This window comes from Lygodium microphyllum, chromosome 7 (assembly GCF_053477565.2).
Source record: "Lygodium microphyllum isolate KBCC chromosome 7, Lygodium_microphyllum_v1.1.10, whole genome shotgun sequence".
NCBI classification, from domain to species: Eukaryota; Viridiplantae; Streptophyta; class Polypodiopsida; order Schizaeales; family Lygodiaceae; genus Lygodium; species Lygodium microphyllum.
In genome coordinates, this window is record NC_141141.1 from 15,586,134 (window position 1) to 15,658,222 (window position 72,089).

Genomic DNA, 72,089 nt, shown 5'->3' on the forward strand with positions numbered 1-72,089 from the left:
AGAGTTTCAAGTTTCTTGAAGAGGATGAGAGCTTGAACTAAGGTTTAATGGTTGCTTGCTATATATTAGTGTTTTAGAGGCATGGGAGCTCCAAATGTTGAAGAAGAGGGTTCAAGATTCTGAGAAGAGGTAGGAGATGATTGTATGAGGCCCTAGGGACCATAGAGGAGATTCATCATTGAGAACGGAGCAAGGGGGCCAACCTGATTAGCACAAATTGCACTGCAAATTTTGGGCCGATTCTTGGAGGCTACTACATGAAGATCTAGGGCACAAGGGTTGTCCATTGGTTGAGGGGGATGAGAGGAATGCTTACCCCATGGTTGCTCGTAAACCCCATACATGAAAAAGGGTTGTTAAGAAACTATTGTCAAGAAACCATGGTTGCTGATAAACCCCATGCATGAAGAAGGGTTGTCCAAAAAGTAACTATGGTTAAGGCTTTCTCTCATCCCCCTCAACAAATGGACGACCCCATGCATGAAGAAGGGTTGTCAAGAAAAGCTTGGCAAGAAGATAAGAGAGAAAGCCTTCTTCCAAAAAGTAACTATGGTTAAGACTTTCTCTAGTTCTTGGAACTCAAAATTTGACTTGGGGCCTCTAAAATTTAAATGGAATAGAGTGACACCTTGCTAAATTGGCACAGTTACCTCCAAATAGACCTCCAACTCCTACCATAGCTCCTATGATAGTCTTCAAGCAACCTACTAGCTAGCCGTAGTAGTACTTGGTGTACATGTACATGCTGCATGAGTAACTAAGGTTACTATTTTGCAAAGGGAGGTAGATTGATTTTAAAAATCTAGTGTCTTGGAATAGAACCACTCAATTGTGAAGAATTCGAAAGTTCCAAATGTCCCTCAATAGATTGGTGTCTTGGGAGTAGAAATACTCAATTGTGAAGCTAGCTAGGTCCATGTTGCATCCTTACAACTTAGACTTCAATTTTTTATAGAGATAGTTGCTACCATAGTGCATGCCTTCCTCAATGGAAGTCTTACAAAATATTAGGTATCACCTTTGAGGAATCTTGCTCATGTATTCATCCCTTAATTGACCATTTTTGAATTTTTGGATGTGATACAAATATTGACATATCAACATAAAAGAGGGAAAAGTTAAAGCCTTATTCTTGAAAGCATATCTTTGTGGATATATTATTTTTTCTACGGATTATCAACATTTGGGATTTAGAGTTATGTCCCATTGTTGTCAGTAGAGATGTGATCTTCCTCTTCAGAGGTGATGGCTACTTCTATCAATACGTGTTCCTCTCACCTCTCAAGATGAGGATCTCTCCTCCACCCCCTTATTGAAAATGGCCCAATGTTTGCTTGGCTTCTCTAGCCCTAAACCATTAAAAGAGACATATGTTTTCCCATAGTCTAAATCATTTTGGCTTCTCTAGCCCTTACACCATCAAAAGAGAGATTTTTGTCCATAGTCTAAATAACACAATATTAGTAAGTTTGGGAATCTCCCAATTTTCATTTTTTAAATACTAAAAAAATGACACTTGAATTACATACCCATAAGTTTCTCAAAACCATATAATATAACCTATCATTGAAAAGCACTTGAAAAATGAAATCTATTGAGGTATAGAGTGCTCAATATGGAGTTATAGTGTTCAAGTTATGACAAATCCAAAGATTTGACCACATGTCCCAAACTTATGAAAATTTTTTATATTCTTTAATATGATATTAAATGATGATTGTTCACACAATAAGATTCATATTTGTAGCAACCAAAGGAATTTCTTATTGCAAGCTATAAGGAGATGTGTATCGCTTGCAAAAGCCTTATGTAGTGTGTAGTAGGATTCTACACACATTGACATCAAATTGATTCTTTCTTTATTTCGCAAGGTTTTGTAAGCAATGGCTTGGATGCAAACCTATAGCATTAATCTACTAATTCACTTCATTCTTTCACTTTCTTGTGTGCTAATCACACTCGCTCTTGCCCAATCAAGGTTTCTAGTATCATCAACCAGTCGAGAGTATAGGCATATGCATAGCCATAAAGCCATGCCAACTTCCAAGTGCCTAATAGAAAACAAACTATTCTCAATTAACTGCAATAAGATTTGATGTGATTTTCTAAAGATGAGAAAAGAATCTTTTATCTTAAATGCCCTATATCCAAATATCTGGCCCGAGTATAAAATATCATAAAAATCTATGATTTGCATGTTTCATTATATGTACAAATACAAACTTTATATTGACATAATGTTGGAGTGCCCAAAATTTAGCTTACATAACATGGGATGAGTGGAAATTATATATTGAGAAAATATTAAATGACATTCATATACTGAGTCACTAAACTTAAAATTTACACAACTCAATGCTAAAGAATGCACTACATAACTCTATTTATATAACTGATACATGTGGTATGAAGCTTTTGTTTAACTAGTGCAACAAAACCCCACAACATAATATTGATAACTTTTGTTATATTCACTTGGGTATTGAATGACATGTCTATGAAGAGAGAAGAAATATGATGCCCCCTTTTATGTCACCACCAATAATGTTGACAATATTGGATAACATATCTATGAAGAGAGAAGAAATATAATGCCTCCTTTAGCCATTTGCACCAATAGCTTAAATATCATTGTGAACACCAGTAGACTAGGTGCTATTCACTTGTGACCACATTGCACTTTCATAAAAAGTTTTTCTTCCAAGCCAATCCTTAAGTGGCTATGTGCATACCATGCATGATTTACCTTGAGCAAGACTACAAACCATCTAACATATGAATCCACTCCAACCAATGAGCTTGTGAGAGTTTGCTGAAACCAAAACATAATGCATTTATGTCCCCTAGTGTAGTAAGCATTCATCGATTGTCATGAAGTTCAACTCCATCTGGTTTGCAAGTTGTATTGAGTGTAGTGACGCCTTCTATCCATAACAAGCTCTGCAGTAATGACTTTTCACGAGTAATGACCTTCTCAATATATCTCATTATTTGAAGAACATACTACTCAATCCAATATGACAGAATACAACACTAACTGCAAATGCGTTAGCATGAACTCCTGTGATTTGAGCTAGAAGCTGCAACTTCATATTTGGTTATATCAGCAGTGTTTTTTGGCACTGGCATAAGAAAGGAGCATTGCCTTTAGAGAGTCAATTCAAAAAATGTACGTTACCATTATTGTGTCTATTCAAAACCAACCCATTTATAAAAGTAACAGTTCTTTCCCCCACACTGCTGTAAAAGTGCGACTGTGCCTTTCCCTACCGGGGAAAACATGGCAAAAATGAGCGCTAAGAATTCTTAAATCAGGTTCACCTTGTTACAGAATGGTACCTCCAACAATGTGCTGAATTCTTAATGCATGCACCAGTTGAGCAATGAAAAAAGTTGTTGACATTCTGAATTCGAAAGGCATTCAGTGAACACACATTCAGGTCTTAATTATAGATCCCATGTGCCACATCAACTATCATCATCTTCATCTTTGAAAAGGTCATCCTCATAGTGCCTCATATTTTTGGGTTTAGTGTTGGCTTTTGAGGGCTTTTGCCTGCTGTATTTGTATTGGATGTCACCATCTTCATCTTCAGAAGTATCGGTGCTTTCCACATCGCTCTCATCTTCAGCTTGATCCCAGTCTTCACTATCAGATGCATCATCTTTGTTGTATTCATAACAATTCTGGACAGCAGATCTTCCATCCCCAGTGCTAATTCTGCTGTTATAAGCATGAGAACTAGTTGTCTGATGAGTAGAAGACCTTGATACTGATGGAGAAGGCAGTACCGCATATTTGTTTGATGTTCCTACAATGTTGAAAAGTGACCAATTCAATGTTGGATCTAAAACTGGCAAGACAACATATGCCAAAACAAAATGATTGTCTTTGGCATAAGAGTGACTGGAAAGAAAGGGGAGCCTATTCTGAAACCAAGTCTGTTTAAACTGCGAAACTCGGGATGCAATTGCGAAGCAAGGTGCGAAAGCTTTTAGAATCAAACCACTGGATTACCAGAGCATCACAATAGATTTGCAATAGCTACATAGCATGTCTTTTAATTCCTCATATATACCTGCTTCTCTCTGTCTATCATTGGGGAAGTGATGCGTCCTTTGAGCCCCAGCAACAAGCTGCACAAAATGTTGAAAGGGGGAATTGATTTTTAGTTAACAAATTGAACAAAGGCCATTCTTAAATAATCAACATGAAACATGTCACCTCAAAAGGTGTGTGGGAACAACACATCCACAGATAAAGGTCTTTCTTCAAGAAAAGAATTTCTATTTATGACACCCCGGAGAAAAACCCAAGGCAAAATGCAAAGTACAACTTTTTATATATAAAGAGTAACCAAGCACATCACAAATACAATGGTTGTGTGAACAACCAATCCGGTGGGCTATAATACCAAACTATCTGAGGGAAGGTATGGAAGAAAGTGCCCAAGTTCCCATGTCCGCAAGAAGGCCTCTCTTCTCTTCCTCATCGTCTTACAGCTGCCTTGCATCCTCTCCCATCTCCCATGGGGAATCTGGGTGATCTCTATCCAAAACCTTGATAAAGTCTCTGTTGCGGATACATCCTGGAGGTCAAACATGACTGCATCTTACACTGGCAATCAGTTTCCATCTATGACAGTGTCCCTAGATCCACTACACCTAAGAGTAATCTAGAGTGAGGATTCTGCTTAGATGCTGTCCAGTGATGAGAAAAGAAAAATTACCCTGAACATCCTCATAGCCACATGCTTGGCCTCTATCTATGACCCAAGCTGCCCCCCCCCCCCCCCCCAAAAAGTCACCACAATGGTCTTTATTGTGCCATGGAATATCATCCTAAGAGCTCTCCTCCATACCTCCTGGGCTCTAGGGCAGTCCCATAGGTAGTGTCTCTCAAGTCTCCTCCGGCTCCCCACACCTCATGCATGCCACTAGGTCCCTACCACATCCAACCCAAGTGCCAACGGCTAACCTTCTATGAACTACAAGCCATAGGAAGAGAGATATATTCCAAGGCCTAAAGCTTTCATGTAACCTCCTCCAAAAGTCATATAAGAACCCATTTGAGATCCCTTCTCTATACCAATGGGAGGTGGCTGCTAGCTATGCTTTGATCCTACTCACCTATATCCTCCCTAGCCTAGTAGTGTAGCCAAACAAGGCCACATCACATGGTCTATCAAGGAACAGATACATCCACACCAATTCTCCAAGATCCCACTATAATCGCTATAGAGACCTCCTATGATAAGCCCTATTTCTCTATCCATCCACAAGAAAGGCAGCTAGGTCTGGATCCACGTGCCACTTCCTCTCGAAGTGTGCTGCTGCTCTGACCCTCTATTTGGAGCATCTAATGAAAACTGTCTTGCTGAAGTCCTCTAGCTCAAGGCAGCCATCCTCCTCAACCATAAAAGTAAATGTCCTGTCTCTACTAGTCACAATGACTGCTGGGAGAATGTCACCTCTAGAGAAGAGACTGACCCAAGTCTAAGGAGTGCATCTATCCAGCTGCCAATCTGGTGTAACTCCCTGTGTCATTAGCCTCAATCATAACTTTGGCTCCCCTGAGACCCTATAGTATTTGTCTTTTGAGTCTCCTGCACTAACTCCTAGAATGCAAACCGGTCTCCCGACCAACATAGCAACTTGTAGAGAGAATCTCCCCTATGATAAGTATGTCCTCTATCCAAGAGTGTGGCCCAACTCTAATCTCAAAAATGATTAAAAAGAAGAGACTGCCTCCTCTTTTGCTATGGTCGAGGATAGCTAGTAAAGCCCTGATGATACACATCTCCATACTCTAATAGTGGCAATTGCCAATCTGACCTCAAAGCTCCTCCCTATGTCTCTAGTGATGATGTCTTGAAAAATCCAATGGATGTTGGACTGCCATGGTCCTCCATGTGTACATGTCATAGCTTGAAGCCTCCCAATAAGTTCCTTCTAGGGTTCCTCGCCCAGAAGCAAACTCCTAACAATGATATTAGCCAATAAGGCTTTGCTCTAGCTATCTAAATCTATTATCCCCAATCCTTCTCTAAATCTAGGCTGTACGATGACATCCCAAGCCATCTTCGCTTTGGTTGGTCTCTTGTCTCCGTTCGACTAAATAAAATTCTTAGTAAGACACTTCACCTTGCCAATGCACAACTTGGAGAACTCCCAATAGAAAGTGATGCACCACATGCAATTAAATGATAGGTGGAGAAACATTAGGCAATTGAAGGATATATGTATAGATCAAAAGACATTGCAGGGTGTCAAACATTTCTGTTGGCTAGGAACCCATAACAAAAACAATGTTTTTATATAAATACATGGTTAAAGGCAAAGAGATCAGGGAAAATTTACAAACAAACTTACAAGAGAAACCCACAAATCCAAGTAAAGACCAAACTTCATGCACATTTTGAGGGATAGGCCAATCTTTGATGGTTTGAATTTTCTTAGGATCTACAATTGTATCTTCAACAAAAACTGTGTACCAAGAGCACTCACACAAAAGCAATGGAAACTTGAGCACATAGAGAGATAGGGCTAAAATCTTTTTCTTCTTCTTCCTCACAAAATAACTAAGTCTACAACATGATAAAATACTAATATAAAAGTACCACATGTATCTATACGTGATCACTAAGTGTGAACCTGCTAAGGAAAGAAAAGGTGGCACAATGAATGTGCCATAACCAAGGATGGACTACGTGGGTGTAATCCAAATGTAGAATCACTAGCGTATCCTCATGTCAATTACCTAAGATGCTAGTGAATAATATCGTACCATATCACCAAAGCACATAATCGATGCCAGCTCATGTAGAGCTCGCCATCTCAACACTCCCTCTCGAGCTCAGCATGAGCTCATAAACTCCAAGTATAATCCTAAGGCATTGAAGCTTCTTAGCTCCCAAGGCCTTGGTGAAAACATTAGCACCTTTACCAAATCAATATCACCTACCAAAACCTGCTCTCGAATGAAATGATAATGGACCTCTATGTGTTTGGTCCGCACATGATACATTGGATTCCTAGCGTCAATTGCATGCTACTAAGGTTATCATAGTAAATGATAACCTTCTTATCCACCTGCATTTCCAAATCACCAAGTAGCTTGCATAACCAAGCTATCTCACAAGCTACAATTGCAGCACCTCTATACTCTATCCCTATGCTAGACAAGCCAACTGTTGATTGTTTCTTGCTGCTCCAAGGAACAGCAACATTGCCAAATGAAAACATAAAACCATTGGTAGATCTATTTGAAATACTACTAGCCCAACCTACATCTGTGTAACCATACAGGTCCAATGGTTCGCACACACCATAGAATAAGGCATAGTCCAATGTGAACTTGACATAGTGCAATGTGCACCACACTGCATCCAAATGCGGCTTCCATGGAAGCTGGATAAACTGACTCTCCAAACCAACTGTGTAGTTTAGATTTGGCCTTGTGATCGTCAAATAGATAAGGCTACTCACAATCTTCCAATATATAGTAACATCCTCAATCAAGTCACCCTCATGTGCACTTACTTAACATTAACATCCAATGGTATAGAAATAAGCTTGCAATCAACCACACCATACTGTTTCAACATATCCAACGCATACTATCTCTGTAACAACCATATACCCTTTGGAGTCCTAATTATCTCTATACCGAGAAAATAGCGCAGCTCTCCCAAATCCTTCATCTCAAATTCAATCTTGAGGAGACCCTTCACATTGTCAATCTCTGTCTCACTATCACCCACAATGTACAAATCATCCACATATATAGTAATAACCACAATACTTGCATCATTCTCTCTCTGAAAGAAGGCATTCTTAACATCCTTTTGATACATGATCCAACCTTTTGATACAGCCACTGCTATGACAGCTCTTATAGTAGCCATTTTAGCCACTTGAGTAAAAGTCTCCTCATAATCAATACCGAGGTTCTTCTCCTCAAGTATCAACATAGAAATCGAATATGCAAAATAAAGGATATCACACCTCATATTTATAGCTGACTTGAAGCTCTTATATTCAACTCCAAGCCCATCTAAGCATACATACACAACATCATTATCATTAGCCACCACACTAATAGATCCAAGGGCTTTTACTATACTCGTAATCTTCAAGGCATAATCATTAATGGACAAGTTCCCTCTTTTCACTTGGTTCAACTATAACTTGAGCTACAGCTTTCTGGCCTTTGCGTTTACTTCAAACAGCCTTCCTAGATTCTTCCGTGCAACAACGAGGATTTTAGATTCTTGCAAATAGCCCATTATGCTATCTGTGATACTAACACACAACCAATACATGACTTTACTATGTGTCTACTCCTAATCTTTCTTAGTCTTTACTTGTTCTGCAATAGCATTTCGCACAAGAACTTCTGGTGCTACTACCATGTCTCTCTCAATGTAATTCCAAACACTTTGCCTTCAAGAAATTTGTCATCCTAAACTTCTATGCAAGATAATTGTTTTTATCAAGCTTCTCGCTAACAATCTGATTGAAGTTGTTAGACATTTTGATAAAACAAACAACCTTGCCAGAAACTGCAATCTGTAAGCAAGCTAATGCCAAGTGCACCACAACTAACCATGCAACCTCTTTTACTGACTGCACAACAATAACCACAATCTATAATCTGTATGCAGACGCCTTCTATATCTGCAACCCAATAAACAGCTGAAACCTTACAGATTCGCAAAAGCTCCATGAGACTAATACGCAATTACAAATGGAGAAATTCTAAGCTTTGGGGTTAGCCATCCAAGACCTTCAAAATCAACTCTGAGAACTCCGAGAAGCAAGTCGACATCAAGAAGTCCTTTTGACATCTTGTAATTGCCATCCTTGTTACCTTTGGCTCCCCTGAAAAGTTCAATGGAACCTATTCAAAGTTTAGAGCTTCTTTTATAACAAGTACGGTTGCTCATCCACATGCAACCTAAGTGCCATCTTTATGATACTTCTAAAGTGAAGCTTATCGGCACACTCCTCTCAAGTATCCTTCTACAACCGATCAAAGGAGATAGGACTCCAAAGATGCACAAGTCTTGTCTTTAACTACTCTATCACTCAAAAGAGCAATAATACCTCATATTCGGTCTTGTAAGACCTTGAAGGTAGCATGGGACCTTCTTGAGCATATGTTTGCAACTAGAAATGAGACCAAAGTTTCTTATTTGAGAAGAGAGTTAGCAAATGCCCACATGGATGAGGGTGATAGCATGACAGATCACCTTACCTACAAGATTTGAGAGAGCAACTATTGAATATTGATGAGGGTGATACCTGATGAAGAGATGGTCAACATCACACTCAACTCTCTTCAAAAGTCTTATCTTGGTTTCCATACTTCATTGAATTTGTCCTCGAGGGAGGCACAATAGCCCCTAACATTCATGGACCTAACTAACCTCTTATTGCAAGAGGAACAAACTTCGAAGAATATGACTCTGAGATCATGTGATGTAGATATGCTTTCTAGGTATAAAGGCAAAGGCAGGCAATAAGTGAAAAATCAGCCCAAGGCTGATGTGGGAAAGCCATCTAGCAAGGCTGCCCAAGACATAGACAACATAGAGAAAAAGGGAAAATGCCACTTCTGCAAGAAGTCTAGCCACTACATAGATGAATATAGAAAGAGGTTTGAAAATGAGAAAAAGAAATACTCCACGTTGGTTGTCCAAAAGAGATGAATCACTAAATCTACGGATGGTAATGCTACAACCAACTTGGTTGAGGAGAATTATGCATTTCTCACTTACAATTATGATACTTCTATGGCTGATTCAGCATTTAATACTACTGAAATCTAGCATACATGGTATTTTGATAGTGGGGCATCCAGGCACATCATGTATTAGAACTGTTTATTCACAACTATGCAATTAGCCCTTGCAAGGAAGAGAGTTTCTTATGCAAGCACCTCTAGTTATGATGTTTGTGGCATTGGTACAGTTGTGATCATGCTATAAATGGATCAGATTTTCAGCTTAAGGATGTATTATTTGTGCATGAGATTACTCAAAACATTCTTTCAGTTTTAGCTTTTAATATGCAAGGCTTTTAGGTGACAAATGTATTGTCAAAGCTCTCAATTACGCTCCTCATTTGTCGGGAGAGTGGCTTTGGCCAGCCACTGTGGTTGCCAAGCAGCCACCGAGGTTCCTGGAGTACACCACTAGGATTGATAAGAAAGAGGACTATCAGGAGCAATAGTCAAAGCTTTAGTGATTGACGTGCGAGGAATGAAGAAGCTATTGGTCGCAGTGATTATCAGGATCTCCAAGGAGGATAGTACTTCTTGAGGCGATAGCCATTAATTAGGAAGGAGTCATCAGAATCATAGATTGTCTGTACTTGGATAGATCCATTAGGATTAATGGCAAGTACCTTCATGCTCTGACAATTAGTACACTTACTCCTGCTATGCAGAATGCAAAGCTTTGGCATGCTCAATATGGTCACATGAACTTTGGTAGTCTAATGACACGTTAGCATTATCAGATGTTGGATGCTTTGCCTCCATTTGTTACTCCACCTCCCCATGTATGTGAGGGGTATATACTTGGAAAAAGGCATAGCTTTGCTTTTAAGAAGGATGGTGAAATGTGTGCTGTGTGCAAAATGCGGCTCATACACTTTGATGTGCGGTCCTATGCTGACTATAGCTCTCAATGGTCATTTGTATTTTTGTTACTTTTATAGATGACTACTCTCATTACACATGGGTGTATAGCCTAAAGGCAAGGTCAAATATATTTATGCACTTCAAACATTTGGTTGTAAAATTGGAAGCAAAAATATGTTTGAAGGTGCAAACACAGTGCACGGATAAAGGGAAGAGTATATATCTCATGCATTTGAGACATTTTTGCTTAAGCATGGCATTACACATCAAGCCACTATGAAGATGACACCTCAATAGAATGGAGTAGTTGAAAGGGAAAATCACACACTCATGGAAATGACCAAATCTATGCTGAAAAGAAAAGGGTTGCCACACAAGATTTGGCTTGAGGGCCTTCGATATGCAAATCATATACTTAATTGTGCTCCAACTAAGGCACTCTAGACAATCACTCATGAGTATAGCATCTTTCAGTTGAGCCTAAGTGAGAGCGGCTTCAGAAATACCTTGATCTTTGCACGGATATGGAGATGAATTACTCAACGACGGAGAGGGAAGGCCGAGCTATGGTGTTCGCTGTGAAGAAGTTTTGTCATTATCTTTTAGCTACACCCTTCACATTCTTCATTGACCGTTAGGCTTTGCTTTATTTAGTAAACAAACGTTGTGCTACAGGACGCATAGCTAGATGGTTATCTCTACTTCTAGAGTTTTCGACTTCTCCGTGGTTGTACGCAAGGGTAAGTAACACTACATTGTAGATCATATGTCCTGCATACCCATAGGAGAAGCTGCTGACCAGGGCATCATCATAGGCAACCTACTCAATCCAGTGGCTCAGAATAGAGCATTGATGATGAGTTGGATATTCCTTCTATTGTTACACCTGGAGTAAGGAAGACCAGGGATGTTTTGAGAGCACCTGGGAGTGAACCTACTTTGCGCAGGTCTACCAAAGCTAGGTATCCTATGAATAGGCTGAAATATGATGGATTTACAGCCATTCACTATGCCTATATGATCAAAGCGATACAAGAACCAGAACCCACTTCTTTTGAGCAAGCCATAGGAAAAGAAAAATGGGAGAAAGCCATGGATGAAGAAATGGATGCCTTGGAAGCAAATGCTACATGGGAATTGGTACCTTTGCCTAAAGATAAGAATGCAGCTATCAAGGCCATATTGACTATGTGAGCAAAAGCCTTTCTTTGCTCCTCTATTCTCAAAGACCTCCTTGGTCCATCTACCTTTTCCTCGGTTATAGTAGGCATAGGATTGTTGTGATCATAGAGCTGCTTCACCCATCGCGGCAATGGCTTTTTCAGTGGCGTGATTTCCGATTAGTGAACTTTTTTCTCATCATTCAAAGATGATACTCAGACAGCTCTTGGGATAGGTTCATAGTGGACTACTTCACTTAATAATAAAGTAAAAGAACTATTCTTCTCCTCCACTGTATATGGCTGCTCCTTGAACACCACATCACATCTTACTATGATCTTCTTTGTCTCTTGGTCATACAATTTGTAAGCCTTTTGCTCATCACTATAACTCAAAAAGATACATTTTGTGCTTTTTGGATTTAACTTATTTCTCTTATCCTTTGGAACATAAGCATAACATTTACGTCCAAAACTTGTAAAATGTGAGACATGTGGTTTCTTACCAGAATAGGCGTCATGAGGAGTTTTGCTCTTAAGAGCCTTTGTGTAACTCCAATTGAGAACGTAGATTGCAGTATTAACAACTTCTCCCCAAAACTAGTTAGGCAATTCCTTGCCCTTAAGTATCCACCTTGCCATTTCCGCAATGATGCGATTTCAGCATTCAACAACGCCATTCTGCTAAGGTGTATGAGGCATCATCAATTGATACTTAATCCCTTTGCTCTTGCAAAAGTCTTCAAACTCCTTTGAGTTGAACTCACCACCACCATTTGTTGTAAACTTCTTCACACTTTGCCTTGTTTCATTCTCGACAAGTTTTAGCCATTATTTAAACGTACCAAAAGCTTAACCCTTATCATGAAGGAAATACACCCACATCTTTCTACTGTAGTTGTCAACAATCAACATAAAATAAGAAGATCCTCCCAAGACTTTTATAGGCATTTTACCGCACACGTCAGCATGTACTAACTCTAGAGGAGCCTTTGCTCTATTCTTGCTTTCTTGTGAAAATGTATTTCTCTATTGCTTGCCCATCATACAAGCTTCACATGGTTTCTTCATTTCCATTACTGCAAGTAGGTGAGCAACCATACCTTGCTTATGCATCCCCTTCAATACTGCAAAACCAATATGACCAAATCTTTCATAACAAAGGTTACTTGTGCCCACACCAACGATGGTTATAAAAGCACTCAGCTCATACATATTGTTCCTCCTTTCTCCTTTGCCGACAACTTTACCAGTACTATCGATAATTTCTACACTTGTCTTAGTAAACCTTACCTCATGGCCAAGATCAGTTATAGAAACAACTAATAGTAGATTTTTCTTAATCTCTGAAACATACAACACATTTGAAAGATTCTTGAGTTTACCATTTCTAGTAACAAAGAAAATAGTACATCTACCCTTAGCAGGGCATTTTGTATCGTTCCCAACCATCACAGTGATGGATTCTTGTAGAGTCTTCATAGAACTATATAGACCTTTCTTGTTGGTCATGTGACAAGAGACATCACCATCCAAAACCCATGAGTCAATATTAGATATTTATTGCGCCAAGGAATGCACTTCCTCAATGGTCACCATGAATAACTCCAACTCTGCTTCGGCCATATTGGCTGCCTCCTTCCCTTTAGTCTTCATGGCGCCATTTTTTTCATCTGTCTTCTTGGCATGACAATTTGCAATTGCATGTACTTTCTTTTTGCAGTAGAATTACTCCCCTTGAAACTTTTTCTTACCACCCTTCTTTTTGTCACCACTAGTAGAGGAACCACCTTTGCCTTTCGCATTGGCAGAGAATGCAGCATATCAACAGTTGCTACCTTCTCACACTTTAAGACTCAACTTCTCCTCCATTAATAGTACACAAAATTCCTTAAACGTCAAAGCTTAGGGTATCACCTAAGTGGTTAGAGTAATTACCAATCCATTAAACTTTAGAGGTCAAATCCGAAGACACCTCCAAGCTAGCTCCTCACTAGTCTTTTGTATCCCAGTACCAGCCATTTGGTCATGCAAATTTTTTATCCGAGTGATGAATGCTTCAAATATCTCTCCTTCGACAAACTTCCCTGTTGCTAGTTGATTCTCCAAGTTTTGAATCCTTATTTGATTCTACATTTCATACTTACTCCTCAGTACGTTCCAAGCCTTTGATGCCTTCGTTGTGTGCTGAATCAAGGTTAAAACACTGTTAGAATAACTTGTAACTAAGGCAGACAATGCATCTGTGTTTCTTTGTTTCCAAGCTTGTAAAAGATCTACATTTGGAGGAATCATAATACTCAAATTTGATGAATCGAGGGTGGGTTGTGATTTTGGATCAATCCCCAGCACCATCTGCAAAAGATCATAAGAATCAAGGATAGTTGTGATCTTAACTTCCACAAAGTATAGTTTATACCATCTAACTTACCTTCAATGAAGTTTTTTTTTTTAAGGAACAATAAGTTGTATTAGTAAAGGTAAAAAAGAGGGGTATTACATCATTGGACTAAAGCATGAGTCCTTCTTTTGACTTCTCAGAAAATCTTATTACATACAATTTCATTCATTGGCTTTGTTTTCCATTACATTGAGAGTGTTGAGAGTAGGTTTTTCAAACATTTCTAAGAGCCAGGCTTCTCTACGCTCTATATTCCTTCTTCTTTCTTCGTGGATAAGGAACTTCCTCAACTCAAGTCCCAAGCCTTCATATGAATCATATTTTTTCTTCTTGCAAGCAAATGGATGTTTGCTACTGTCTTTGGCTAGCTGCTTTCCTTTCTTCTTAGCCTGCAACAGAAATTCTTCTTTAAATCCATACATTGGGTCCACCATTACATTTTCAAAAACCTTTTTATTTCTACATAACCAAATCTGCCACAGTTCTAAGCTCCATATCCAATTCCATATTACATGATGCAGTCCGTAGATTTCCCCAAGAACTAATTCTCTCCATGTGATATTTGAGGGGTGATAGGGGGAGATCATCTATTGAAGCAAGTTGAGGGTATTCCTATTGTGCAAGAACAAAATAGATGGGTGATGGTCTCTTCCTCATGGTGACAACAAGGACATGAGCCTGATCCTATTCCTCTTTTTTTTTTTTTGCTCTTGAACAAATCCATACGGCTTTCAGTTGTATCAGCCACAGTCGGCACGATTGTTCGGTTGAATGCTCGATAGCCAAATCATGGTAAACCTGTGTATCCACTGATGTTGGTTCCAATTCACGTGCCATCTTTTGTTTAGCTTATTAACAATTCTAGTGTGTGACTCCTGTTTCTCTTGGATAGGTAGTAATGGCTTATCATTTTACCGACAGATACCTCTGCAATTGAACTCCTTATTTATCCGAACTGTCCGGCATAAATGAGCCCCCCAACAATTTCTCATTTGTTGAAGGAGAGTATGTTCTTCCCTTTAAAGATGAATCTGATTATCTGGAGAATCCAGATCCTTCCACCCTCCTAGATTGTAGTCCCACAGATCAGCCCATTTCCTAATGCCCTTTTTAAAAATCTTGTGAGCAAGAGAAAGTTTCTCCTCCTCGACTATAACATGGAATATACTGAACCAGATTGAGTTTGAAGCACTCCACGGGAGTGTAAAGTTACTGTTTGGAAAAATTCTAGCTTGATCTTTGAGGGAGAGCCATGCACACCAAATACTTCTCATCACATCTGAGCATTCTTTGATGCACACTCTCACTTGGTTGAATGCTACGGTAATACGGTCCAGCTCCTTCCACCTCGGATAATTGATTAGTAAGAACTTACTGCAACTATGCATGATAACCACAACCCAATCTTCGTGTTCATGAAGGAATGCCCTAGGGATCCACTTTGCAGCCATCTTTGTGACTATCCTGTCCAGATTGGGGAGTCCTAGACATCCCAACTCCGTACGGAGGATGCAATCATCCCGTGCCACTTTTGGTATTTTGAATTGTTCACTGTTGCCTGCCCATAAGAAATTTTTCGTCAGTGACTCCAGCTGTTTCAGCCCAGCTTTGGAAGGTTTCCAGCACGCTAAAAAGTATATTATCAGAGGTATTAGAATATGTTTTAGCACCACCATTCACCCAGCGAATGAATACTACAATCCATTCAAGTACTCCAACTTCTTTTTGACTTTGTTTAGCACCCATTCCCAACATTGTTTCAGGGATACACCAAATCCCATGGGAATTCTAAGGAGCCTAAATACCTTTCCTTCTTCCAATTCCTTGCAACCTGAATCCAAGAGCCACAGTGGAGGAGGATTAATAAGTGTCTTAATATCTGTTTTACTGGGATTCACAGTTGAACCTAAGGCAAGACAAAACTCTTGGATGCATCTCCAAAAAGCCTCTATGGATAATGGGTCATTATTAATTGTTCCATTCGTGTCATCCGCGAACAGATTAAGCACCATCTCTCTATTGTTAGGGAGAGGTATACCTCTTAGCCTTCCTTCTTTAACCTCTTCCTCAATTAACCAGCCCAATGCATCTGAGGCTATTGCAAAGAGTAGGGGGGCTAGAGGACATCCCTACCTTATGGATCTGTAAAGAGGGAATGAGGCAAAGTGCTCCCCATTTATGGCTACTTTGGCACTAGCATTTCCAAATAATGTGCTTACAAATCGTATGAAACTTCCTCCAAGTCCCATATCATGTAGGGACTGAAGTACAAAGCACCAATCCAGCCTGTCATAAGCCTTATCAAAATCTACTTTGAAGAAAAGGAAATCTTGTTTCTTTTTCTAAGCATATTCGAACCCTTCCCACAGGCTAATAATGGAATCAAGGGTAAACCTACCTTTAACGAAGCCTTTTTGTTCTTTCCTTAACCATCCATCAAGGTGGGAGCTAAGCCTTTTGGCCAAAGTTTTGGCAAAAACCTTGTAGGCTGAAGACAAACAAGTAATAGGCCTCCAATTAGATAGGTTGTCTTTTTCCTCTCTTGTGAATCAATTTGATGCCCCCCTAATTGATGTCTACAGGTAGAGCCCCATATTCACTGAAGGTTGGTGGACAAATCCTCAGTGTTTGAATTGCCCATACAGTAGCACCAACACCTAATGCGCCAACACCGCTACTTAATGTAGCAAACAACATTTCTCCTCTTTGTTGTTGAAGCCCTTGCCTCTCGAATACTCTTTACTCCTCAAAGCCCCCTAAGCTCTAATACCATGTAGAAGTTACATGGCACAACAGATAGAATCTGAGCAAGAAGTAGAGAACACATAGCAAATATGAGAAAAATAGAGACTGCTTTAATTTCAAACCAATTGATACAAAGATGGCTCTGTCCACCCATGCCCTTCCACTATGAAGCTTAGATGGTGATCTAGATAGATAATAGGTTAAGAGCTTAGGGTAACTAGAAGAACTCTGATTGGGTGAAAGATTGATTGACAATGACTTAGAGGGATCTTCCTTTTATAGCCCAGAAAGATAGTCTAGTCGGCAAGTTTGACCATATTATAAACCTTTCCTAGTTGACCACAAATATTCTAGGGAATATTCCCTTTACCGTCACGCCCAAGGCATTGCCCCCGAGCCCTACAATATGGGCCCCTGATAACTCCCACACCCCGAAACTCGATGCATTATGCCTCGAGTTGCTACTAACATAACTACTCTATCTAACCCAAAGGTTAGATAGATCGACAAAGGTCACATTTTTGCCATCCAATCACATAGACCTCATCTGACATACAAGTCAGGAACCATCCAATATCCGTGCTTACACATAGCTTCTCCTCATAATGGGGGCCTTACAACTTAGAGTGCCATGGATCATTGGTGGCACCTTACGAGGGTAGGGCATTGAGCATATTTAACATCTCTTACTTGCATATTTTTGCTCTCCCTAGCCACCTGCTTCTACCCTCCTCAACCTCTTACTGAACATCTCACACCCTCCTCAACCTCTTACTGAACATCTCACACCCTCTTCTCTCAGACTGCCATCAATGGCCTCTATCTCCCTAGAATCTATAAACCCCTACAACACTGAGAAGCATTCCAAATATTCTTAACTTGGGGAAGAGAGAAGACACGATACTCAAAATTTTCAATAAATGTTTTTCATATAAAAGTTTTCAATTGTCACTTCTTTTTTGTTTTTGTCACTTCTAGTGGATTAACTATATTTGCCTTTTGCACTAGCACAAAATTCCTCAAACATCAATACTTTAAGTCTCACTCAAGTATTGAGAGCTATTATCAACTAGGTGGATAAGTCTAAAGACACCATCAAGCTAGCTCCTTGCTATTCATTTGTATCGCAGCTGAGCATGCAGATTCTTAACCCGGATGAAGAAATCCTTCTCGAACTCCCCAATGACTACAACTTCTCCATGGACTACCCACTTCCCTACTTCTCTAGCAACATTAGCATTCAATAGTTCCTCTTGCTTCTCAAATCAGAGTAAGTTCATGCATAATTATCCATCTTTACATGGTCTTCATTGTTTCAAGACTCCAATTTCTTTCTCTTGGTCTCATACTACACAATAACATGCTTCTCTTGTGCTATACCTAAATGTATGACAAAAGGGAGCACTAGGATGCTCCTTATCCCTTGTTTCACTTCCTCGGGCTCAATGGTATCTACATAATGCCAGCCTTAAGGTAATCTGCCAACCTGAATCTAAATCATTTAGATGTAGATCCTTATCTCTAATGTTCGAAATAACATCCTTAGTCGTAACTAGCCCTCTGCTTTTGAATCATATTCAAATCTATAGGAGGCCCAATGGACCGATGGGACCAGTGACAATACTTAGATGGGATAGCTCATTATATAAACAAAAGTAGAACAGCCCAAAAAGGAGTAAAACAAGCAATGAAACATTATGGATGTGGCTCAAGTTTGCCCTCTAAGATGTCCATATTGGTAGAGGGATGAAAACATTGGTTGACTACATCTTGTAGCATCACTAAAAAGTAAAATATAAATAATTTGCACAATGCACAAAAGGACAATACCCTGGTTGTAAGCCGAGGTGAGTCTAATTTCTTAGACATACATAAGGGACATCTCCTAAAGAAGAATTCCCTTCTATAACTCCTACAATGTGTTACATTGAAAACAGCAGCAATCTTATGTATAAAAAGTACTTCGAATAAATGAAAAATCTGCAAAGATTGAAGAAGTCTAATGCAAATAAAATATTTCTAGCAAGTTCCTTTTTTTATAAAGCAATGCACCATTTGATCAGTACAAAACGTAAATAGAAATCACATACGTTGACAGTACTATTTTCTTCAGCCAAGGTGAGACACATAAGCATGACATGTCCGACCTGTACCACACTTCTAGCACAAACACTCAGAGTATGATCATGTGAAAAAGGGCACTCAATTAACCAAAACTGATTCATACAATTATAGGATTTTTCAAATATGATTGTGCACACACAGTTAGTGCTTATTCCCAAATAATAAACTTCAAGAACCAACCTTCACCTGAAGAATCAAGTGAGAATCAGCAGTTACTATACACACAAGGAGGGAATGATGAAACATGTGGAATGGATCTAGACCAAATAATCCATCATAAATCTTGATGTTTCATTGTAAATTTGAGTCATCAAGCATGCAAAAGGGTAGATGGATGCCACAAAAAATTAAGAGACAGAAAGCCATTATTTTGACTTCTTTCTTCAAACTCATAAGCATGATAGTTGTAACCACCTCTTATCATCCAAAATTTTACGGGAAAATTACCTTGTGATCAGAACTTGAGGGTGAATGTGATCTATTCCCATCCATCCTACAACCAGGAAACCGGAAAAAACAAAACATCTCATCAACTTACATGTTAGATAATAATAATAAGCAACATTCAGCTCCTCTTTCCGCAATTACCATGCTTACACACAAGACAAAAAACTTTAGTATTGATACAAGCACAAATGCCATAGTGCTTCTTGCTTTTTCGCTTCTAGAAATCAATATAACATCTATCATAATCCTTATATCTTAACACTGATATCAGTTTCATTTCCAAAAGAAATTGCAGTAAGAAATCCATTAGCCATTTGCAATAACAAATCCATTAGCCATATGCAAACCAAACAACTGCACACGTCCATGTATTTCTGATTGCTACATCAACTGACTAGAGGACAGGCTTCAAAAGAAATGTCAAAAAGTAGTGGAACAAAACTTTTTGAGAAAAACTTTTACTCAGGAATTCTTAAAACAGTTGACTTGGCAGGGAATGTTGCAATGTGATAAACATAAGCATCTACAGAGACATTACATCACACCTAATAGGTCCCAGTTTCCAACACCAAATGGTGATTGAGAGTGGTAAGATAGCTAGAGATTAACCGTTGAGGGATTGGAACATTGCCAACCTAGCTACATCCATGTGTAGTCATTACTATATTAGGCCCTTATTTTGAAGGCCTATCATGATATGACGTCTCCCACACTGTGCACCCGCAAAAGGCAGAAAATATAAATGACCAGCCAGCTGGGTGTGGCTGTTGAGCTCACATAAGCATTACATGCTGAATTAGCCACTTGAACAGCCCCAAAAAATACTTAATTAATTAAAACCCTAAATTGGTGCACGGTTCAAAAGAGTTTTAAAATGGTGTGTTATACGAAGCCCCGAAACTTTCTATAAATAGGCAGGCTGCCCTCCATTCAATCTCAATCTCGTTTTTACAGGTTTTAGAAGCCATATCTCTAGTGCCCACACCTTGTTCGCGGAGAACATCTCAGTCAAAGCTTCCCCTTGGTGTCTGCTAGCATCTGGCGCCTGATTCCAGCCTCCATCAACATCTAAATGTCGCCTACACTACTGATCCTATCACTCCCAGATTTGTGTTTATTGCTAGGCATTCATTCCCAATTGGAGGTGACCACTATTGAGTTGCGTTCACACTGTCCGAGGGCACAAGAGACTATCACCATCGCTCTTCTGTTGTCACCTTATCATCAAGTGGCTGTGTTTGGCATCTTCTCTCTCCATTTCCTATCACCTGGCTCTTGGTGTCTATGTTTGCACTCTTTTATTGTCGCCGAGTTTTTCTCTCTTCAAGTACTTGCATTTTTAGTATTTCTCTCTCCTTGTTGCCTCTTTGCATCAAATCCAACTTCCATAGCTGCATTTGCTAGTGTTCGACTCTTGGAGGCTGCCTTTGCTACGTTTCCCAATCCGTCAAGAGTACTACACACACTCCCACTCAGCACCTCTACCTCGGTCCTTGAGATACGAGAGTTCGGGACACAATTTCATTCCTATATGGTTTGTTTGCTCCATGAGCATTGTATTTTCAATATTTAGTCATTCATTCAAATTCCACTGTAATTATTGTCTTTGAGTTACCCTAACCCTAACTGTGTTCTTTTGAATTCATGCTTTGTCGTACGCTTTCATTTATGTTTCTACATTAGGGTATTTCTTCAAGTGGTATCAGAGCAAGGTTCTCTGCCATGAAACCTTGGCCTTTGATTTGAAAGCCCTTTACAAGAACCAAAAACAACAAGAGGGCAAGATGACTTCAAACATATCTTCACCAAATCATCATGATGCTCCCAAGCCTGGCACATCGAGACACACAACAAAGTCAACTTCACAGCTTACTCCTCCATTTGGCATGGTTAGAGAGTCTTTGAACTATCATGGAGTCCATAGACCATACAAGATTTCACCAGCTAAATATGATCCCATCCTCATGTATCGAGCTCAACGATAGATTGAAGGTAAATTAAAGTTTTCCCCTTTAAATTTGATGCACTGGTCTATGATTTGGCAAGAGGATAGAAGCTCCACAACAGACTAGTCATCCTGACATGGAAACCGGCATGGAGTACAAACCATTTCCTCTCTACAACCATCATCTACATCCTTATCTCTTTTATCTTTTCCACACACTTCTCCACCTTCATTCACTCCTATGTCAAGTACACATTCTACTACCTCTCAACCTTTTGATTTGCTTCCTCTTTTTCACAAGATATCAAAAATGCTTATAATGAACGAACCCTTCAAACTAAGTATTAGTTCATTAGCCCTGAAGAGGATAGGTTTTTCCACTTGCACTCAAGAAAAGATAAACAAAACATGCAAGAATCTATGGTGAATGCTATGAAGAAAACTATTAGGGTTTGTACTGAGAAAACACAAAGTGTACAACCACAATAGAAACACAGAGAGAGAGACAGACACGAAAAGCAAAACTCAAATCCTAAACGCAAAACTCAAAAGTCAAACATAGAAACTAAAACACAAACAGAAGAAGGGAGAGAATAACACGACACTAAAGTGAATGAATATTGTAAATGAATGTAAGGGTGTACAAATACTCAAGGGCAGAGCAAAGTGTCAGAGAGTGACATCCACTGGAGACGGTTCCAAGTCTATGACCACTAGTCGAAGTGTGGAGTAAGAAATCTGCAAAACGTTGATGCCAAGAGGCTGAGGAGATTGAGGCACCAGCTGCAAAAGAGAGAGATGATGCCAAACGGCTCCAAAAGGGTGCAAATGCAAGCTGAAGGATGTCGCCTAATGGAGAGGGAAGTAGCCACACGGTCGCCAGGCAGCTTGTGTTGGCCGTAAAGTCCCTTCATCTCCATGTATATAGTCATACGAGTGTGAACACACCCTTATTGTACCCTAACATATAAATAGATTCTTTCATTCTTTGTGTACCATCACAATCTAGTACACCTATCTCTTCGTTCACTCTCTCTAACTCTTAATTCTACTGCTCGCACCTCCATCTCACACTCCATTGAGCACTCTCTCCCCTTCAAACTGGTATCAAAGCTTATGGTACAAGATCATCAGGCGTGCACATGGCTGAAGTTCGTGTCAAGCAAGGAGTCGGCTAGAGTTCGTGACCAAATTGGAGTTGGGTGCCACAAACTGCTGACCAATGTGACCAGCGTAGACCAACGGGCAGCAACGGGCATGCACAAGGCACAACGACCAGCGGGGAGCAGGCGCCGCGGGCAGCGGGCGCAGTGTGCAACGGGGGCCAATGGACGGGCATGAGACAAGGTGCGCGTGGGATGGACGCCAACAGGCCGTCAATCACACGACCCGCCTGACAGGTCAACGGACCCTAGTCACTCCATTTTTTTCTTAAATCAAAAATCCTTTTTCTTCAAAATCTCCTTTGAATTTCCCCTTGTCTTGACGAGGGGTTCGCACGTGCAAGCACAGTGCTCAGATTTGTGCAGATTTATGAGCAGAAATTTAGGGCTTTTCTAGATTTAGTGCTGTTCATGCATAATTGAGGCATCTCCGTCAAAAATTGTAGACACTGTGCGCATTTAAATTGAGGATTTCACAAAATTTAGTGAAACTTTGCTCATTTAAGTAAAGTTTCTCAACATTGGACCCATAAAATTTGGGGCTTTTGCTGTATTGGTGAAATTTTGTTCAGTTGAGTTAGATTGGCTAACATTCGTGCACACTTGGACCCGGAAATTTTGGGGCTTTTGCAAAACTTTGTGAAATTTTGCTAAATTTGCCCATTTTATGCTCTTGAGAACATGTATTAATGCAATTGGGGCAGATTTGATAGTGAAATTTTGGGGCTTTTGCTGAAATCTATGGATTTTGGCAAAGTTGATGCGTGAATTGCTCTTTGGGAATATAGCTGAAGCAATCTTGTTGTCATAAGCAAAGTGATTTAAGCTTTTTGTTTATCTCCCACTTGTGCAATTTTGGAGAAATTGCAGAGATTTCTAGGTGTTTTGTGTATCAAAAGTTGATATGAGCACATATGTATGCAGTACACATGTTGGGCAGCTCCCATTGAGTTGATATATTGCTGATTATTCATGTTACAGCTGTCTTAGTGATCATTTGCAGATCTCGGATTGTTGCAAATGTATTTTTGGTGATATTGCTGAAGTGGGAGTTATCTGGTAGTGATGTATGCATTTAATGTATCCTGAAATTGCAGTTATACTACTAAAAGTCATTCGTTCTACTGCTGTACATATACTTGGATAGAATCTTGCTATTATTTGCTTCAGCTCATTTTTGGTGTCATAAATTGCAACATTGAATTTTGGGTGTTTTGCTAAAAAATGGCTGCAAATGCTTCTAGCAACAATGATACTAAATCCCTTTTTGAAATCAAGAGGTCTGATGGCACTTTCTTTGACTTGTGGAAGGATAGGATGCAAGGTATTTTGTTTCTCAAGGACTGTGAAGATGCTCTCTTAGAGACTAAGCTTGTAGCTATGACATTGGGCTAGACTTAACAAGAACGCCATTGCATACATTAAGATGGCAGTGTTTGATGATGTACTTATAGACATCAAGCATCTTGTTACAGGTTATGCTATATGGAAAAAGCTTAAGGTACAACTCTTGTGAATCAAGTGCATCTTCTGCATAAACTTGCGAACATGGAGTTGGATGAGTCTAAGCCAGCATTTGAGCATTTGAGTGCCTTCACACGGGAGAATCTTTGGTTGTGTCACTTAGCAATAAACCCGCTTTGACTTTTCATGGTGTTAGATATTCAATCCTTAATGAAAAAATCAAAAGAAAGTCTAGTGGTAAAAGCAGTGGCTCAGCTTACCATGTAAGAGACAGGTCTGAAAAGAGGGGTAATGTAGCCAGTAAAGGCAAAAGCAGAAGTAAAAGCAAGGGCAAATAGCAGGATGTCACATGCTATCAGTGTGGGTGTAAAGGGCATAAAAAGCCCGATCGCCAGTACTTCAAGAAACAGCAAGAAAGAAAGAAACATCGGAGTAAGAAAAAGAAGGATAATAAGAAAGATGATGACAGCTATTCCTCAAAAGAAGTTGCAAAGGCGAATGTTGCATCTAGTGTGGTTATTGAAGAGCTTCCTAACACTGAAGAGGTACTTATTGCAACCTCATGCACTGATGTAAATGTTATGGCAGCAGTAGGTGATATGCACATGACCAAAAAGGATGTAATCGATGCTTTACTTTCAGCTCATGATGAGCTGTCACGATCAGGGATAGTGGACAACGGTGCCTCTTTTCATGTTACCCCCTCTTTGCAGTCATTTTCTGAATACACTACAAGTTGCCTAGGCAAGGTTTACTTGGGTAATAACTATGCATGTGAGATAGAGGGTGCTGGCACCATTCACTTGACCCTTAAAAATGGCCAAGAGCTGATTTTGCAGGATATCTAATTTGTACCTGGCATAAAGAAAAGTCTACTATGAGTTGGGCAACTTGATGCTAGAGGGTATTTTACTAGCTTTGGTGGTGGATCTTGGAAGGTCCAGAAGGGCTCTATGCTAATTGTTAAAGGTAGCAAAAGGAGGACTTTATATTACTTGCATTGTAAAGCATTACCTGGCAAGTTCTTGGTTGTGGCTAAAGTCCATTCACAGATGGAGCTTTGGCACAAAAGACTTGGTCATATGAGCTAGAAAGGCCTTCAGGTTCTCTCCTCTTTAGGGAGATTTTATGTAAAGGGCTCTGGTTTCGAATTTTATAATAATTGCTTAAATGAAAAACATGTGAAGTCTACTTATTACTTTGGTGTCGTCAAGAAGTCTAATGCTCTTGACTTAGTACACTTTGATGTGTGCACTATGCCTGTTAATTCGTATGGGGGTGCACGGTACTTTGTTACTTTCATTGATAATTTCAGTAGAAAGTCATGGGTGTGTACTTAATAGCAAAAGGAAAGTGTTGGATACTTTTAAAAAGTTTCATGCTTTTGTTACCACACAAAAAGGGCTTATGTTGAAAGCCATAAGAACAAATAATGAGGGTGAGTATGTCTCAAATGAATTTAACAAGTTTTGTGAGATGCATGGCATTAAGAGGGAGTTGACAGCCCCTTATAATCCTGCATCAAATAGCATGGCATTCTTGAAGAGGTTTGGCCTGGCAAACCTGCTTCATATAACCATTTGTGTGTCTTTGGCTGTGATGCCTTTGTGCATGTACCTGTAATAGAACAGAGAACCAAACTAGACATGAAATCCATCAAGGGCATCTTCATGGGATATGGAGATGAGGGAGAGATGGGTTATAGAGTTTGGCTTCCTCAGGGCAAGAAGATAGTACACAGCCGAGACGTAGTATTTAATGAGGCAAAGTTGCTGAAAAATGCTACACATGGTGATCTTGACAAAAAGAATGTCAAATTTCAGCATGAACAGCCAGCCATTCAGCAATCATTAGCTGAAAGTTCTGTCCCTTTTGATGTTGAAAATGAGCAGCAACCTATTGTGCTACAGCCAGAAGATCATGAACAGCAAGTAGATGCACAAGATTAAATAGGACAACAAGAAGAACATGTTGAAAACAAATTACAGCAGCAAGAAAATGCTGAAATCAGCCACCTGGTAATGGTGTGCACATTCCTCAGGATGTAGGCCCATTGCCTGATAATACAAATCATTGGGTAAGAAGATCTACACCTGTCAGAAGCCAACCACACAGGTTTCAGTCATCTTTGGATTGCATTTTGTTGACTGATGAGGGTGAGCCTCTGACATTTAAAGAGGCACAGTCATGTGAAAACAAGAGAAAGTGGGAAAAGGAGCTTGCTATGCAAGAAGAGATGAAGTCTCTATATGCAAATAACACATGGGAGCTTGTACCTTTGCCCAAGGATAGGAAAGTCATTCCTAATAAATGGGTTTACAAAGTGAAATGTATTGATGGGAAGCCCAAGTACAAGGCACGGCTAGTTGCTAAGGGCTATACACAAAAGGAAGGCATAGACTTCCAGGAGGTCTTCTCACCAATGGTGAAGATGACTACGCTCCGTGTTTTGTTTGCTCTCACTGCATCCTTGGATTTAGAGTTGGATCAGATGGATATGAAGACTACTTTTCTTCATGGTGACTTGGATGAAAAGCTGAACATGAAGCAACCAAAAGGATTTGCTATTCCAGGAAAAGAGCATTTGGTTTGTAAGCTGAAACGCAACTTATATGGGCTGAAACAAGCCCCTAGACAATGGTACAAAAAAATTGATACCTTTATGCTCAGCCATGGATTTAAACACCGTCATGCAGATCACTACCTATACACTAAAAGGGTTGATGATGGAAGCCTTATTGTGCTCGTTTTATATGTGGATGACATGCTGATTGCAGGACAGCATAAGAGTACTTTGAATGCTCTTAAAAGGCAGCCGAGTTCAGCCTTTGCCATGAAAGATTTGGGGGCAATTGAACACATTTTGGGCATGTGCATTAAAAGAGACAAAGGGCAATGTTTTTTGTTTCTCTCACAAGACAAGTACATCGGCAAAGTACTTGATAAGTTTAATATGGCTAATGCTAAGCCTCTTGGTGTGCCTTTACCGCCACATACAAAGCTTAGCAAAGCTGATTGCCCTAAGGATGATGCAGCTGCTAGTACCATCAAGGGTATACCTTATGCATATACATCAGCTTGTGGATCTTTGATGTATGCCATGGTTGCAACTCGCCCTGACATTGCTCATACAATGGGAGTTGTTAGTAGATTCATGTCTAACCTTGGCAAGCCACATTGGGAAGCAGTGAAATGTATCTTCAGATACTTGAAAGGTACACAAGAAAAGTGTATATGCTATGGAAAGGATACACTAGACTTGCAAGGATTTTGTGAGTCGAACATAGCAGGAGATCTTGACACTAGGAAATTTACCAATGGGTATGTTTTTACTTTGGCTGGTGGGGCTATCTCTTGGTGTTCAAGATTGCAAAAATTTGTGGCACTGAGTACTACAGAAGCTGAATATATTTCAGCCACACAAGCTTCTAAGGAAGCTATTTGGCTTGGCCGTCCAGTCAAGGATTTTGGATTTTCTTTACGTACTCCAATGCTTGGTTGTGATAGCCAGAGTGCAGTATGTCTGGCTACGAATGCCATGTTCCATGTGTTGAGAAATCCTTCACCCGCAGTTTGCGTTTTTGCGTTTTTGCGTTTTGCGTTTAGGGTTTGCAGCCCCAAAAAGGGGCGCCATCCTAGACTGAATGTACCTATTTATATGCCACTCTCTTATTCATTCTTCACGGCTGATTCATTCAGTCCGTCACCTCTTCTCTCCAACCTCTCCACTACCCTCACACCCCTTCAGGAGGACATTGCAGTTCATGGTTCGTGGCTATCTTCATCATCTTCCTTGTACTATGGCCCCCTTGTTCCCTTGTATCACATTCACTCCATGATTCAAGTCTTCACCATTCCATTCATCAGAGTTTCTTCTCTCTTCTCTTCTCTTCTCCATGTTTGCCAAGTTCACTCCGTGTTCCTCCCCGCAAAACCTATTGTCTCACTGGTACGTCATGTTTTGACACCATGCATGTATCAAACACATAGATGTTCGGTACCATTTCATTGGACAAGTCTTGGATGATGGTCTTGTCACATTGACTAAGGTCAAAACCCAAGATAACCTTGCACATGTTCTCACTAAGTATCTTGCAAAGGCTCAGCATGAGCATTGCATTCATTTAGTGAGAGTTGGCTAGCTTAAAGATACCACTTCGAGCCTTTAAGTGGGAGGTTGTTGGATGTAAAGTCCCTTTGTCTCTGTGTATATAGTCATACAATTATATCCTGTTACAAAAGAAGCAGGCAAAGCCGATCAAAACCAAAGGGGCAAAGCCTGCGGACATGGATCAGGACGATTGGGATGAGTTGAATGAGCTTGCACGCTTACCATAGAGCTATCGATTTCTGATGCCTTGCTCTTCAACATTTAAGGTTTGGATTTTGCATATGCTATATGGACTAGACTGGAAGAACTGTATGCACAGAAGAGTGTTGCTAGCAAAGTGTATTGGCTGAAAAAGCTTATGGATTTGCGCATGAAAGAAGGTACAACTATGTCTACTCACTTGAGTGAGTTTAACTCCATTTTCAGCCAGCTGGTTGCCTTGAAGTTCATGATTGATGAGGAATTTAAGGCTACTTTCTTGCTTTGCACTCTACCAGAGACTTGGGATACATTCACGACTGCTATGAGCAATTCTAATGTGATCCTTTTGTATGTTGATGTAGAGAGTGCTCTACTTATGGAGGAGATGAATCGGCAGAAAAATGCAGCCAGTAAGTCTTCCAGTGCTTTGCATACAAGGGGCAGATCACAACAAAAAGGCAAATATGATGACAAGGGACGCAGTAAATCACGGTGCCAAAGATATTGAATGCTATCATTGTGGCAAGAAGGGTCACTTTAAACGTGACTGCTACAAATGGAAGAAAGAGAAAGGAAAAGGCAAGAAGACAGATGATAGCAAGGAAGAGAAGAAGGATAGTCAGCCTAAGAAGAGCAGTGTAAAAATTGAAGAGGTAAATGTAGTCACTTATGACAGTGACAGTGGGAGTGATGTACTCTTTGTCTCTTCACATTTTGGTGCACATGCTTTACTTGCAAATACAGATGATGACATGCATACCTGGATTCTTGATTCAGGTGCTTCCTTTCATGTCACCCCTCATCGTGAGTGGTTTTCCGCCTATACAGGGGGTCGACATGGTGTTGTCCATCTTGGGGACAACTATGCATGTGAGATTGCAGGTATTGATAGTGTGCAGTTACAGTTTCAGCATGGCTCTGTCTTTACACTTCAGCATGTACGGCATGTACCTCAGCTCAAGAAGAGCTTGATTAGCATAGGGCAACTAGATGATGATGGTTTTCATACCACCTTTGGTGATGGAAAATGGAATATCTGAAAGGGATCTAGGATTATTGCCAAAGGTTACAAGAGTGATACTTTGTATCCACTTCATGTATCTAGTGTGCGTGACCATGTTGTTGCCGTGACCAAGCAGCCAAGCGTTTCTTTGTGGCATAGCCGGTTGGGACATATGAGTCAAACATGAATGAAAGTGCTTTCTCGTTTGGGTTACTTGCCTTGTCTTCGTTATGCTGATTTTGAGCATTGTGATCATTGCATTTATGGCAAACATGCACAGACATCACATTAAAAATCTCTTTCTTTGAAATCTTCTCCTCTAGAGTTAGTACATTCAGATGTATGTCAAATGCCAGGATTATCTTTAGGGAGAAAGAAATATTTTGTCACCTTTGTCGATAACGCTACACAGAAAGTATGGGTTTACCCTATTCGTAGCAAGGATGAAGTGCTTGATAAGTTTAAAAAATTCTTGGCATTGGCTGAAAATCAGACAGATAAGACACTTAAGTGTCTTTGCTCTGACAATGATGGGAAATATGTGTCCAAGGCCTTTCAGGCATTTTGTGACAGCAAAGGGATAAAAAGGGAGCTCACTGCCCCCTCATAATCCGCTGCAAAATGGAGTTGCAGAGCGTATGAATCGGACCATACAAGATAAGGTCTGTATGATGCTATCTCATGCTGCATTACCCCATGGTTTTTGGGCAGAGGCCGTTATGACAGCCGTTCACTTGATTAATCAGTCACCAAACAGGTCTTTGGGGGAGGGGGGTGTGGGTGGGTTTCCCCAAGAAGCGTGGTTGGGCAAGCCACCTTCATATGCTCATCTGAAAGTGTGGCTGCAAGGCTTTTGTGCACATTCATAAAGAAAAACGAAACAAACTTGAACAAAAGTCCTATAAATGCATTTTCCTAGGATATGGTGACAAGGGTGAAATGGGATATAAATTGTGAGATCTCGAGAAAAGGAAAGTAGTACGCAGCAATGACGTTATCTTCCAGGAAGATCGCATGCACAAACAACCCGAAAAGATTGAGGAGGTCCGTAGGGTTGTATTCCGGAAAGGAATACCTTTTGGACAGCAAAAATATGCCCGTTGTACAGCAGCAAACACCTGCTGTAAATGAACTTGTAAATGTAGGAAATGATGCTGGAAATGATCAGCCAGCTATTGCCCATGAAAATGAGCCATTACATGTGCAAGAACAGCCAGGACAGCAAGCTGTTAATGCTGACTTGCAAGCTGAAATACCAGGACAGCATGCTGAAAATGGAAATTTGCAGGAACAGCCAGCAAACAATGACCATTGGGTTAGGAGATCGTCTAGGGCTACTAGACAACCTGACAAGTTTGTTCCTAGTGCAATTAATGTGGCTGATTATGTCATGTTGACAAACTGTGGTGAACCGTCTTGCTTCAAGGAAGCAATGGACAAACAGGACCGCAAGAAATGATATAAAGCCATGCTGTCAGAGATGAAATCTCTTGAAAAATATGGCACTTGGGACTTGGTGCAGTTGCCTAAAGGGCAGAAAACCCTTCCATGCAAATGGGTTTACAAGATGGTCACTTTCGGTTCCTCACCAAAGTACAAAGCAAGATTGGTTGCAAAAGGGTACAAGCAGGAGCATGGAATTGACTTTGGTGAGATGTTCTCTCCTGTAGTCAAGATGACTACATTGAGAACCATTTTGGGCTTGGTTGCAGTTGAGGATATGGAGCTCATACAGATCGATGTAAAGACTGTGTTTTTTCATGGTGATCTGCATGAAGACATATATATGCAGCAGCTTAAAGGGTTTGTTGAACAAGGGAAGGAAAAAATGGTATGTAAACTCAAAAGGAGTTTGTATGGGTTGAAACGAGCACCAAGAGAATGGTATCATACGTTTGATACATTCATGCAATCCCAAGGCTTTCATAGAAGTCAAGTGGATCACTGCTTGTACACCAAGAAGGCAACAGATGGCACCCTGATTATCTTGGTTTTGTATGTTGATGACATACTGATTGTTGGCAGGGATACTCATGCCTTGGACTCATTGAAGCAAAGTCTTCATGGCAGCTTTGACATGAAGGATCTTGGTGATGCAAACCACATTCTTGGCATGCGAATACTCAGAGATAAATCGAAAGGCTTACTCTATCTATCTCAGCAGGAGTATGTCTCCAAAGTTTTTTAGCGTTTCAATATGGAGGGGAGGAAAACAATTGGGGTTCCATTGCCTCCATATGCGAAACTTAGTGCAGAGGACAGCCCTGCATCTAATGATGAGAAGGCTGAAATGGCCAAGATACCATATGCTTCAGCTGTTGGCAATTTGATGTATGCTATGGTTGCTACACGTCCTGACATTGCCTTTACAATGGGAGTGGTTAGCAGATACATGGCAACTCCTGGCAAGAAGCATTGGGATACAGTGAAAGGTATTATGAGATACCTCAAAGGCACAAGGAGTTGTGCATTTGCTTTGGAAAGCAGAAGGCATCTGTTGTTGGCTTTACAGATGCAGACTATGCTGGTCATGCGGACTATAGGAAGTCCACTTCTGGGTATGTGTTTACTTTCATAGGAGGAGCAGTCTCTTGGATCTCCAGGCTACAAAAGTGTGCTTAATCCACATGAAAATTTTTGGATTTTTTCTAACATTTAATCCCCTATGAATTGGCACCAAAAAATTGTATAAAAAGTGACATTTTGTCCACAAAAACAACTAGTTCCACATATAGACAATGTAAACCATTCAAACTAATGAGTTCAAGACTTCTGCAAGTATAAACTTAGAATTTGCCTTCAATGTCAACACTTAGATCTAAACTGGATCAAAGATCCACCAATGTGAAAAGGGGTAACTTTTCATGGTTAATTAAAAACCTTAGGATAAGCTTTTTTTAAAAAGCTTAAATCTTGACAATCATTTGTAGCACCCTCTACTTTCAAATGGCGTAAATTAATGTAAACCTCTTATGTATAACAAATTTGACGAATCGGTTAATGATGTCCTTGTTGAGAGTCAAGCTCATCTACCATTGTATTCATTGTCTACTACAGAGGCAAAGTATGTGGCTATCACTGAGGCATGCAAGGAAGCTTTATGGCTTTCACGTCTGATGGGAGAGCTTGGCATCACAGAGTTACATGTTCTCCATTGTGATAGTCAGAGTGCTATCATGCTAGCACGGAATCATGTCTTTCATGCAAAGACAAAGCACATATAGGTGAAGTACCACTTCATTAGAGATATACTTGACAGCAAGAGCATTGAGCTTGTCAAAGTGCATACAGATGATAATCCTGCAAACCTTCTCACCAAGGGTCTTCCAGCTCATTGCCGACAGATGATGGGAATTGGATAGATATATTTATTTCAGCTTTGTACATACCTAGACTTAGCTGATTCTTTTCTCCTCTTAAGGCACATTGCCTTTAGGTGGGAGGTTGTTCGGAATAAAGGGCCATCGTGCCTTTTATATGTGCACGGGTGTGAACACACCCTTAGCACATTGTACTTTCATATATATATATATATATATATATATATATATATCTAAAACCTAAAGTGGTACACTCGTCATTGTACCAAAAACGTGCTCACACTCTACACTGCTTGCTTTCGCTCACTCTCTGTCTCTCACTGCGCATACGACAGTCTGCCTATCTCCGTGCCTAATCGATTCCTACACTAACACCCGACTTCTCCATACCACCTATCTCTTTACCTTCAACACAGTGCCCATCTCTTAGGCTAGCCGTAAGCAGGAGATGATGACAGCTTCCACGGCCGAGACCGAGTATTAGGCTCTTTTGATGGTGCCATGGAGACTATCTACTTGAGGAGCTTACTGGTGATATTAAACTTTCCATACAACTCTCCCACCGTTGTCTACTGGAACAACAAGAGTGTAATTGCCCTTGCAAAAAACCTAATCATTACACCTTGGACATAGCATGTGGGGATCCACTTCCACTTCACCAAAGAGCAGGTTGAGCTAGACACCATACACCTAGAGTTTGTGCTTTCCTCCAACAACTATGGAAACATATTAACCAAGGCAATCAATCGGCCATTATTATAGTTTATTTTACCCAAGATCATCTTGGGGTGCATTCTCCTCTAATTCTTCAAATCGACAAGGAGAGACTGCCTCCCCTCTTGGCTTTCTCTTCCAGTTTGAGAGGGAGCACCTTTCTTCTCTTATTGTTGAGAGGATAGTCTTTACAAATTCTATTTTAGACATTATTATATATTGCACTTTATATGATCATGCTTCCATTGCCTCTTTGCATAACTCCAGTGTATTGGCATTATATTTTATAAACATGCATCTGTGCACATTTTTCTTTTCAATATTTTTTATTGGTCGACTCTCGATCCACCATATTCATGGCACTATACATGGCAATCTCCTAGGTAGTTTCTCTTACTTACTTCTGTAGCAAATTGTTGTTCTCTTATCAAAAAATGGACTAGCAACTCTCTCTCTCTCTCTCTCTCTCTCTCTCTCTCTCTCTCTCTCTCTCTCCACGCTATAAAGCTGACTGAATGCTTGAGACCCAATCCCCCAAAAACGTTTTCTCAGTTTGAGAACCGTTTATGGTCACTTTTGAAATCAGTCTTGCATCAATTTTTACATTAGTTATCGATCAATTTTTGCAATCAATTTGTGATTAATTTGGTATCATATTTGCAGCAATTTGTGATTAGTTCTCAAATTAGTAAGTGATCAATTTACAATCAAATTACGCTCAGTTTTCAATGGTTTACAGCTGGTTCCATGAACAACAACATGTTAGTAAATGCTATTAACAGTTTCAGTCATGGTTTATGCTAAGAATATACTTTATTATGGTTCTGAAGTCAAAATAGTTGAGAAACATGAGTTATTATTGTTTGTGTCGAGGACGTTATATTTTATTGCTTTGCTTTGCATTTGATTAAAAGTTAATCGAATGTACTAATGTGACTTCCACATGTGAGGTGCAAGTAAACTATTTCACAATGTGGGACCTAGGACCCCAAGATATCAATTGGTGCGAAAGGCAAAAGTCATAATAAGTTATGTTTGGCAGGTACTAGTTAGTACCCGGTGTCACATTTAAACCTAGACCAATCTATTGGTCACTAATGTCAATCGCAACATTAGAGATGAGGCATTAATTAATTAATTAATGTCACTCTAAGGGTCAATAACTACTCTAAGATACTTGGAAGAAATTTTATGATGTGCAAGTCAACTATTTCACAATGTGGAACCTAGGACCCCGAGATATCGATTGTTGCCAAAGACAAAAGTTGTAATAAGTTATATCTAACACGTACTAGCTGGTACCTGGTGTCACATTTTGGCCTAGACTAATTTATTAGTCACTAATATCAATAGCAACATTAGAGATTAGGCATTAATTAATTAATTAATGTCAATCTTAGAATCAATAACTCCTTAAGAATGCTTGGAAAAAAAATTTGTCTAACCAATTTAACTATTGGCTGGTGGAATTAATTCTTTGAACACTAGAATAATTACTAAATTAATTTTTAAAATTAATATTTTGATCTTAAATTTAATAAGTTGAATAACGTAGAAAAATGGAATTAGAAAAGCTACCACTTGGCAAAACTTACCCATGCAAGTGATAAAACGTTTTTAGGCACTGGTGAAAGTCTATTCCGGCCATTGTAAGAAAGGAGGCTATTAGTGAGCAAGGAGAGACTGTTAATGTGATTTGTAGCCACCAACAAGGATTAATCCTACAACATGTGACAGCAATTTAGAGCCCTCTAGAAGCGGGTGATAGCGACCCAAGGCCATTTTGGTATAGATAACAACACATAGGAGGAGACAGTAGTAGTAGCTCTTCAACGTTTCTCAAGATGAAACTCTGAAATTTCTCTCTCTACAACATTCTCTCTCATCCCCCAACCATCTCTCAAATTATCACAACATTTTCCAGTTATTTGAGCCATCACAAAAAGAGATTTCAGTCAATCTTTTCTATAAAACCTAATTTACAGCAAAAATAGGGTGGTAAATAACTTAATTTAACACTAATTACGACAAGCATAAAATTCACATAAACTGAAATGCACATCTACCACTTTAATCTTGGACAATGGACAGCTTGTTAGCCTCAAAATTAATACCCCTTGCAGTTTTTCTTTAACTTTTATTGCAAATTGATAGAGTACAACAGAGATTCTCTACCCTCCTCTACTAATCCAAGTGGCACTTGTTGTCAAAAGTAACTAGCAAATCTCCAAACCGATTTGCCCCTTCGTTTGCTCAAGGATTGGCTTTCACCTTGCTCCTTAAAAGACAAATTCAACCCCAATTTTTATATAGGTTGGCTGGCCTCTTGAATCTCCTTGAAATTTCTCAATTTTAGCTACTCGAGTTCAAGTCCTAGGCTCTAAATTGTAAGCACGCATACCAAGGTGGTTATCAAAACCTAAGAGAGGAAGACTAGTTTCAAATCGTCATCACTAGGGGTCTCTTAATTTGCTATCATCCTTCATAGACCTTGCTATTGTTTAGTAGTAGTTGCTTCATTGCAAATTTCCTCCCCCTATGATAGAGGCTTCGTTCTCCAAGAGCCAGACCTCATTTTAAATGTAATTCAACTTGGATATCTAGAGAACTAGGGAAGACAACTCGTTTTATTTGTCATTCAACCTAGATATTTGGAAAACTAAGTGTGCTTTCATATTCAATTCAGCTTTAGGCATTCATGGTCATATTGATTGAAATTTGAGCTTGAATTTTCTTGTTGTGGCAAGTGTCAGTCTTTTGATAGGTGGCTACCCTAGGGGTGGATATTATGCTCTTGACTCAACTCATGTTCCACAATAATTTTTATGGCATTGATTCTTCACTATTCATTATAAATGAGAGTTGCTTTATAGAAAAGGAAGCTTCAAGTTTAAAATTTAAGAGAGAGAAAGCTTCAAAAGACAAGTGTACATCCCACATGTCAAGAGGTTAGACAAATGGAGGAATTCTTAGAGGCTTAAATGGCACGTGTTAGGACACTTGTCTTTCTTTTAGAGTTTTCCTTCTTGGACTGAAAATCCCAAAGCAACCAAGTTTAGTATAAATTGTCAAGATGCAAAACTTCTTGAATTTGATACACCATTCCTACTTTCCACTATTAGTATTTTACACTAATCCATGACTCACAATTTGGCATCTGATTGACAGTTACCATCCACACTGGCAGATCTGCCCATACTCACAATTTATTAAATGTACTATGACCTATCTGTAGGCTTGACTCTGATATGCCGAAGTTCCACCATGTGCAAATGTGCATTATTTTTGTTCTAACTCCCCACTGTTGGTCTAGAATAGTTGCCAGCTAGATATCACTTAATTTCAAGGGCAAACTGATCGAATAAGTTTATAATAATAAACGACACACAAATATTTCAACTGTCATGTGTACTAACTTAGACTAGGTTGATTTCAACCTCTTCTTGACAACATAGCTGCAACGTATAGATCTTGGCTCATAGTCCAGTTTCCTTATCAGCTCTCATGTGTGTATAAATGTATTGGCCATTACCTAAACTGCTATTTCACATGCTAGTCAAATAACAGAAATATAAGAAACAAAACCGATAAATGAAATTGAGAAACTTCACTGAAAACATGTGCTAGCTCAAACCTGGAAAGACGAGGACTACGATCATCACAGCTATCTGAATCCTTAGTCTTACAGAAGTCCCTGCGAGGATCCATCCAAATATATCTTTCAGATTCCTCTTTTACCCAAACTGGATTTCTGGGTCTTGGTTTGGGGGCAGCCTTAGGATCCCAAACCGATATCTCCCATTCATCTCTCATTATTTGGAACCTTCGCATATATGATACCCAATATGATTCTTGATGCTGCTTAATACCAAGTTAATCAGTAAACCACAAAAGCTCTACTTCTATGAAAATAATGCTGCCTACAACTGAATGCTGATGACTCAACTGAACAATAAAAAGACTAAATAAGGCCTCTCTTTAAGGGAGAACCAGCAGGATATCTGAGCACAACTTCATGTGCATTTTCACAAATGTAAAATCTTGTGAAATGAGGAACCAAATTGCAATCACATGTATACAATTGGACAAAACGTGATAAGATGTAGCACCTAACCAGCAATCAAATACTTTAAGAGGCCTGAACTAAATCCACACAAAAGCATGTTGATGTCAACGAATGCATTCACAAGTTTGCAAATTATCAGCTGATCAATTACACCTACTCGATCAACCAGAAATTCTTACTTCCACAAACCATAACCGTCATGAACATAGCACAAAAAGATCCACAACAGACAGTCAAGGGCCTTCACAAGGCTCACAGCCAAAATGCACAATGGCAAGGAGAGGTTGGCATACAATAAGACAAGTGAAAGAACCACTAAAAGGCCTAGAGTTTAGAATGTTGACTATTGGAGCCCACAAGAGGAGAGATTAACAAGCAGCTATAGTGTAGTGGATGGAACTCCATTGGGAGGGGAGGCCGGGAGAGAGAGAGAGAGAGAGAGAGAGAGAGAGAGTGTGTGTGTGTGTATTTTTCCTTTCCTGAGGCTACATATCGTCTGTTATTCGAGACGCAGGGACAGAATGGGTTCTGCCACATTCATCGACGTGCTGCTCGCCATCATCCTCCCTCCTCTGGGGGTCTTCTTAAGGTTCAGTTGTGAATGCGAGTTCTGGGTATGCCTGATGCTGACAATCATGGGTTACATTCCTGGGATCATCTATGCCATTTACGTCCTTGTGGGTTAGCCGAGAATGGATGTTTCTCGGGTGAATGGAATGCGTCCCTTGACGGCGCAGGATGGATGCATCGAGAGACGTATCCTGATCATGCACGCTGCTAGCATGCATAAGGGGAATGGCATCCCTTGTGAAGAGGTCTTTTATGTGCTCTTGTTTGACTCCTCATTGGACTCGCCGCACCATTGCAATGATAGTGTGGTAGCGGGAATGAGATCTAATTCTGTCCGCGTGGCATGCATGGCTGCAAATATTTGCAGTGTCGGCGCAGTTCAATAACGATTTGCTCATGGGGAATAATATTTCTAGTGGATGCCAAGATTAGGTTTTTGAACTTCGAAAATGTTGTAACATTTCATGTTAACATGTCGTGGATGAGCAGAATTTTAAGACTATGCAACTAAAAAGAGAGAGAGAGAGAGAGAGAGAGAGAGAGTGTGTGTGTGTGTGTGTGAGTGAGAGTGAGAGGACTCTTGTGCAAATTATCAGCTGATCAATTACACCTACTCGATCAACCAGAAGTTCTTACTTCCACAAACCATAACCATCATGAACATAGCACAAAAAGATCCACAACAGACAGTCAAGAGCCTTCACAAGGCTCATGGCCAAAATGCACAATGGCAAGGAGAGGTTGGCATACAATAAGAAAAGTGAATGAACCACTAAAAGGCCTAGAGTTTAGAATGTTGACTATTAGAGCCCACAAGAGAAGAGATTAACAAGCAGCTATAGTGGATGTAACTCCCGTGCGGGGGGGGGGGGGGGGGGGGGGGGGGGGGGGGGGGGTGGGGCGGCGCGGGGGGGCGGGGGTGGTGGTGGTGAGTTGGGGTTGTAGTCCTCGATTGGCATTGATGGCATCTCCTTAGCAGGTGCCAATCCTACCCTCTCCACATCTGACAAGCTAGATGGGACAAACTATCCCCTATGTTCATGTCGCACAGAGTGTCTCCTCAACAATTGTGACCTTTGGGATTTTGTTTCAGTCCCTATACCCCCACGTATCATGGATCCTCATGATGGTGTGACCGCGGATTTAGTAGCTTTATGGGATCAATTGAATGTCAAAGCCCGCACTCCTCTCTTTTTGAGTTGTACAAATTTGTGCTCGTGCATGTTCGTCTCCGCACTCCTCTAGAGATTTGGAGGAGATTGGTATATCTCTTCCAGATCTAGACGTTCAAGCATCAATTATCTCGAGTTGAAGCTCTATCACAAATTCCCCTACAATGAGAGATCACATCCATCAGATGGAGGAGCTTTGGGATGAGCTTTTATTCCTTGGTACAAACATTTCTTTAGAGGACCCAACAATGACACTTATCTCACATCTTTCGTCACCAACATATAATGTGTTCTACACCAATCTTCTCACTTCTCGTAGCTAGGAAACTCTTACTTGGGAGGGGCTAGTCCCATTGGTACTTGAGCAAGATGGACGTCACAGTGAGCTACATTCTTGCGGAGCCTATGCAAATGGCCATGCTTATGCAGCTTTATCTACAGGTATAGAACAAGCCAAGTAGAAGAAAGGGAAAAGGAAGAAGTTGGAGTCACCTTCTCACTCTGATACAAATTTTGTGGGAAAGCATAGTGGATATCCCATGTGTTCTCATTGTGGGAAGATCTCACATCTCGCAAAGAAGTGTTGGAGGATATACCCTCACCTTCATCCAAGAGCGAAGGGTGGATTTACATTGAAGCCTTCGTCTATCTCTACTTCGTCACATGTTATTACCGCTGAGTCAATGTTTCTACACATTTATCAAGTAGAGGAACCTTATTTGATTCTCATGACTTCTAAGCAACCTTGGCTCTTTGACAAGGGTGCATTGAGTCTGATAACTCCACGAGGTGTTTTGTTGCAAGATCTCTATCCATCAGAGGGTATTCACTACTAGTGGCATTTCTTTGGTGCCTATTAGTGGTACTGGCACCTTGCTCCTATTGTCTAACCGTCCATCGAGCTCCATTTCTAAGGCCCTATATGTTCCTAACTCGGGCCTCCCTCTTCTCTCATTTTAAGGCCTTCCTAGACTCGGGACCCACATTGTCTTCACTGAGCCAACAGTCTTTGTTAGGGATTCTTCTACAAGAGCCACTTTTGTGACAGGTTGGCCGGAGAGGGGGCTCTCTATGCTCCATTCCCCTTCCTTTGTGCAAGACTCTCGGAGGCAACTTTCTATAGCTGCACCCATTCTCGATTGTGCACCATTTTTCCCACAAGTTTCACCCCATCCCCCACCATCTCCTCTTGTGGTTCACTTGTACCTCGCATCCCTTTGAGGGGGACGATATTGGTGATGTGACTGTGGATTTCCTAGCCCTTTGTGTTTCAAAGGGGGCTTCACAAGATTGTGAGGGGTTTCTCCAGGGTTTCCAGCCTACTTTGGGCCTTTCTTTTATATGGCTATTCCTTTTCTTCATCATCGAGTGACCATTTCTTGCCACTTCGCTTGTGGTCCCTGGTATTTTTATGCAACTTATTACACCTTCAATAGTTTCTCACTATCATCTCATAGTTGGGTTAGAAGCTTGCCTCACCCATCCCCGACTAGTTTTTTGGAGTGATCCATTCGAGGCCTCTCCATTTTCATTGCCCTTTGGTGGCCTTCCATTTGATCGGTTGTTTATATGGAGAGAAGGTCTTGCTCCTTGGCTGGCTTTCTTCATCGATGAACTACATTGGCATTCACACTCTTCCTGCCACCCTTGGATCTACATTTCCTTTGGCCCTCCAATACATTCACGATCTGAGAAGGGGAGTTAGTAATCATGTGTGTCATATGTGGTCATCTCCTACCCGTGTGCCTCAATCTGAGTCTGATGAGGACATTGCAAGCTTTGACAATGTCTTTGTCTATCATTTATGTGTTTAAGACACTTCAAATGGAGTGCACATTAGTGCATTTCTTTTTGTGCACTTTTGGCTATTTTCTAAGAGTTCGACCACATTTAGGGATTTTTCTCTTTTTCACCTATATATAGACGCATGCCCTCCCACTTTCATTATCCATCATTAATCCTTCGTGATCAGCCAGCTCTCCTCATTTTCTCATCCCCCTACTACCATTTGGTGCTCACATTGACGTGTACAGCTATATGTTGGGCCTGATTATTGCAGCCTTGTACCATTTGGTGCCCACACTAACGTGTAAAGCTGTACAGTTGTATGTTGGGCCTGATTGTTGCAGCCTTGTACCTTCAACCATTGCAATTACATTGTTCCTTCTCTCTCCTCCATTCTCTATTTATCTCTCTCTCAGTGTTTACTTGCACACTCTCACAAACCCCAACCTAGCACATCGAGACACAAGACAAAAAGAGCCTCACAACTTGCTCCTCCTTCTGACATGGTCGAAGAGTCTTCTCACTATCATGGAGTCCACCAACCATATGAGATTTCACGAGCCGAATGCGATCTCATCCTCATGTATCAAGCTCAATAGCAAGTAAATTTGAGTTTTTCCATTTAGATTCAGTGCAATCTGATGATTTTGCAAGGAGAACAGAAGTTCCACAACAGACTAGCCCTCTTGACATGGAAACTAGCATGGAGTTCAAATCATCTTACTCTCTACCACCATCATCTCCATCCTTATCTCTTTCATCTTCTACACACATTTCTTCACCTTCATTCACTCCTATGTCAAGTATGCATCACAAGGGATTCACTAGTAGTAATAAGGAGACATCACCTGCATGCAAGTAATATATGAAAATACCCCTTATCTACCCCCTATTCAAGGGACCTTACCTTATAAAATATACATTTCTTCCCTTATATAACCCCCCCTCCCTTACACTCATGTGGTACCATACGGTAAACGCTAGCGGACCCCCCAGGGTATGCATGCTACTACTTCTCAATCTTGAGTTTATGAAACCAACCTTCCTTCTGTGGATGGGTGGTAATTCCCTAATTACAACTTAGTTACAGCAATAATATTTATCAAAAAACTAACAAATGCAAATTAACTTACAATCTTGGAGGACAATGGACACCCTATTGGCTCCAAAACTGACATCTCTTTCAATATTTCTTTAACTTAATTGAAAAAGAGGTTGATGTACAATGGGATTCTCCCAATCCCTTTCCGTATTCCAACTCCCCTTGCTGTCCAAAATGGCCAACAAGTCTTCAATCTGATTTACCCCTTGATTCATGCAACCAATTGGCCTTCATCTGCTTTGATAGAGATGGAAAATTTCCCAAATTCATTGAATTATTGCTCTCTCCGCCCGAATTTGACTAAAAATAGCTTTAGCCCTATTGAATCCAAATCTTGGAGCTTTCAATTTTGACACACTTCTCGAGGCTGCTACTAAACCCTAACTTTTTCTGCAGATTAGGATTTACAACAAAGAAATCTGAAATTCCTCAGCCTTTGGTGATCTCAATGTTGTAATCTTCAAGGCAAGGCTATAGAAAGGCTAGGAGATGAGAGAGAATGCTAAGGAGAGAGAAATTTCAGACTTTCTTCACAAAAAACTAAAGAAAATCTATCATTTACTCCTATTGTCCTGTCTCAACAATTTATAGATGCAAAGAACTGAAAAAAATCAATCATTTACTGCTACTGCCTTGTCTCAACAGCCTGTAGATGCTATCACCTGCTGTTGATTGGTCTTCTCCTGCCCCTGGCTGCCTCAAAAGGTCCTCCAATGGCTGCAAATCAAACCAACAGCATCTCCTCCATCTCCCTTACAAGTTGAATGCACTAAAATGCCTCTCTCCAACCTCTAAAGACGTTTTTCAATCTTACATGGGCATTTTTTACAAGTGGCAGCCTTCCCAAATGCTTTTTCCAACATTATCCGTGATTAAACATTAGTTTTCAATCTTTAAGTACTAAAAATTAATCTAATAATTATTTCGATGCCTAGAAAAATAACCTAACTAACCAATAATGAAATTGGCTAGGCAACTTCCATTCCTAAGTGTCTCTATGCCATCTTTGACTATTAGATTAAACGCCACTTCTCTAGTGTCATCGACTAACACTTATGGCCAAATGAATGACAGAGGCCAACAACTGACACCAGATTCCACAGCATAACTTATAGCAACTTTTGCCTTTGACATCCCATGATTTCCTCGGGTCCCAAGCTCATAAATTTACTACATGCCTTCACACATCACACTAGGGGGTCCTTTACCCTTAAGCACGCTTTTTAGTACCTCATCTTTTACCAACCGAGTGGTGTCTCCATGATGAAGATTCACCCTCCCATCCCCACAATTTGGGTTTTTCACAGCTTGGAAATACCACCCAGCCACCACAGTGTGGATTAGTTGATACAATAGTTTACTTCCATGGGTATTACCTGGTGGGCCTTCTTGTTATTTTGTTGGATCCTAGCCAACTGTTGGATAGGGCTTACGTCTCTTGGTGCCTCCACCTCCATTAGCACTTAAAGGAAACATTCACGTTCCAGTGCCTCCGCATCAATTAGCACCCATTGGACATTATCAGCCTATTTCTGCCTACGCACCTCCCCGTCCTACTTATCCTTCTCTACCACCTCCTTCCTATTTCACTTAACCAACACCTCATGGTTCTTTCTCCTCATCAGCCAACATCCCTTTAATGATAAGACGCGTTTTAACGGGTCAAACTTTACTACTTGGTCAAACCTAATGAGACATATCCTTGACTCCCAAAATCTATGGAATCTCATGCATAGGTTGGAATCCTAACCTAATCCCACAGTTATTCCATAAGAGTTTGTCTGCTCATGGAAGACTAGAAATGCCTCCGCTATTGTTGAGTTGATACAAGGTCTCTTACTTGAATTTCATTCACAGCTTCAACATTTTGACTTAGCATCCGAGTGTTAGGCACACTTGACTAGCTGGTATGCAACTTGGGATAGGACTCGTTGCATCAATTTAGATCGTGAGCTCCAAAACTTTAAAATCAATGACCCGAATGACTTGAAAGTCAAGTTCACTAAGTATCGGCATCTTCTCCCCAAGTTCTCTACCACGGAGGCATAGTTGCCTCTGCACGTCATATGGCACTGATTGTACTGTACGATCCATACCATATGTATCTGTAAAAAAAAAATGGACCATTTCTAGCCACTGCGTCTGCACGTCCTCCTGCATTCCGCTTGCACTTTAATGGAGTGTGTTCCGCTTATGTGGCACTTTTGGGAAGGTGGAAAGCCTTGGATACCTCATCTCACCCCCTTTTCCACCTATGCACTCCTCCCCCTTCCCCACCCCCCCCCCCCCCCCAAGCCTCCCTTGGATTCCATCCAGCTAGTGGCTCTCTTTGACTCTTCACTCCTCTTTGACTGTTTGACTCTTCTCTCACACACAAAAGGTGCTCCTCTCCTCCATGCTTCCACACCAATTCAGCAAGCATTTGCCCTTCTCAACTTCCTCTCTTGGATCTTGTCACTTGAATTGACTTGTGATTTGTCATTCTCATCTCCCATTCCCTCTTTCACGCACCCTATCAAAGCATTTGTCATTCTCATCTCCCATCCTGTCTCTCTCTCTCTCTCTCTCTCTCTCTCTCTCTCTCTCTCTCTCTCTCTCTCTCTCTCTCTCTCCAACTTTACCCCAACCCTTGAGCCTCTCCCTCTCTTTCAACTTTCAAGTTTCAAGAGTCAAGAGTCAAGCATCTCTCTCTCTCTCTCTCTCTCTCTCTCTCTCTCTCTCTCTCTCTCTCTCTCTCTCTCTCTCTCTCTCCTGGGCCTCTTCATCGGTCATCGGCACCATGACTCGTGAGAAGCACGAGGCCTTCAATTTGCACATAATCCATGTGGAGAGGGACACAAAGAAGTCCAACTCCCACCATTGGACATGCAAGTATTGCAAGAAGTGCTATACAAGTGGTGCAGCTCAACTTCTCCAACATCTTTCCAAGATAGGGGGTCAAGTTGCTCCATACAAGTAGATCCCTCGAAACATCGGAGAGGAGATTCTCACCAAGATGAGAGAGGGATCCATAAGAGGAGGAAGTGGCTGTTAGACAGTCATTTCCTAGACAGATGTTGGACAACAGAGTACGGCAGTGACACGTTAGCACAGAGGACACGTTAGCAGTACGGCAAGATGCCACGTGGCACTGGTACAGTCGAACAGCAGTTCTGTCTAGTTGGACTGCACAGTCGGCCAAGTTTCTACAGTCGGCTGCATTTAATGCAGCAGACCTAGTGATGGGGTTTTCCTATTTTCTAGCTATAAATAGCCAATTTGTGGCACACTCAGTCATCTATTCACTTCAAATTCAGGTCTTGAAATCTATTGGCTAAGACAGACTATGCTCGGGGTGACAGAGATCGAGGTCATTAAGTCAGAGACACATGCAGATATTTCCTCTGCCCCCGTGTATTTTTCTGCACTCTTATACAGCATACTACACTGCAGATTTTCTGCATTTACAATGTCTCCTTTTCTCTCTCTCTCTCTTCACACTGTGTTCACTCTCTCTCAGTCTTTGTCCTACGCTTCTGCATCGCTGCACTCTGGCATGGTATCAGAGCAGTGAAGACGGACTGACTGAGTGCTGAACCTATCTAAAAAGGAGATTTCAGCGCAACACAAGTCTGCGTTTCCAGGATTCGAGGACGAGCCCGAGGGCTGCGCATCGGATCAAGGCTAAAGCAAGCATGGGCGTGAGGGAAAGGAGTCCAACCGGTGAATTTGCAGCAAGTTATTGCTATTTGAAGGGGAGGAAGGCTACGTTTGAGGCCTTCCATTGTAGATTTTACCTTTTCATCGCCTCCGGCAGGTGAAGAAGATTTGGGCAGTGGAGGAACCAGCCCTAGAAGGCTGCATTTACACATTTAGAGAGGGCTGATTTTGCATTTGTGCAGGTATTGCAGGTTAACATGTCTACAAACACTGATTTGGTGTTCCAGGCAATCATGGACAAGAAGGTGCCTGTCCTACTGGCTCTTCCATCAAATCAGAAGCTTGATGGTGACAATTACCACATCTGGTGGGTAATGATGTTGGCCATTCTGGAGTCTTATGATTTAGCGGAGCTTGTGATGGAGGAGATTGCCAAGCCCTCGATAAGAGATAAGTCTAAACTCTCTTCCAATGCTCGTGCGGAGTTGACCAAGGCCTAGTCTCATTGGGACAAATTGAATACCAAGATTCGATCTTTTCTGTTTCTGTCTTGCACCACAGTCATGATAGCTCACATCGAGCACTTGATCGTGGCTCGAGAGATATGGCTGGAGCTCGACCACATATACAACCAGATGACCCTGATAAAGAGGGTTTCTTTGGAGGTGCAGATGCGAACCTTGTCCGTGAATAGGTCTTCTTCACTTCGGGAACACATCAACAAGCTTTAGCAACAAGATAATGTTGTTATAGCACCTGTTCATTGCTTCGAGATGCATGCCAAGCAAAAGCCCCAAATTTTTCCAATGAAATTTCAAGAAATTGAAGAAATTTTAAACTTACAACATGAAATACGATGAAATGTCGTGTTGGGATGCAAGCAAATAGTAACCAGCAACTTAAGTGCTCCTCAAAGATGCATGCTAGACCAAAAATCAAAAAAGCCCCAAATTTCTTGCACCAATGTCGAAGAAGTTGCACAATATTCATAATTTCAATGGAGATTCACGTAGAGAAGCTCAAATTGAGCAAAAGCCCCAGATTCTCAAAGAAATTTCAAAAATTGGACAAGTCAATTAAAAATCTTTAAATTTCTTAGTATGGAGTGTGAGAAATTAAAAAATCCTTTGAAATTGAAGATGAGACAAGCAAGATGAATGACAAATTGCATAAATTTTTAAAGCCCCCAAATTTGAAGATTAGGGGATTTGTGTTTTTTTCAAATCTATAAAGATTGGCAAGCAAGACTAAGAATATCACGAGCAGGGTTGAGAGAGACTCCATATACAAGGCTACATGAACGACTACGTACCGGCTGAAAACAACAGTAGCTACTCCACCAAAACAACAACTTCTCTTCCAAAAGAGCATCTTCTCCCTCCAAAACAGCATTTCTCTCCAAAACAGCAGCTTTTCTTCTTTTGTCAACTGAGTAGACTTCACATTGCTAGCACTGCCTAAGCGATGACAAAATTCACTCAATCCCAAACTCAAAAGACGCAAGTATTAGAATGATAGAATGAAAGTATAATACGTCTTAAGTCAGACCTATCCCTAACTCAACTAGAGTTAATTGAACTCTAGAATCTAGTGTCACTACTTATAAAGTCCTAGACACACTTCACTTTGTATATTTAGGCAAGCCCATAATTCACCAGGGTCTAATTCTAACAATGAGAAATAATTGTCGTTGAGGAATAGTCTAAATGAGAATTTCCTTGCTCTAAATCACCCCAAAATGCAACAAAATCAGCAACTTTGTCATAAGTATTTGAAATGATTTGGAAGTCTTCATGCTAAACCATTGTGATAGTTGCAAATCAAGATGCTCTAGAAAGTGTATCTACGACTACATTATATTTCCTAGCCCAAGGGCACATTCACACCTAATCACTAAGTGACTTAAGACTAGGAGCAATAATATGGGCAGCAAGCACCCATCCTAGATATCTAATGATGTAACACCCTTCCACCTCAATTCCAAGGTACCTTGGGTTTCCTCCAAGGTCCTCTATCTCTTCAATAAACTCAATACATAACATGGATCTTTTGGGGGGATTTTTTTTCTTGAAAGAGAGGGACCGTGATGGGGAGAAGATGATGGAGTTAGAAAATGAGGCTCACTGAGTATAAAAAATCAATGCACTGCTAGGATGATAATGTGACGCTTTGAGTGTCTACACATGGATACAATGTGGAATGTCACACAACGACACTTGTCTTGCCTACCTCAAATAACTATATGCACCAAGGTCATTGCACCATATGATGGTTCATGATCGTGTTGCTAGATATGAGTTCTCAAAGAGTATCTTGTGACAAGTTGAAAAAAACCATCCCAACAAAGGTCCTAAAAATATTATTCCAAAAACCAATTCATGTTTCCAACTTGATAGAATGTGCCATGCCTACATAATTGAGCTTGGAATAAAGACAAAATTGCCTAAAGACCCGCTAAAATTTGTGAAAAGACTTATGATAGTACAACATTAATAAGATAGTGTAGTTAGTAATTGCAAACATTGTTTTAAGAGAGAGGAGGTTCTTGAGCTCATACATCATTTCTAAGCTTCAAACGTGTTTGCAACAAGTGTCGGATTCTCTCTTTCCTCCTCCTTCGAGTGGGAATTGCTTCATTTGGCTCAGGATCTAGAAGCAGCTTTGAACGAAATTCTTCTCTTTTGGACAACTCTCCATCAACAGCCCACCATTCTTCTTTTTGTTGTTGAACTTCTGTTAGAAAGCCTCGTACACGATTCTGCTACACAGAGGATGATTGACATAGCATGAGAGTAAACAATGCAAAGAAAGCCGTCGACATGTACTATAGAATGACTTTGACATAATCAAAACCTCCATAAATACTAGCCTTTGAAAAATGTCCCAATACATAATCTCTACACTTTGTATTTACAAGTAGGAATAAATACCAATATCTTAATTTAAACAAGTCACGAACACTGGTGGTTGGGGTACCAACAAATGACAAATAGGCATCCATCAACAACTATTGATAGTAAAGTCAAGGCATCGCTCTTATAAATGCACTATTTAAACCTAATGCACTGCAAAAGAACGTGAAACTTCTTCATCCATAGTTTTTAGCATCAATTTTCAGGTCTGTCAATTAAAAAAAGACTTTCAAGTGCAAGACGTGGTGAAGTTATCAGCTTCTAGCTTTCTCGTATCTTATGAAGACATCATCAAACAATGACATTCTTCTGAATTGTGAAATAACATTCACATGTCACTATTCAACTTATTTGAACAAAGAACTATCTGCAGGATTCTCAATATACCCTCACACATAATTACCAAGCAAAATTGAGAATGAAGGTGCTACAAACAAGGACCAACTGGTCAATAATTCATTGGTTGTTTGATAGAAGATCATGAAAACATATCAAGTACAGTCTTAACATTAACCAACAATAAAAGGGCATGGAAAATGACCAATAACGTAGAATCATATTAACTGTACATGACGTATCATCAACAAACTTCTTTAAAACCTCCTACAACAGTGGTATGACAGATTGATTTCAAGATTTACAAAGAAAAAGAAATAGTGTCGGGAGGGTTGCATAGGACCGGAATTTCTCATCAAGGCTACGACACCATGAAATTTGATTTACAAGGCATGGTGACAACCTTCGGTAACAGGGAGCATTTGTGTCGTACTTGTCTAGCCAACATGATTGACTAGAGTATCACCAGTTCTGTATCTTGAATAAGGCCAAGGGTGGCACGCTCTCAATAAGTAAGGAAGCTTCGATGTAGCTTGATGATACATAAACTGGTAAGAAACACGTCCACACGCACCGCAACAATCAATGAGAATCAATAAGATCAAATAAAACTGTGCGAGGTGCTTTGAATACCTCTTCCTTGCATGCGTGCTTAGCTTTTTTCAATTTTGCAACGTGCATAGAGATACTCCCGTTCATATTTTTGCAACAAAGCGTCTTGCTCTCGCCTGTTTTGAGTAGTTAAGGCTCCCTCTGCTGTTTGGAAAACGTGTTGAGAGCGTACACTAAGATACTCCTGTGCTCCGAGGTGTCCATCTGCGACGAACATCCATATCCAAGGAAGAAGCTAGGGTCTGCAACTACTCGTCTTGCTGTCCCCTCTTCGTTGTAATGGATGCCTCGGCTTGTTGGAACATTGGGTCGGCAGCGTACGCACGAACTAGTATGGCTTTGGCTTGCCACACGAAACAAAGGTGACTAGCATTCCCTGCCTAAGGAACGTTAGGTCACCTCGTCACGGCCTCTTCCTGGCATGGTAGCGTATTGAGGGAAATGAAGGCACTCCAACTTCATTTCTCGTGCTTCTTGTTTCCTCGCACATTCAAAGTTTCGCATGTTAGGATCCTCTCTCCTCTTTTCTTCTCTTCCATCGCTTTGTGACCAATCAATGATAAGAACGGCTATTAACAATATAGACTTGATTCAAAGATAAGAGTTGCTAACACTTCACTTCGTTTAAAGAGAGTGTGAAATGAGCGAGAGCTAAGCATTGCTCTCTCTCTCTCTCTCTCTCTCTCTCTCTCTCTCTCTCTCTCTCTCATAGCATAGTCACACATCCAACTCCTTAAAACAATAATATAAGCTTGGGTTTATCTCTTTGACTAGGCGGTCATGATCATTAAGCTATGTTCTTAACGATGATTTTGAAAGCCACTTCACAAATTGAGTCCACCCACCATCAACAAGCCATATGTGTTGAGGTCAGTGTTCTCTCTCTTTTCTCTCATGCACCCAATGCATTCTTTAGTTCTCTAATTAGGTCTGATCAAAATTTGTACATATTAAGACTAGTTTCCATAATCAATTTTTTATACCAATTTCTTCATATAATCTTATGCAAATAAACATAAACTATTGAAAATGTTTCTTAAAGAAAGTTGTTCTATGAAAATAACTTTATGTGGCTTGTATAGCTTTATTCTCTCAAGGAAAGATATCTAATCATTGGATAGCCCAATCCTTCTCATGATTTACCTTGTCCTAAGAATTGGACCTTCTAATGCTATTCATCACACTCACGGAGCTTTCTTCTCCATTAAAAGATTGGTTATGGGGATTACCACATAACTAGAGTCCCACTCATTCCCACACTGTCATAGGAGCAAATGTTGCTTTTGTGGACAACCTCTCGCCTTAGGCTTCAATCAGCACACTAGGAAAACTTGGCTCTGGGTGAAAGAGTCTCAACAAGGACCTTATCAAGGTGCAATCACCAATATCAATCCCATTCAGCTAGAAGTACATGCAATATTCAACTTATCTCAACCACAACTCAAGTGTCATTTATGTCGAAAGACATTCTTTATTAAGCGAAAACAAAACAATCTCCTAAGATTTTGCTTATCAACCTTTAATAATAATCCATCCCATATTCTTGAGGCAGTGTCATACAACAATCATCTTTATGAAGAACATTCATCAAATAGAGCATACGCTCAAAAGTTGTGCATAACTTCCTCTTGAAGGATTCCTTTCATTATCACAAGCATCAACCAAGAACAACTAAAACAACCTTTTCAGGGCATCACTTTACATCTAGGACAAAAGTCATTTCACATTCCTTTCAAGAATGTCACATAGCAAAATATTCTTTATCTCAAGCTTCACATTACTCATTCAAGTGAATATTCCATAATAAAGGATCGGATAGCTTAAAGCATCCTTCCTCGGTTTAAAGTACGTATTCATAACTAAATTAAGCTCCTATTCACCTATAGTCCTTAAGTACAAGAAGATTTCCTAGTCTAGATTATCATCAATGGTTCCCTTGTTTAACATACAGAAAAAATAAATGGGACTTAAGTAAATTGGATTCAACCTAGGATACATCCTTGTGTTACTCTTCCATTCTCTTATATTGTCAATCTAATGGTGGCTATGTTTTGAGACTTAGAAGGTTCGCAATCTTTGCTTAAGTCTTACCTAGTTGTGATTCATTCTAACTAACATTGTTAACTCCTTCCAAGTTAGGAATCACTCTAAGTCTTCTTTTAGGTAAGTCAATCCCATTGTAGAAAGGGCTTTATCTTATAGAGGTTCAATAAGTACATTACTTTAACCCAAATTTTACAATTCTTTTGTTTTTGAATGTGATCTTTGTCAGCATGTCAAATGACATCGTGCAAGAAACACACTCTTGATGTGTCTTTCTATTCTTGGTGCACCGTGGTGAACACATTTGTGTAGATTTTATTACAAATTCCCTGTTGAGATATCGAGCTCCACTTGTGATATGCCAGGGTGATCGTTGTGCATTTATGTCACCGACTTGTCCGTTTGCAGATGTGGTTGGTACACCGCCCATGAATAATAGCTACATGACAGCTATCCTTATCTACTCTAGTTCGTGGCTCAGTTAGTATGCCACCTTAGTTAGTTGAGTTTGGTTTGAGACCCATATATAGGGTTCTTCTATTTCTTTGTACTTAACTTCTTTTTGGCTTACACAACTAAGAAGAGGAAAACCATTTTCAGCCTCCATCTCTGTGTGTATTCCCCCATTGTGCAAGCAAGAAAGCTTCAAGTGAGACTCCTTCCTTCTCTCCCACAATCTTGACATGGTATCAGAGCCTTGTTCGTGGTAAGGAGCTCAAGAAAGCAAGCCAAGTTCGCGGTGTTCTGGTAAGAAGACCAGTGTTGCTTTCATTTTTCTAGTTTGGGAGCAAGTCTCTGCAGGTAACACAGCCGAAAAGTGCAAGAGTGCATTGTCTTAGGTTGAGACGCCCTTCGCGGCGAAGTAAGAGGGTAGTATATGTTGCGGGCGAGGGTTTTAGCTCTCGGTGACCCTATTTTTTTTATTTGAGGCCATTTCAAGGCCTGTTTTGGAGGCGGAAGTTTTCTGCGCGCACTCAAGAAAAGGCCCAGTTTTATGCTGTGCGACCACTGTTCTACAGGTCGGTGAAAAGTTACTGTAGAAATTGCATCGTATGCTTGTGTGCAGAGACATTGGGAGTTACAGAATCATCCTTGGTTCCTGTTTATGAAAAATCGTCACTAGGAAGTGACTGTGTGGTCAAATACCACTTTCGCCAGTTTTGCAGATTTGCCCTTGTGAGGGTGAAGCTATGTTTTTTGCAGTGACAGAATTTTTTGCAGTGTTCTGTAATGGCGTCTGATTCTCTTTCACAGATTATAACTGAAAAGCTTGACAAGAACAACTTCCAAGCATGGACGTTTAGAATGACGAATTTCCTTATGGGAAAAGGATATTAGGAATTTGTTGTAGGAAATGAAGAAGAACCAGTTCTTCCTGATGTTCCCAATCAACAACAAATGCAGGCATTTAAAGCATGGCATGAGAGAGCAAGGAAAGTTATGTATTCGCTGTCTATCAGCATTTCAGACTCTATGATTGTGCATATTCAGGATGCAAGTACGCCAAAGGAGGCATGGGATACTCTATCAAAAATGTATAGCACAAATACGCAAGCCAGGAAAATGCAGCTCAAGCAAGAGTTGCACAATGTGCAAAGAGAAAGTATGAGCATCAATGACTACCACATGAAGGTGAAGAATATCGCATATGTACTTGCTTCCATTGGGTCACCAGTGGAAGATGATGATTTAGTTTCCGTGACCTTCAATGGTCTAGGAAAGCATTATGCACAGTTCCGAACATCCATTTCCGTCCGTGAAAGATTTCCTGATTTTGAGGAGTTGATTGCTCTTCTAATTTCTGAGGAGCAGAGAAATGGTAGTGCATCCTCTTCAGGAGGAACTTCAAAAGAAGTTGTCTTCTACTCAAATGCTAGAAGAGGTAGAGGCAGAGGTAGAGGAGACCGATTTGGAGGCCGTGGTAGAAATCAGAATATGCAGCAAACTCAAGAAAACCAATCCTATGGAGGAGGACGTGGTAACTCTAGAGGCAGGGGGAGCCAAAGAGGTCGTGGTGGATGGCAAAGAGGCCAAAATGCAAACAGTAATGTTGAATGCTACTACTGTGGTAAAATGGGTCATATGGCTAAAGACTGCTATAAAAAGCAGAATGACATCATGAATGGAAAATTGCAACAGGGGAATTATGCATCTTTTAGTAGACAGGGTGATGACAGAAATGAGCATTTGTTTATGGTGCAGCACATGAACAATTCTGTGACAAGTGCAGAAGAAAGCAATGATGTATGGTATGTTGACTCAGGTGCATCAAACCACATGACAGGTCATGCAGAATGGATGGAGGATGCAAGGAAAATGGAAAAACCAGGATTTGTGGAGACTGGTGATGATACTGCACATCCTATTGTGCAGATTGGAAAAATTCCTTTGTCTATGCAGGATGGGAAAAAGAAATACATGTCCGATGTATTTCATGTCCCGAATACCACCAAGAATCTGGTTTCTGTTGGTCAAATGGTTGAGCAGGGCTTGCAAGTCAGATTTAATTCTCATGGATGCTTTGTTGAGGATATGAAAAATAAAGGTCGCTTGATAGCAAAAGGAAAGAAGAAGGGCAGAATGTTTACGTTGGATGCAGACATGCCTGAATTGAGTGCAACAATGTTTGCACATGGGACCGGTGTAGTTGCATATATTGATATCCGGCATAAACGCATTGGTCATGTTAATGTACCGCGACTTAAATCAATGCAGGCCCAAAATATTGTTGCAGGATTGCCTAAATTCAAGGTTGCAGAAATGCATAAGGTATGTGAAGCATGTCAATTTGGAAAACATGCAAGGAAACCATTTCCTAGACATGTTCAAGAGAGTAAGAAGCCATTGGAATTAATCCACTCTGATGTATGGACTACTAAAGCTGCATCTCTTGGAGGCTGTCATTATTTTGTCACTTTTATTGATGACTATAGCAGAAAAGTTTGGGTGTATTTTATGAAAAAGAAAAGTGAAGTTTTTGGGCATTTCAAAACTCTTAAAGCTATGGTTGAAAAAGAAACATGCCTGCAAATAAAATGCCTAAGGTCAGATGGAGGGGGAGAGTACCTCTCAAATGAGTTTGCAAGGTTCCTGCAGGAGCATGGCATAAAGCAGCAATATTCATGCAGTCATACCCCACAAAAAAATGGAATTGCAGAAATGAAAAATAGGCATATTGGAGAGGTATCTCATGCCATGCTCAATGAAAAAGACTTGCCAGATTTTTATTAGGCTGAGGCAGTTGCTACAACAGTCTACATAATGAACATGACTCCCACTGCAGCAATACATGGGATCACTCTAGAGGAGAGGTATACTGGTAGGAAACCAGATATTTCTCATTTGAAGATTTTTGGTTACATTGCCTATATTCATGTGCCAGATGAGTTGAGATCCAAGTTGGATCCAAAAGCTGAGAAGTGCATCTTTATTGGTTACTCTCTGCAGCAACAGAAAGGGTATAGATGCTATAACCCTTCTACTCGTAAGTTTACAGTGAGCAAAGATGTTGTTTTTGATGAGATGAGTAGCTGGTATAAACCAGTAAATGTGATTGATGATGTAGATGCACAGAATTCACAGCAGCAGTCACAAAATATTAGTGGATATGGAGTGTCCTCTAGCAGTGGTTCACATTCTTCGCCATGGACAGGCAGATTGAGATCAAGAGAATCTTCTCAAAGCAATGTAGATAGTGGTATGCAGGTATCACGAAAAGGAAAAGAGAAGGTAGATTAGCCCATGTTTGATGTGAATGCAGGTCACTCTTATGTGGATGGTGAATCCAGTGGCTTAGAACAGAGCATTGATGATGAGTTGGGTATTCCTTCTATTGTTACACCTGGAGTAAGGAAGACCAGGGATGTTTTGAGAGCATCTGGGAATGAACCTACTTTGCGCAGGTCTACCAGAGCTAGGTATCCTGTGGATAGGCTGAAATATGATGGATTTACAGCCATTCACTATGCATATATGGTCAAAGTGATACAGGAACCAGAACCCACTTCCTTTGAGCAAGCCATGGGAAAAGAAAAATGGGAGAAAGCCATGGATGAAGAAATGGATGCCTTGGAAGCAAATGCTACATGGGAATTGGTACCTTTGCCTAAAGATAAGAATGCAATTGGTTGTAAGTGGGTTTATAAGGTGAAACACAATGCAGATGGTTCTGTGAATAGATACAAGGCAAGATTAGTAGTTAAGGGGTATGCACAAACATATGGCATTGATTATGAAGAAACATTCAGTCTGGTTGCAAGGATGGCAACTGTAAGAGCAGTCATTGCTATGGCTGCATCAAAGGAATGGTCTTTACATCAAATGGATGTAAAGAATGCATTCTTGCATGGTGATTTGCAAGAAGAGGTCTATATGGAGCAGCCACCAGGTTATGTGCATGCTGTTCATCCTGAGTTTGTTTGCAGGTTGAAGAAAGCCTTGTATGGCTTGGAGCAAGCACCTAGAGCATGGTCTGACAAGATAGGATAGTATCTTGTCACTATTGGCTTTTAGATTTCCAAGGCAAATTTCTCACTTTATGTGAGAAAAACAGAGAAATGTATTATGCTACTTGTCATTTATGTTGATGATTTGATTATGACATGTGACAGTGATAAAGATATCCTTCATGTGAAAATGCTATTGAAGTAGAAGTTTGAGATGAATAATTTGGGAGAGCTGCGTTATTTCTTGGGCATTGAGGTGATTAGATCACCAAGTGGGATACAGCTCTTGCAGAGGCAGTATGGATTGGACATGCTGTCCAAATATGGGATGACAAGCTGTAAGCCTATTTCAGTTCCTTTAGAGCAGAATGTGAAGCTGAGCGCAGATGTAGGTGAGCTTCTAGAAGACCCTACTATGTACAGACGCATAGTAGGAAGTTTGATTTATATGACTATTACCAGGCCAGATTTGAGCTATGTTGTTGGTTTGGTCAGTCAGTTTATGCAGACTCCAAGGAAATCGCATTTAGATGCGGCTAGACGCATACTCAGGTATGTGAAATCCACATTGCAGTATGGACTATTTTATGAGACTGGGGTTCAGATACAGTTGCAGGGATACACTGATGCTGATTGGGCTGGTAGTATTTTTGATAGACGATCTACCAGTGGATATGTGTTCTCTTTTGGGAGTGCTGCAGTCACTTGGAGCAGCAAGAAACAACCTACAGTTGCCTTGTCGAGCATAGAGGCTGAGTACAGGGGTGCAGCAATGGCTGCATGTGAGGAAGCTTGGTTGCATAAGCTACTTTATGATATGCATCAGCCTACAGATGGGCCAATTGTCATTTATTGTGACAACATGAGCAGTATACACTTGGCAAATAACCCAGTCTATCATGCTAGAACAAAGCACATTGAGGTGCATTATCACTATGTGTGGGAGAGGGTTTTACTAGGTCTTATTGATCTAGTTTATGTCAGCACAAAGGATCAGGTAGCTGACATATTCACGAAGACATTGGGCGCAGAGAAGCTGCGCAAGTTCAGAGACCTGCTTGGTGTGCAGGAATTGGGATTGAGCTCGAGGGGGAGTGTTGAGATATCGAGCTCCACTTGTGATATGCCAGGGTGACCGTTGTGCATTTATGTCACCGACTTGTCAGTTTGTAGATGCGGTTGGTACACCGCCCATGAATAATAGCTACATGACAAGTATCCTTATCTACTCTAGTTCGTGGCTCAGTTAGTATGCCACCTTAGTTAGTTGAGTTTGGTTTGGAACCCATATATAGGGTTCTTCTATTTCTTTGTACTTGACTTCTTTTTGGCTTACACAACTAAGAAGAGGAAAACCATTTTCAGCCTCCACCTCTGTGTGTATTCCCCCATTGTGCAAGCAAGAAAGCTTCAAGTGAGACTCCTTCCTTCTCTCCCACAATCTTGACATTCCCCTAATACTTCTCATCATGATATGATTAGGATCATAGTTAACCGATTTAGCAAGCAAGCTTATTTTACTCCATGTAAGACAAATGTTAGTGGTTCTAAAATTGCTTCTTTTTTCTTGATAACACTTTTGTAAACCATGGCCTACAAAAATGTATTATTTTTTATTGTAGTTCCTTATTTTCAATTCGTTTTGGATTACACTCCTATCTCAACTTTGAATTATAAACTACCATGGTTGCTTTGAGACTAATCAATCCCATTGTAAATAAGGCTCTTATCTTCTAGGGTTTCAATGGTCTTCTTTTTATGATCCCTAATTTACTCTAGTTCTATTGTTCCAATTCCCAGACCTTCTTAGTAGTCTACTTAGGCATATTGTGGTGCAATCTCTATCCAACCCTTACTATAATTAGGGGTTTTTCCATATGAAGCTCCTTTCATCAATATTAATCTATCTTTTGCCTTTCTTTATATTGGGTATAAACTACATCTATCTAAATTATCTCAATGTATAGGTAACATATTGTAATGTTACTAAATATAATTATTAACATTGTCTTTTTGTTTGGAAAAGAAGGGAAGCCTCATGTATATCTTGTAAAATTGCTTTAGGATTTGGGTAGAGTCTAGGCAAATGTGTGTGCAAATTAGGTTGTTTGTGATAGTTGCTTGAATAGGATGTTGATTTATGTATCAAAGTGCAATGTCTATAGAGCTAAGGTTTTGGGAAATGATGATGAGCTTGATTTCACAAAACAATGGTATGGCAAGGCCTTGAGAACGTGTGTATCAAAAAAGGAAAGGGTTGAGCAAACGCCACAAGTTTGTATATTGTAAGGCTGATTGCAATTGTGTGTGTGGAGTTTGTGACCCTTAGTGGAAACAAGGAATGTTACAAAGTCAAAAAGGTTTGGCTTGTGTCTTGTGCATGAAGGGGGGATTCTATTAAATAAATTTTGTTTGGTAGCCTTTTTAAGAAGGCTTAAGTGAAAGGAAACAAGTTGATTGTGATTTGACATGTCTGCCTTGATGGCATGGCACAAGGAGAAGTCTTTGATGCATCGACTAAGCTAGGAATAGAAGGTTTGAGGTGTTGAGTATCTAGTGAGACTATGAAGGGGGTTCATTGATGATTTGGATGCCTACATGGAGGCGATGCATATCAAACACATGTTTGAGCTTCACAAAGGACCCATTGATTACACTAAGGACAATGGATGTGTATAAGAAGTCATGGTGATGGTAAGCAAAGGGGAAGGGATGACCAACATGCTACCTATAGATCAAATCGATATCTCTTCTTTTCATTTCCTTCCATTTTTTAGAAATAAATATATGTTGCTTATTAACTTAAGCCTTACACTTAAGCTTTAAGTTATGGAACCCAAGAGCTCATTCACGTGGGCAAACATACTCTTGAGACTCCTTATGAACCTACCTCTTGAGGTCATGGAGGATGGACCTATCAAAGACACTTACAAATAGAAATTGGTTATTCAAAGGCTCAATGGATCTGAAGGCTCAACATGAGGTGTAAACTAAGAAGTCCATTTTGGTTTTAATGATATTTTGGATTACATCTTTTGGTTGCTTTCTTGATCTTTTTTTAACTTTGTGACTAATGATGAGGTTGTGGCATAGAAAGCTTATGGAAAAAGGCTTGTCATATTGCCATAAGATCTTGTAAATTGATCTCAAGTCCTCTTATGGGTTTGTAAAGAAGTGTTTTAATGTTCTATGTGGTGTGTGTGGAGTTATGTGTGGAGAGCATCCATGTAACAAACAACCCTTTTGATCCTTTGTATAAGTTAGCCACTCCCTTTGAGAGGACTATTCTATTATATACCTTTGTTAAAATTGTGATACCTCTCGATCTTCCTAATGGAATCATTGACATCATATCCTATTCAAAAACTAAGTTGTATTCTTGCTTATGACATTGTATTCAATTATATCATTGTCATCCACAGTTGCATTTGTAATCATACAAGGCTACCCTTGTACTAAGGTTGTATCGATGTCATTCTTACATGAGTGGACACCTGTCTTAGAACTACTAGCTTGTGTGGAGAGTGTGAGAATTTTGGTTGAACTACATGATATTGTATATGGTGCTGAGGTTGTAACACAAAGGACGATTTTACCCTTTGAATGGTTTTTGTAGCGTGCTCCTATATTATAGATGGGTATATAGTGCTTTGGGCTTGGGCTTTTGTACCTATATGTCTCCCTGTACGTGTGTGGCTATAGGGACACAAGTTTATTATCTCTACCAACTCCTTACAACATCCCCTTATGATGTACTAATCAAATGTAACATTTCCAACCAAAATGTTATACAATTGCCTATTTGAGAGCCCAACATTCCCTTAGAATTAATGTGTTTGTACGGAACACGGATCAACCAAATTCAAGGTTGATCCTACAATTCCAACCCGTTTATGTAATTTAAAAAGTTTACTTAGGGTACTTTCCATCCCTTTAAATTACAAGGATTTAAACGTTTACTTAGGGCACTTTCCATCCCTTTATAATACAAGGATTTGGGGGCATCCCATTCATGGTGATTGATAGTGCTGTGGTGTTGATTTGGCATTTGAGAGCAATTGTGATCATAAAAAGTCATCATAGTCGTAAGTACTTTCCTTCCTATTGTTGAATGCTGAAATGACTTGATTTTTTAGATGATTTTTGTTGTTTTTGAGGTATGAATGGTTGCTTTTTGATGGATTTTGAATTATGTTTAGTTGTTTTGGAAGTGTTTGAGAGTGTTTTGGATGAGGTTGGTTATGTTTTGGAAGCTCATGATGTTTTTTTATAGAGATATGAGGCTCTGTGATATTTTGATAGGTTCTGCTGAGGTTCTGATAGCTTCTATTTAGCTTTTATTTTGTTATGTTTTTCTTCCATACGAAGCATAGAGTAATGATTGATGAAGGTTGATATTGTTTCTTGAAAGCTCATGGAATGATTTTTGATAGTTTGGAATAGTTTTAGTATGAGTTATGTGGTTTTGATGCTTTCTATTGACTTTTTGTAACCCTCTATTGAGCTTCTATAGAGCCTCTATTTGTGTTCTGTTTTGTTCTGTATACCTCTGTAAGTGTTCTTGGAATGTATATATGACTTTGGGAAAGTTTTAGCCTTTGAAAGAGGTGAATGCAAGTTCAAAAGAGCTCAAGGAAGTGAAAGAAGTAGCTGCTAAAGACTCAAGAGAAGACTGGAGTGAAGTGACAGTGATGAGTTGTGAAGAGTCACTGTAGTGGCTTTGGTGGCCTTTCATATTAGACACACCTCTTGGGGAGAGGCATCCATGACCAAATAAGGATTATTATGAGTGATTATTGAGTATTATAGTGAGGAGATGATGTACTATTGATTGATTGATTGATAGAGAGAGAGAGAGAGAGAGAGAGAGAGAGAGAGAGAGAGAGAGAGAGAGAGAGAGAGAGAGAGAGAGAGAGAGAGAGAGAGAGATAGCCAATTCTATGCAAAACAATGTATCTATCTATGAGAGATTGTGAGAGAAAGCTATGAAAACTTTGAAGATGAATCATATGTGATATCTTTCCTTTCAAAGTGGAGCATTATTTTGTGTTTCCTATGTTTATCAAAGAATTCTATGAAGAGAATGATGGATTTTGTTAAAGTTAAAGCCATGGGAGAATTGTTTTTATGAAGCTGCGTGAAGATTTCTTATTTCTAAGTGTTGTTCTCCTTTTTATGATTATATAAAAGATGAAAAAGATGGTTTTTTATGTTATAAGATAGATTTTCTTACAGTAGAAACCCTATTTCCTTGGTGTTCCTTTTGGGGCTCCACCTACACATCCCTCCTTCTCATATCATGTATCAAGCTGCAAATGTCTTCTTATTTGAGAGCAAGCTTCTTTTTTCAAGGAAAATAAAAGTATACTAAGAACACCTCAAAGGAAATCCCCTTGAGGTAAAATAGAAATTATAAGGAACTCTATAGAGAGTGGCTAAGTACTCATCACAAATAGAATGGTTGTGTGAACAACCAATGCGATGGGCTATAATGCTAAATTATTGAAGGACTAGTATGGAAAAAGTGCCATAGTCTTGAGCCTACAAGAAGGCCTCTCTTCTCCTCCTTATCCTCTCTAAGCTATCTTGCATCATCTCCCATATCCTATGAAGAGTATGGATGATATCCATCCAAATCCTCAAAAGACCCTTTGTTGTGGGGAAACTTCTTAAAGCTCCATAGCATGCCTACATCTCACAGTCTAAATGTACTAAGCAACAATACTAGTAATTAGCTCCCATATGTGATAGTGTCATTACTATAGTCTTTGTGTAGTGGAAAATTGGTTTTTGTGTCTACTCTAGCTCACCACATCTCATGCATGCCACTAGGTCCCTACCATATTTGAGTTGAGTACCAACTGCTAAGCCCTACGAGCTAACAACCACCATAGGAAGAGGGACATCTTCCTAGGGCTAAGGTTGCCATCTAGCCTCATTCCAAAATCTAACAAGAAGCATTTTGATATGCCCTATTTATGCCAATGGGAGGTAGCTAATATCAATGCTCTAATCCTATTCATCTTAATCCTCCTCCTCTTGAGCCTTGTAGTATAGCCAAGGAAGGCCACCCCACATGGCCTGTCAAGGCATGGATCCTTTCACATCCACTCTCATGGATCCCACTATACTCTCTAGAGGGGCTCCTTTGATAAGCCTAGTGTCTCCATCCATCTAATAAGTTGGTAGTTGGGTCTGGGTTGATACACCACTTTCTCTCACAGTGTGCCATCATAAAAGTAGATGTATTGTCTTTACTAGTAGTCACAATGATCATGAGAAGAATACCTCATCTAAAGAAGTATTGAGGCTTGAGAAGTGTTTGTATCTATCCTTCAACTAGGAGGTATTCTCTCTATCACAACCAAGATCATAGCTCTAACTCAACTAAGAACTTGTCTCTTTGCTTTTTGAATCTCTTACAATAGTTGTTGAAATGCAAAATAGTTTCCCACTAAGCTAGTGGCCTATTTAGAGTACCCCCCTCCCCCCCCTTGTGATAGGCAAGTCCTATGTTCAAGAGTGCAGCTTGACTTTGATTGCAAATAGTGATTGAAGAGAAGAGGCTACCTCCTCTTCTTTTTGGTTGTAGTTGATGGTAGCTAATGGAAGCTAGACAAAACAAATCTTCATGTTTTAATGATAGAAACTACAAAACTCCTCCTTAAGCATTTGGTATTGAGGAGAAGATCCAATGAATGCTGGGTTTCCATGGTCCTCCATGTGTACGAGTGATAGAACGAAGCCTCCTTATCAAAAGTTTATTCCAAGGCTTCTTGCTTGGAAGAAGACCCTTGACAATGAGCTTAGCCAGAAAGACACAGCTTTGGCTTTTTAGGTCTATGTTCCCCAAGCGTCCTTTAGATATTGGTGATATGATGACATTCCAACCGCCTTTGCTCTAACTAGGCTCCCATTTCCTATTGACCAAACAAAGGACTCGTCTAGGTTCTTCATCAAGGCAATGCATGACCTAAAGTATCCCCAACAAGAATTCATGTACCACATGGTCCTAAGAAGGCCCTAGTGGTGACCACCACTCTCTTTATTAGTGAAGGCCTTATCGAGCTCCTATTCGATGCTTGGAAGAAGAGATGATAACTGCTACACTAAAGAGATGTTGATCCCCACATGGCATCCAGGATATCTCACCATTGTCCAATGGGTGACCTTGATGAAATTCTTGTGTGATTGCCATTCTCACTACTCGATGTCAAATATCCAAAATACCAAGGATTTGTGCCAATAAATTAAAGCACATATTGCTCTACAAAAGTATGTCCATAGCCTCTATAAGGGCCCTAAAGTTATGCCTATTCCTATCCATATAAATTATTGTCATAAGAAAAATGCATATTAAGTAGCTAATTGAACTCATGGATGGGTAATATGATGCCTCTACTACTTGTGGATCTTTCTATCAAAAGGAAGCTCATGGCCTTTAATATAAATATCAACAAGAAGGGGGCTACTAGACACCCTTGTCTCATCGATCTTTGGATGTTGAATTGCTCTCCCCTAGCCCCATCAATTCTCATAACTTGATTGTGTGTTGAGGAATAAAAACTTTCAACTCCCTTAACCTGTTGCTTTGGGACTCCCATCCCTAGCATAGTTCACTTCTAAAAGTCCCTGTCCACATGGTCATAAGCCTTTTCAAAGTTGAGAAAAAGCACAATACAATCTTTGTTCATAGAATGCGGTGGATTGTGTTGTCCAAGGCACTATGCTATTGAGGAAAACCTAAATTGGTGGGGTGGATGATGTCATGCATCAATAGGGCTAGTCTTAGGTTGATCACCGTGAGGATCTCATAGGCAATTTCAATCAAGGTGATTGGCCTCTACTGGGTGTTTTGCAATGTGTCAAGATGGCAAGCTCAACACGTGTAGATATTGATGATGGACAACCTAGTTAAGTGGGTTCACATTTCTACACTTAGTATGTCAGTGGTCATTATGATTCGCACATAGCCACTAACTCATCACTTATTATATTTGGTTAGTTATATCTACCTATAGTTGGTTTAGGTATAGTCTGAGTCAATCAATATAGATAATTATGGCATTTGGTGTGTAAGCACAATGATATATATTCTATAACATGTCGGCCAACTATAATGCCTTAAAATGGTGCTAACCCTTTAAAACTTTCTTATTGTACTTATGGCCATCTAAGGCCATTTCATGCCTTGTTTTAATTTTGTAAGATTATGCACAATATTTTAGTGCAATTTTGGTTGTGTTAGCCTTTCTTGGGTACACATATTATATATTTTAAAAATGTAAGTTTTGAGGCGATTGCTACGAAGAAAAGATAATGTTTGTCTACAAAAAACTTTGTAGATCATATGCGTTGTTGAGCAATTGGTGAAAAATGTTGCCTAGCTTTGGAATATCCAATAGGAAGGTTGGATGTTGATATCCATAGAGGGTAAATCTTCTCTCTCCAAATCTTAAGTTTTTTATTTAAAAAATGGGTAGTGGGGGGTTTTGAAACACAAATTTTGAGTATCTCTATTCTCGTCCTTTTCCTCCCCCTTTTTTGGAGAATTTTTTATTTTGCTTTTTTAAACTCTCACAAAATCAAATTGACTCGAAAATTAAGCCATAAACCACTTTCCTCTCTTCTCCCTTCTAATGAACTTTCATATCCATTGAAGCTCTATGCTGAGAGTAAACAAGGTTTTGATCAATTGTCTTACCTCTGCAATTTATTCTCCTTGCAGCTCTAAAATTTAAGCAAAACATAGATGCCTATCTCACTTCACATTTTCTCTTATCCACTATTTTTAACGTAGGATTTGATATCAATTTTTACTCTTGTTATTGCTTTATTGTACAGATTTTTCGTGCAAGAGGTCACAGGTGCTTTTGTGTGTGTGTGCAAAGATTGTTTTAGGTAAGAGATCACACATGCTCCTCTCTCTCTCTCTCTCTCTACGTAGTTTTTTTGCTATATTTTCTATGGAGCTTTGATATTGGTTTAAATTCTTGTTATTATTTTATTACAGATATGATTTTGGGCAAGATTGCATAGGTGCTTCGCTCTCCACCTTTCTCTCTCCTCTCTCTCTATTTTCTATTTTCTACATTTTTTAAGTACAACTTTATGCGAACTCTAACTCTTGGTATTGTCATTTCGTAGAGATTAATTTGGGCAAGATTGCATAGGTGTTGGTTGCTCTCTCTCTCTCTCTCTCTATATATATATATATATATATATATATATATATATATATATATATATATATATATATGTATTTTCACTTTTTTGCTATCTTTATAGTAGGGTTTGATGTTGGTTTCACTTTATGATTGATTGTTATTGCAATAATCAACAAGGTAGAATAGAGTTTCCATCTTCTATTTTGTAGCTTAATTTACAAGTAAATTTGTCTTATTTTGTGGTGTCAAATTTATACATTTGATTAGTTAATTTTTTTATTGAATTAGCTTCATGTTTTTCATTATCTATTGTTTTCAATAGATTTTGATGATCATGATTTTGCAATGTAGTATTCTTATAGCAATCGATATAGAGTAGAGCAGAGATTCCACCTTGTTTTTGGCAAATTAGCTTATAGGTAAATTTGCCCTATTTTGTGTTTCTCGAATTCCTATGATTGTGATGCGAGGAGGCATATTCCACGGTGGATTCTGTGAGACCATGGTGGATTCCATGAGGTTTTTTATTCCACGGTGAATTTCGTGAGGTTTTGCGGTGGATTCCGTAAAACTATATATATTTGTTGGGGCTCGTACACAAGGTGGATTCGTAAAACTATATATATTTGTCAGGGCTCGTACACAAGGTGGATTCCTTGTGTGAGAAGTTGATGGGGATGCCTGTCCTTTTCAGGCGTCAGATTAATTTAATGTGCACGTGGGTGATTCCGCAAAATACATATTAAATTAATGGACATTTATGATGGGGATGCCTGTCCTTTTCAGGCATCAAATTAATTTAATGTGCACGTGGGTGATTCCGCAAAATACATATTAAATTAACGGACATTTACGAGTTTAGAGTGCACTCATTTTAAATTAAGGTTAGGATATAATTCTAACCTATTTATTTATTTTGTAGCTAAAGACTATTAGGTATTTACTTTTGTTGGTTTAATTTTATTATTTTCTAACAATTATGAATGCTTTAGCTGATGTGTAGAGCAGGCAGCGGTGGCGTTGGGAAGCATCGCGCGATGGCATGTATTCAGATTACCTAGAGAAATTATTATTTTTGATGGGCGTGCGGCTTATCATTAAAGGCGTGGAGTCAATATTTATTTAGGCGCGCTTATTTATTGAAGTGTTTGACAAACGTTTATTATTTTGTATGCGCATGGGCACTAGGTTTAAATATTTTATTATTGGAGGGATGCCCAACTCCTTTATTCTTTATTTGGACAAAAGCAAACACAAAAACCAAAAGCATGCTAATTGTAAATTGGGCTATTTTTGAGCTTGGTGGTTAATAAATCTATAAATACATGCCTTGTGAAGTACTCACACAAGGCATGGGGGGACATTGTACCCAATTTGTCTCTTTACTTCATGTCGTGTAAATCTTTCTTTTTGCTTTATATGCTGTAGTAGAGTTCTTTTGTTCTTGGGGACCTTCCAGCATTCACTACGTGTGCATACATCATCCGATTTGTGCATCAGTGGTATCAGAGTGAATCTGAGATCAAGGGCTTCCAATTGCTCACCATCTCGTGCGAAGGCGAAGCTCTTAAAATAAATGGGCTCTACAGGCAGTCTCACGACGAACAGTTAATATTAGCGTGTTCTTGGTGGTGAAGAACCCCCTGTTGTGCTGTCAGATTGCAAAGGACCACTCTCTGGAGGCGGAGGACCACTCAGGAAGCTCCTTTATAAAAACTTTTTTTTCTCAAAGAAGGTAGACAAGAAACTTTTCATAAGATTGAGTTTATAAAGCTTAATAAGCTTTATAAAAAGCTTAAGCTCTCAAAAGCTCGACGTCGACAGCGGCAACATGTACTCATTGGCATCGAATGTGGCGTCAACATACCGTCGTCCTCACTCTGATGAAATGATTAAGTTAAGCTTTTTAATCTAAAGCTTAAGGTTCTTAGGCTTTACTAAAGCTTAAAGATTTCACTCTTTAATCTCCTGCCTAGCAAATGTTCACACTGAGCTCTTTCCCGAATCAATCCCGAACCGGTTTTCCAACTCTAACAAGTCCTTGTTCCTACCTGCACCTTGACAGAGTCAATTTCCAACATGCAGAATATCACACACACTCTATTTCCCACTTGGAAGAAGACCGACATAAATTACCATAACTGCAAAGAAGCAAGATCGAAAAAAACCATATTTTTTATTTAAAAAAAGTTAGTATTGTAAACCCAAATTTGAGCTATGCTCATTCCTCTAACAAGATTTCAAGTATGTGAGATTGTTTGAGATTTTACAGGATGTTCGATCAAAATATGGAAGATTTTATGGCCGAAGATTTACTAGAACCAACCATGGAGCAAAAATTGGACCTAATCATGATGCAACTTCAAGAGGAGTGAAGAGCATGTCAAAATTTGCAAGCACAATTGGCTACACTTCAACAATCCATTGTCAATCAAGATGGAGCACAACCCGAAGTTGTTATTCACCGTATGATTGATGCAACACTCGATGCACAATCTCTTAGGAAAGAAGCCAAGATAAGTAAAAGAAATTTCAAATTCCATACTTTTAATGGGCAATGTGACGAGAAAAATGTTCTAGCTTTTATCAGTCAGTTTGATGATTACTTCCACGAAGAGTAGTATGTTGAAAAAGATAAACTTAAATGCATCACTAACCATCTAGTGGACAGAGCATCGTTATGGTGTACTATTGTCCGCAAGAGTATTGATTGTCCTACTACTTGGGAGGCCTTTCAAAAGAAATTTATGTAGAATTTTCTTCCACCTCAATTCTATGAAAAAGCAATCAAACAGTGGGATCTTGTGCAACAAAGAGATCATGAATCCATACTGCAATACACTTTGCATTTCTGGAGTGCTTTACTACAACTTCGAATGCTTGAAGATGTTCCTAAGGCGATCCACAAGCGCAAATATATGTCTGGTTTGCTTGGTCACTTCAATGCGAAAGTGAACATGCTCAAGCCAAAGACTTTGGAGGATGCAATTTCTTTAGCCCATGATGTTGAAGACAAAATTCGTGGACGAGACAAGCGATGGTAACAATTTCTAACTAATGGTAACTTTGATACAAAGCAATTCAATTCTAACTTTCAAAGATTCAATCAAAATCGCTTTGTTCCTTCTTCTTTCCGTAAACCCTGGACTCGAACCCCTGCTTTACCATCAAACACAAATTTAAACCCTAAGCCATCTCTCCAGCCAAATCCCAACATACCCAAATTTTCGGCCATTACCAATAATGTTTCCAAAGCCAAGTCTATAGTTTGCTACAAGTGCCATCAACCTGGACACTTAGGACACTTAGTAGTGAACTATCAATCCAAGAAGCCAGTTGTTCAAATCAATTCCTTGGGAGCAACTGAAGATGAAGACCATCAAGATATGCCAGATTTCATTGAAGAAGATGATGATATCGATGATGCTTCAGATACTTTACCAGGTATGCCAAATCCTCATTCGTTATTAACGATAAAATGTCTTGTGTATGGTTACGAAAAGATTGTTTTGCATGATGATGGAAGTATGCATGATTTTATTTCTGCAAAGTTGGTAAATAATTACATTTGCCTACTGTTCCAACTCATTATCACATAAAGGCTACATTCTTAGGCACTAGATATAATGGTACACAAGAAGTTCATGATTTAGAAATTAAAATTGGTGATTATGTTGAGCACACAAATTTCTTGGTCGTGTCTTTGCAAGCTAGTGACATTATTTTAGGAATGCCTTGGCATCATAAATATAATCCTAACATAGATTATTCCACGCATTCCATGAAAATTCATTTGAACGAAAAACAAATTACATTGCATGGAACGCCCACCTTTGATAAATTTCCCTTGCTTAGTTACACACAGACTAAACATGCATTGAGAAAAGGTCACAAATCATACTTAGTATGGGTCAATGAAATTGAAGTTAAGGAAAATCTAATGCATCCTAGGCATGCACAATTTCTTTCACAATTTAAAGATTATTTTGCTATTGATTTACCCCCTGGTTTACCACCTACACGTCCCGAAGATCATAAAATAGACTTAATCCCTAGCTCTCAACCACCATGTAAAGCACCTTATAGACACAATCAGATTGAACATAAAGAAATTCAAGCACAAGTTGAAGAATTGTTGAACCGAGGACTCATTAGACCCAATAGTTCTCCTTTTGGTGCACCTACCCTATTAGTTAAGAAGAAAAATAATACCTATAGGATGTGCATTGATTATTATGCCCTAAACAAGATCACTGTTAAGAATAGATATCCGATCCCTAGGGTAGATGACCTCATGGATAAACTAAAAGGAGCCACTATTTTTAGTAAGATAGATCTTAAATTTGGATATCATCAAGTACGATTGGATACACTTGACATTTTCAAAACTGCATTTAAAACTTGATTTGGTCATTATGAATTCCTTGTTATGCCTTTCGGTTTGACCAATGCACTAGCTACATTAAGTCGTATGATGAATCCTATATTTTTGAAGTATCAGCATTGTGTGATTGTTTTCTTTTATGATATATTGGTTTTCAATAAGAATGAGAATGAGCATTATGAACATTTATATTTGGTTCAAGTTATTGAAGGAGAATCAATTGTATGCTAACCCTGACAAGAGTGAATTTTTCCAAACCCAAATTGAATACTTAGGTCACATTGTTTCTTCTGATGGTATTTGTATTGATTCTAAAAAGATAGAGACAAATTTGAATTGACCAATCCCTAAAAATGTGTACGAGTTACATTCTTTCTTAGGTCTTGCCAGCTTTTATAGAAAATCTGTGAGAAATTTTTCATTGATTGCATTACCTTTGACGAAATTGTTAAAGAAAGGTGTTGTATATCATTGGTCTGACAACCAACAAAAGTCTTTTGATTTATTGAAACATGCTTTAATACATGCACTTGTTTTGCAATTACCTGATTTTAATCGACATTCTTTCTAGTGATTATTGATGCTAGCGGATCAAGAATAAGAGTTGTTCTTATGCAAGATTCACATCTCATAGCTTATTCAAGTTGCAAACTTAAACCCTCTGAACTAAAGTATTGATCTACCTCTGATAAAGAATTGTTAGTTGTAGTTCAAGCCTTACGTCAATGGAAACACTATCTAATGGGATCCGAATTTATGATCAAAACTGACCAACAAAGTATCAAACATCTCCTTAGTCAGCCACAAATTTCTGACCGACATATTAAATGGGTTGCTTTCATTCAAAGTTTCCATCCACTTATCAAATATCAACCAGGAAGAGAGAATGTTGTTGCCAATGCATTGAGAAGAAGACCAAGTATCCATAATATTTCCATTCTATCTTTTGATTCCCTTATTCATATGAAAGATACCTATGACCATGATCCCAGTTTTCAAGCTGATTGGAATAAATTAATTTGCTAATAACTAGATTCCAATTGATTCTTTGTCTTATTTTGATAGATTTATATTTTATGAGAAAAGATTGTGTGTCACTGTTCCATTTAGATAATTTGTGTTGCATGAATTTCTTTGTCCTCCATATCAAGGCCATAGAGGTATTATTTCCACTTTAAGAACATTGGTTGAAGATTTTAATTGGCCATATTTCCGAGTATTTACTTTTCCAAAGAGTCAAATGACACCATGGTAAGCAATATGGTTTGTTAATGCCTTTGTCAATTCCTGAACTTCCATGGGAACGTATTTCAATGGATTTTATAAATTGTTTGCCTAACACACAAGCTAATCACGATATGATTTGGACTATAGTTGGTCGATTTAGCAAACAAGCCTATTTCCTACCATGCAAGAAAACATTAACTGCATCTCAAGCTGCATAATTGTTTTTTAAGACTGTTTTCACTAACCATGGTTTGCCAAAAGTTATTATTTTAGATCATGATTCCAGATTTTGTAATAATTTTTGGACTACTTTGTTTGCTAATTTAGGTACTTAGATTGATTTCTCATCTACATTTTATCCTGAAACCAATGGCCAAACAAAAGCTGCTAATAGTACCATTCTAGATTTTTTACGTGCATACACAATTTCAAAACCACAAACATGAGATACACACTCGCATTTACTTCAATTTGCATATAACAATACACCACGTATAGCTATACAAAAATCACATTTTGAAATCATTTATGGACATAGATTGCCTACACCTGTTACATCATTGTCGAACAAAGTTAAAATTGCTAATGATATTGCCAATATACATGGTACTATTTTTGTTGAAGCTAAAGATATGATTGCGAAAGCCCAGCAATCATATACTAAACAAGCTAATAAGAAAATAAAAGCCACAAGTTTCAATGTTAAAGATGATGTTTGGTTACATATTGAAAAGAGAAGGTTGCAAAGTGTTGAGAAACACCCTGTTGTTAAGTTAGCATCGAGATTTTATGGACCTTTCAAAATCATTCAAAAGATCGATGACAATGCATTCAAATTAGAACTACCCCCACATTGGAAAATCCACAATACTTTTCATATTAGCTTGTTACGATCTTTTAGAGTTCAATTACCTATCCACTCTGTCTATGAAAACCCTCCTTTGTTAGAAGAAGAAACTGAAATCCTTGAACCTAAAACTATTCTAGATACTGAATTTATGACCACTAGAATTGGCCGTAGATATTCTGGATATTTGGTTAAGTTTAAAAATCATATTGTTGAAGAGGCCCAATGGATGCACGCTCGTGACCTAAGTGCTTACCCCTCACTGTTGGCTCCACATTGAGCTAATAGAAATTGAGGACAATTGCTATCCCACCTCGGGGGTATGATTCCAGGAGG

The 72,089-nt window shown here is 39.6% G+C and overlaps 1 protein-coding gene and 1 pseudogene across 7 annotated transcripts; one reads left to right on the top strand and one right to left on the bottom strand.

Moving 5' to 3' along the window:
- Nucleotides 1–3,180: 3,180 nt before the first annotated feature.
- On the bottom strand, nucleotides 3,181–50,178 carry LOC148033207 (uncharacterized). 7 transcript variants are annotated; one of them, XM_087681089.1, is made up of 8 exons: nucleotides 49,813–50,178; nucleotides 49,432–49,576; nucleotides 48,338–48,538; nucleotides 37,081–37,304; nucleotides 19,526–19,571; nucleotides 19,045–19,101; nucleotides 4,080–4,137; nucleotides 3,181–3,812 (listed from the first exon to the last, which is right to left on the bottom strand). In XM_087681089.1, exons 2-8 carry the CDS (start codon nucleotides 49,474–49,476, stop codon nucleotides 3,469–3,471), a joined length of 975 nt encoding a protein of 324 aa, XP_087537215.1. In that variant the 5' UTR covers nucleotides 49,477–49,576; nucleotides 49,813–50,178; the 3' UTR covers nucleotides 3,181–3,468. The 7 variants fall into 7 exon arrangements, with proteins under 7 accessions (XP_087537215.1, XP_087537214.1, XP_087537213.1 ...); XM_087681088.1 differs by having other exon boundaries at nucleotides 49,757–50,178; XM_087681087.1 differs by having other exon boundaries at nucleotides 49,662–50,178.
- On the top strand, nucleotides 37,977–38,198 carry LOC148033208 (low temperature-induced protein lt101.2 pseudogene; annotated as a pseudogene).
- Nucleotides 50,179–72,089: the final 21,911 nt, after the last annotated feature.

Bases quoted from the DNA above. Each gene is read 5' to 3' on its own strand.
- LOC148033207 (XM_087681089.1), bottom strand. From the start codon at position 49,476: ATGTTGGCTAGACAAGTACGACACAAATGCTCCCTGTTACCGAAG. The intron at 19,572-37,080 runs GTTTGAGCTAGC...TCCTGGTTGTAG, and splicing joins CGTAGTCCTCGTCTTTCCAG to GATGGATGGGAATAGATCAC. The intron at 19,102-19,525 runs GTAATTTTCCCG...AGTGTGGTACAG, and splicing joins CCTCAAGTTCTGATCACAAG to GTCGGACATGTCATGCTTAT.